A 56,241-nucleotide genomic window follows, 5' to 3' on the forward strand; every position below is an offset into this window, starting at 1 on the left:
CCTTCCAACCCCTACCATTCTGTGATTTAGAAACTGTAAAAATGTTTTCCACAGAACCCTGAGTGCTGCAGGTTTGCAGTTTGATAAATTCATGGAAGGAAAATCCATCAGAGGTCATTAACCATAATGGTATTACCTCCTTCAAGAAGTCCTTGATGATCTGACAGCTTAGGAAACAAAACTTGTCCCCAGTATCTTCTCCCAGGGCTGTGTTTATGCTCTGTTCTGTCCTCTCCACTGTCCTGTCTCTCTTTCCTTGGCATCAGCTGTTTGCTATGGCGAGTGGAGTTCTAAAATGCCTGTGGAATACAAGCAGAGTTCAGGCTGAGCGTTGGCGAGTGTTCTGAAAAACCCTTGGGCAAAACAGGATAAGACAGCACAACGTTTAAACATCACACAGTGTAACTGTGGGTTTTTTACCATGTGAATTCATTGTATGAATTTGATGTTTCTAAGTTTTAACCCATAAAAACAGTAGCTTATATAAAAGAAGCATAGCTAAATTTATTTAGAATTTCATAGTTTATATCTAATGCTGGATGCATGATAGAAATTATAATTTTTGATTGCTTATTTAATTTAAAAATGCTCCCATTCTAAAGCTATTTTCACTAGATTCGAATATACCTCTGCAACACTTAATATTATAAATCCTTTGGACTTCTACTTTCTTATTTCAGCTGTCACTTTCAAGGCAGCAGAGAGGTTTGTCGTATTTTATATCTCTGGTGTCAGTGATCAACACCATGACACACACTGCAATCAGGAATAAGGGTAATAATATATTCCTAAAATATATGCAGGCTGCAGCACAGCATTTAAGTCCTTCTTTCCAAGCTAAAGGTCAGAACAATGGTCACAGCTGCTCCCCCCTTTGAAGAGCACTTGCAAAGTTTCTAGAAATATTTTTACCCTTAAAATCATTGCAGCCTTCCCCTGTGGAGGAAAACAACCCTGAGAACGCTGTACTCTGCTGTCAGTGCTTCCTCTTGGGTTGGCAAAACACAGCAGCCTAGAGAACATTGTCATAGATTATTTTTTTGGTCCTGCAGGCATTATAATGGCACAGACTAATGCAGCAGCTGGAAGTGCCAGAGAAATTGAGAGAGTCTCAAGTGAAAAATGAAACTGCAGATGTGGGGGATGTTGACAATCAGTGGCTGCTTGCTAGCACGCAGTTACTCTGCTTGAAGCCAAGTACACAGACTCTGTACCTTCCCTCCCCTTCCTACCACACGTTCTTAAGTACAGCAAGTACATAAAGCCCACTCATACCTGCAGATCAGAAAACAGTAGGTTTCTGTGCACCAGAAGCATTTTCGCTTGTTTAGTTGCATTTTTGTGACAAATCATGCATCTTAAATCTTCATACAAGTATGTTTGCAGACACCTAGTGTCCTCTAAAGTACTTCCTCTGTGAATGTCCAAAAGATTCCTGTGAATAGCTGTAAAGTCGTCTTTATTTCTTTTCAGTATATCTTCTCTGTACAGGTAATCTATAATTACGTCATTAATACTACAAATATGTCCTGGTTCCAGTGGTTTGGTGTTTAGCACAGGTAACAGTTTTTCTTTAGATTCACTTTCATTCCTCTACACAAAAACAGGAATTAGTGTTTCAGCTTTTATTTTGATAGTGTTTCTTCTTTGTTATCTCACGCTTAAGCCAAGCACAGATACAGAGATTCCTATCTGGCACTAATTTTTGGCAGATAAGTGCCAGATTTTTGGCACTTATTGAATATATGGCCAATGTATGTGTGCTTTTCTGTATTTTTTGATGGAGGATTCACTGTCTTTATAATTCACTCAAGAAACATGATGCAAATGTCAACATGGCCATCTACACACCTTAGCACATGCATATGCTTAGAGACATTGGGCTGAAATCAACATTTCTCCGAGAGCATCTTGAAAAAATAACAGGATTAAGAAATGAAAAAGGAGTACATGGTAATGGAGAGTATTAAAACAAAGTCTTCTATGCTGTTAACCTGACATGCAGTAGTCACAAGAATCTCTTGTATAGTCAGGGAAAAGATAAAATTAGAAAATTTTGAAATATTGTTATGTGTAGCGCTATGGTGATAAATATTAACTAGGGGAGCTGATAAAACATATGGCCAGTGACATATGTAAAATTAATACACTGCGAGTTGTAGATTGCAAATTTATGGTCACTCACTATATAAGGAAAACAATATTTATAGGTTAATTTCATTTTAAAATCATAGCAATTTTGGGGTTGGGGACTGAAGAAGTTAGCAGTACAAGATGACTGGATTTTGAGAGAGTTTTTGGAAGGGTGGCAGTCTTTCATGTAAAACATTTGAATATAAAACACTGGAGTGCACTTCAACAGACAGAGGGTACCACTGTCCTGCTGTGAGCAGACTTCTATAAATACCCAGTATGAAACTGATAGTATGGACTAACTCTGAATTAGCTGGTTTTGTTGTTTGGGAAGTCTACTGGGTTGAATTCAGAACTGGAGACATGAACTCCTAAGTTACAAACTAGCTTTTGCTATTTCTGGCTTGGGTGTGTGTTTTAATTTGTGGTAATGAAACAGCATTTTCAAGTCCAAGCGCCTAAATTTAAGCATCAAAATTTAACTTCTAAAGAACTATAAAATTGATTAAGAATGTGAACTGCTGTCTATTGAATTTTGATGGCTGGCAGAATTCAAAATGCAGCAAGTAACATTTGTCTGACAGTACCTGCAGTCTAGAAATGAAGCTCAGTGCACGCACAAGGTGGCATTGCCCATACCGTGCACCCCACACATGATGGGAGTGATAATGCCTGTTATGGGACTCATCTGCATGTTAACAGTGGCCATTTGTCCAAGAAATCCAGGTGACTGCACACCTGAAAATTGCTGCTGTTCAAATTATTGGACATTCAGAAGCCCTTGGTAAAGTTTTTTTTTTTTAAAAAAAAAAACACTAAACCCAACAAAACAAAAAAACCCCAACGCTCAGTAGCAGTCTGTCACCAAAATGGTGGATGGTGCAGCTGCAATTGCCCTGTGGATGCAGCAGTGCTCGGTAAAGACACACGGAACAGAGCCAGCAATACTGAAGTGCAGAAATACTGTAACTTACTGGTGGGTATGTAGCTGCTCAACAACATTCACATTAAGAAAGATCCTTGATCTCTTGTTACTGCTGGTGTTCTGTTCACTTGTCTTGGCTACACCTCTACCATGCAAATGAAAGAAGCAAGTCTTGCATACAAAAAAGCTGTCATGTCATGAATAAAAGCACAAAAGCTCATTAATACTAACTTAGCAAAGGTCAAGGTCAAGAAAAAGGTCAAAGTCAACAAAATTTGAAAGTGTATTTTGAGAGCACGCCTTCTTTATGTTTTTTGTCTGTCATTTTAGAGCGGGTCTAGGCAACTTTCCTGAGAGCTTTCACTAGGAAATAGAAGGATTTTACATGGGAAGAGAATCACTGTCTCCCAGTTCTAAAAAGATATTTGGATAGACAGCATTTGTTCATGCAAATTTAGATATTGTCTAACTATAGCCCTAAGAAATACCTCATCAAAATTTATAACACCTAGTAGCCACTTGTGATGGCATGGGATTTGCTCAATTTATTTATTTATTTTAGGAAAACCTCTGTTACCTTATTTCATGCCCATGGCTTAGCTTTGTGATGTCAGTCTTGCTGCCCCTTTGTATGGAGATTTTCATAGAATCATTTAGGTTGGAAAAGACCTTTAAGATCGTTGAGTCCAACCATGAACCTAACACTGCCAAGTGTTTTGCTCGACACATAAGAATTTAGTATTTCTTTGAAATAAGTAGTTGTTCATTATTAGCAAAATACAGTTATTTTTCTCGTTTACAGGCTGAACAGTCAAAAGAAGAACAGAAACAAGTCTTAAGTGCTCAGAAATTGATGAGGAAAGCTTCTAAGGATGTATGCCGGTTACGGGAGCAGAGCCAGAAAGTGCCACTGCAGGTGCAGTCGTTCAGGTATGGCCTGTTCTGCTTTTCATGCTCTTTTTATTGTAGTGAATTCATATGAATTATTTCTAAAAATAATCAGATGTGCCCTATAATATTAGTACAAAACCCACATGCCTTTGAATTGCAAGGAACAACATACATTTCTAACATAGCTCAAAGTTGGAGTTTCAAAGGAGCGGGCCTTGGTAACTTGCTCGTGTGGAAGAAGCATCAGTAGTTCAGGTGAGCTGTGTTGGTGAGGAAGCAGAGTGAAAAGTTTCAGACCACTACATGGCATCTGCTGTGGGCAACCATGTGTGTGACCATTGCCACGGCTCGCCTCACCCACAGCAGATTGACAGGAGGCTTTAAGTAACAGGATCTTCTCTAGTGATGGCAGGTGCCTGAAGCAAGTCGCCCCTCAAGGAGAAGTACAACAGTGTATATCTCATCAGGAAACTGATTAACCACTACTTGTGCCTTGCTCAAGACTTTACTATTCAAGAGAGATCTGGAATCCCTTCTCCTTTTTGTTTCCCTCCTTTTGGTTGCAGGAACAGCAACCGAGTACATGAAGCAGTTAATCAAGTGTTGTTGTTTATCATAAGCCAGAAGGAACACTTTCTGTCTCAAACCTTCATTCTAACTGATCTAAATGCCTAGAAGGCTGGACAGTAAGTGGCAGGCTAGCACCCAAAGGCCATGCTTCTATATAAAAATACACTGCTGACTGACAAATGCAAAGCCTGCTCTTCCACATACCAGCAGCAGTGCAAGCTAATTTGTCTGTTTTGTCACTAACACACACTTTTAAAGTTTGATTTCCGAAATCCTGTTTAGGAAATTTAAGTCAGCTGCTAATATGTGTGGGGATTTTTTCCTTTTTTAACCCAATTTAGTGTGAGCAGTTTGAGAAGTCCATAAGTAAATAGGTGGCACACACCACAAACCAGAACTGTAAGTGATGCAGAATCAAAGCAAGAGAAAGGAAAGGGGTTCCTCAGCAAAGAAGTGTTAGAGCTGAGCTGCTTATCTTCAGTTTGAAATCTGGAGCATCTTCAAACAGTTTTTGCTTTCTGTGCAAGTCCTGAGAAAGAGTTTTGGTCAGTGCTGGGCATTTAACAGTCATCACAGACTGCTGCACAAATTTACAGGAACATGTAATAGTGCTCAAGATGACATTCCCCGACAAGAAGGGTATCATAAGACTACATTCTCCTTTATCTTCTAATCACCACTCAATTAGGCAAGGAATCCAGTTTGCATAGTTCATTTTGCTCTGAGCTACTGCTTTTGATGGGAACTCAGGCTTTGCCAGTGGAAAACACGGTTTAGTTTACTGGACAAATAGTTACCTCCTAAGGCTGAATTGTACTCACCCTGCTAGTTGGACTTGTTGCAGTGCTGTGGCCTCAAAGACTAATCGCACAAAGGCATTTCTGAAGCTCTCAAGAAGAGTGACTCTTCTGAGCTTTAATTTTCAAGCCCCCAATACCTATCATCTGCTTTCTAGGCTGCTGGCAGACAAGCTTGTGTAAACTTGTTATGCTTCGGTAATCTCTCAGTTCATAGGAGATGGAAATAGGAACAGCACAGGGGGAGCAACTACAGAACGGGTTGACAATTCTGCTTCTCTGAGTCTTGCCCAGACCCAATTATTTTTTTTTTCCTCCTTTTTCCCATGTCAGGATAAAATGTTTTATTTTGTCTTTTCATCCCCCTACTGAAATATCATCATAGGAAATTCAGCAACTAGATCAATATTTCTGTCTCATTATTTGAGTTATTAATGAAATAGTGATTTTTTTTTTTCTTTTTCAAAATGGGAGCTGCTTTTTACATAAATCTGCCTAAGAAGGGAATTATGTCAGAATGCTCTGGCAACCACATTTGTTGTAAATAAATTCACTTTGTATTTTCTTCACTGTATATTCTCCAAACCTATATTTCAAAGGACTGTACTGTAACATTAGCAACTCTACTGCAGATGACACTGGAGTCATGCCATAAATAGTAAAATAATAACTTTTCTTTTCTGATTTCAAGGGAGAAGATAGCATATTTCACCAGAGCAAAGATCAGTATACCAGCCCTCCCAGCTGATGATGTGTAATTATGCATTTTCATTGAAGTGTTTTTCCACTTGCTCATCTCTTTTCAGGTGAACTTTGTAGTTCCAGTGACCTGCTTTTAAAGATCTTCTATTTCATATTCACTATTGATATTTTTATTTGTAAAATATAGTGAATTGAATTGTTGTATGCTTAAAAAATGGCAAAAAAACCCCAACAACCAGAAAACCAAAGTAGATTAATTTTGGTATACTGATGCTGATTTTGTACAGTTTGTATGTATTGCATGTGTGTTTTTATTTTGTAAAGATGGAACAAAGGAACAAAGGCAGTACTGAGCATGTATCCTGTTGAACTGCACTGTGTTGAGAAATATTATGTTCAACAGAAGATTGTTTATCTTTTCACTATTTTCATGTGAGCAGACTGTGAAGATGGCTGTTTTGCCATGCAATATTTTTGTACAAGAGTGTGACTTTTATAGTTTAAAGTTAACTGTAAGCTTAAGCTCCTTCCCAAAACATCAAGGCTGCCTCCCAACAGCTGCTAATCAGATTCATCACCCATGTTGGAATTTTGTTTCCAAAACCAAATTTCTTCTGGTTTTGTTTTTTAATACTTTGTAGGAAGAGACAGAGTTCAGTTTTGTGAATGTACAGTACTTAAACCTGCACTAAAAGGTTTCTTGCATCTGCGGGAGAGGGAGAAAGGCAAGGCAGACAAGTAACCCTAAAAACTTATTGTGAGACTACCAAAAGGGGCAGCTGCTTTCTGAACTGGAAGCTGAATCAAATTCATAATACCAGCATTGAAATCCAATGTACAGTTAAAAATGAGAGGTTCTTTATGTTAATGTTTTGTCCTGAAGGCTGTCTTACTGCCAACTAGGAATACGTACAGGTGTGTGTTAGGTTTACAAATAGGAAGGTGTTTCATTAAAATATTTGTACCAGGAGCAAAATCTGTCACATACTAAGTCAGAGATCAGAAGTCTTGTTGGTAAGGTAAACCTTTCTGAAAAAGAACAGCTCCCGACTCAAAGTATTCACATATTTTGGTACAATAAATAACATTTTTAAAACTACACAATTGGCCCTGTGTGTAGTTGCGGGTGCACAGGTCTAATAACTGGATGTGACAGCGTGTTTCTGATTTGTTCTACATGAAGCTGCCTGCTGGGAAGAAGCATCCACTCGGACACATTCTGTTAGAAGTCCAGAACATGAGGTGTAGGTGTTTAAGCAGCCCTGTCTTGCTGAAGCAGTTGGAGTCTTATGTTCTGTGGGTACTGTGTAAGTAGGTGGACACTGCATCTAACAGAATTAATTCATTTTCTACTTAATATGTTGCACTCGGATGTATTTAATTCACTGGCTAAATTTTCTTCCCCAAGCAACAAGCCACATATGCATGGACTTCATCTTTCAAAAAGGCTATAATTACTTGATGAGAAAATGGAAACAAATATAACCACACTATGGTAGCAGCTGTCTGAAATTCAAAGTGACAATTCTGTGATGAGAGGTCTGTGTAACACCCAAGGGTTTTCTTATGCACAAATACATCAGTTCACTTAAATGTATAGCCAAACATGCTATTTCGGGCAAGATGACTGATTGAACATCCTTTATGAATGCCCCATTTGTTTCTTGGGTTTGAGATAGCATTCATGTTTGAAAGGTCAATTTTTAAAAAGCAAATCTGGAATTATTTAATGTAGAGGTGAAATGAAGGTTGACAGTTTCAACTTCTCAATTTGATTATGTAAGTTGTTTGTAGAATGATGTTTAGAGGTGTACTTTATGACTTTCTTTTATTTATTTACAGTCTTATTTATGTTCTGTTTAAAATAGTTCAGTTCTGGCCATAAAAATATTTGACATTAAGGATGCTATTGTAAAAAAATATTTAGAGCTGTCTAAATTCTTGCCAGATTAGCTGCCTCTCCTCATGTTTGAATAATTTTCAAAAAAAGTATTATTTTCTGATTTTTAAGCATGAGGGTGAGGTCAAAATTTAAGTATTGCTGGCTTTAGCTTGCAAAACTCGTTTTTAAACGAGAGACTTTACCAATTTGGAAAATGAGGAGCATTAATATGTTTAAGTTGAACATATTTATAGGCAGCTTTTAACAATTCTGAGTTTGGAGTTTTGGGGTTTTTTTAATAAATCAGATTATTCGCACTTGAAACACTAAACAGAATAAGCTAAAATAATGCATACAAATAAATATCCATCAGTTTAAAATTATGATTATTACTCTTGAAGTGAAATTTCCTCTGCACAGCAGGGTATAACAAATGTAATTAGTTCTATTTCCAGGTACCAATGTCACTGCAGTTGCATATATAAAAATCTAAATATTTCTTGTTACAAGGATATTTAGCCAAATGAGCAAAGTTTAGAAGAAATTGTGAGAGAACATAAATCAAATAATTTTAAGATTTTTTTCTTTTTTACTATTGCTATGTTTATACTGTATTAAATATCAAATGCTCAGGACTGAACTAAGTATTTAATCAGGTTATATTTTGAATGTTTCTGTTCTAATTTTGTCTGTAAGAGGATGCAAGTACATCACATAGATTAACTTGTCTCTGCACTTTCCATGTGTTTCAGTGATTGGAAAATACATTTTTTAACAAAGTTCTTTTCCAGACCAGTGTTTTATTTAATTCTTTTATTGCTGTTCTGTGTCTGTATATGCTCTTTGGAGAAACAGATGGCTGCTACAGCTTTGTCAATGTAAAATCATTGCAATTTATAGAACATTCAGATCTCTCACTGACAAGTCTGAGGATAAGTTGTATAGAAACTGATGCATATACTTGAAGTTAGTTCTTTAGATTCATTAAGTAAAAACTGCAATAGCAATGAAGGTGGTCAGCTCTCCACTGGACAACATCTCATTATTATTCAGAAATACTGACTTTCCTTAGAGAGAGAGATTGTGCAGGGCTACATCCAGTCATTCTCTCTCTCACATGATGGAGAATCTTGTATTACATGACATTATGTCTGAGAACATTTAGTTTACTGTAAATGAGACAGGTCCAGGTTCAAGGTTGTACTGTATTAGGTTTCTGTAATGCATGATGAGCTGGCACTACAAACTGTTTCAGGACTTAAACTAATATTATTTTTTGTAAAATAGACATTGTTTAAAGCAGCCCCAGTAGGAGTTCTCCCATTTAAAATATGGTCAAGTCTCCATGTGTCCCTAAAATATAAAAATAAAAAAAATTTAAGACCAACAAACAAAAAACCCACCACTGCTACACAAACCAAACCCAAAATCTGCAGTTGATCACATTTTGGAGAAATACAGTGGTGACTCAGTCAGATCTCCATAGCTCATCAATTAATATAATTAAAATCGAAGGTAAGTAGTGATTAAAGGAACCACTTAGTAAGAAACAGTCCCTCCCCCCGATCTTGTAAACAGTAACCTGTCTGTTCAGCAGACCTTTCTTACTGCAATGCAAGAGTAAGAAATCCAAAAGCCTGATATCTACCCTTCTTAAAGTCTTCTATTTCCAGTTTCCAGATGTTGGTGGGTGTCTTGCATATCTGCCATTGCATACTGCTCTGGTAACTGATGGTCAGCTGACAAGCAGATTGTGGAGAGGAGTAGAGATCCCCCTAGAGTTATAAAAAATCCACCAAACCAACCACTGAACAGTGCATCCCCCATTTCCCATCTGGGCACAACCTCTGGGATGTCTTCATCCCAAAATTCCTGAATTATAGTATGGGCAACCCAAGAAACAGGGACTAAAGCCAGAACTCCAGACATCCACAGGAGTATTCCTCCAAGTAGTAACAGCTGTTTCTTTAGCTTCCCCTCTGTATTCTTCATCTTTAGGCAGTCCAAACCAAGACTAGAGATCACAAGGCTCAGAAGTCCTAGTCCATTTGATGTAGATACTAATATCCTGGAAATCTTGAATTCTAGAGGCAAAGCTAGGAAAGAATCAAAATCTTTACACTGTGTTCCTCCTACGTCTTGGACTATACAGGTTTGCCAGAGTCCTATGGTCCAAAGCTCCAGTACATTTAAGTCTAAGTTGAGATTTTTCCAGTCTGGTAGATAGTTACAGGTGCCGGTTAAAATCCATCCTAGTAAAGACAAGAGAAATCCAACTAACTGTAGCCTGTGTCTGTGGACCAAGTTCATTTTTAGCACTCAGAAGTGCTAAACTGCTCCCTTTTGCAGACACTGTTTTGCTCAGTTCTTTGTCATAGTGAGCATAAGCAAAAGTTAAAACAATGCTTTATAAAGCATGAAATACTCCTCCCCCACCTGGTTCCACGTGCAGTGTCTGGGGGATAGGGAGGTAGTGTGGTAAACCAGGAGCTGAAGGGTGTGGCGACAGCTGCGCTCACCTTCCATTAGTTTTGTTTTTGTTATTTTTGAGAATAGCATATACTTCGCTTTCCATCACTCTGCTAAAGCATTACAGCAGTTCTGCTAGCTTTGGCATCTCACAGGCTGTGTTTAAGTTAAGTTTTAATACCACGTTGATACACTTCTACTTACAGCAAATGAAGCTGTCTGCTTTGTGGACAGTCAAAGGATTTTTTGTTTGACTTTGTTTAAAGTCAAAGGTTACACGTTCAGAACAACAAGTTGCTGTTAGTGAACGGAGCTTAAGGAGCCTTTGACAGGATGCATAGTGCCCCGATACCTGTATTGGAAGAAGATAGTGCAAGTATGTTTTAAAGCAGCATTTCTCAGCCTATTTTTGGTGCATAAAGTATGCAGGTGCCAGAAACACTTAGAATAACTTGTACAGGCAGCTTGATGTGCTAGACTGGGAAAACACAACGTACTGAGTATGAAGGACCCACACCATAACACCCCATGCACGAAAAGACGTCTGCAAAGCTTGCTAGAATTTCAGAAATCTACCATTTTCTTAGCATAACAATTTCCGAGTGCACAGAAAAACTATTACTTGATGCAGTGCATGTATCTAGACTGTTTAGGATGTGAAAACTCTCAAGTCTGTACGTCACTGCATTAGGCAAGTAGAAAATTGCAACAGAGAGTCAAGCTTTGAGGCTCATTTAATTGGTTACATATAAAAAAGGAAGCGTATTTTGGTTAAAAGCCAAGCTGTAAGGGCACATGCATATTCATTTTCAGGATTTTACAGTGCAGTTAAGAAAGCAAAACCACCTTTTCTGCGCAGTCTATGAAAACTTCAGCATTTTGCTGTAAAACAAAGTTTTAAACAGTTCTGCAGGTGAGAAAACACACCACCTTCCAGTGTCAGTTATGGACACAACAGGCATAACTTTAGGAAATCGGGTAACAAAGAGTCCTTTGAATTACTACTGGAGCAAGCTTCTGGCTTGCATTAGAAAGTTTTGAAAAAGATAGGGCAGTCTTTCTGTACTGCTTAAAATCTTCCATTTTAAGGCCTAGTTTCAGTTTCCAAGTGTTGACACTGATCTTGCTGTTCTGCTACTGTGTAATGGACTGAAGATGGATGGACTTCAGTTGAACAGATTGTGCAATTAAGTAGGAATCCCCCTAATAGGAGACAAAATCCAGCAAGCCAGCCCACAAATAACGCTTCCCCAAAATCCCACCTGGGAACAATATCTGGTATATTCTCATCCCAAAATTCCTGGACTGTGGAATGGGCAACCCAAGAAACTGGGACAATAACTGTAATCCCCGATATCCAGAAGAGCGTTCCTCCAAACAGTAATAGCCGTTTCTTTTGTTCCAGTTGCCTTTCGCCAATTTTCAAACAGTCCAACCCAAATCCCGAGAGCAAGAGGCCCAACAGCCCCAACCCATTAGAAAAAACCATCAAAATCCTAGAAATCCTGAGCTCTGGAGGCAAAGCTAGGAAAGAATCAAAGTCCTTGCACTGCATTCCCCCTTCCTCCTGGAAAACACAAGCTTGCCAGAGTCCCATGGTCCAGATCTCCAGTTCGTTCAGTTCCAAGTTAAGATTTTTCCACTGGGGTAGGTAGGTGGTGAGACAGGACAGGACCCATCCCAACAGAGAGCTCAGTATGCCACTGAATTGCATCATCGGTCGATAGACCAAGGCCATTGTAAGAGCAAAGTCCTAAAAGCTTGAGGAGGAAGGTCTCCCGTGCGGTTCTGTAACAACTGCTACCTTGAGTGATGGTGGAAGCTATGGTGATTTTAGTTCTCTGCTGCCCCAAATATAAGCCCTTGCTATTAACCCCTTGTAAGCTCTGAAACACTTTTTTGTTCTTCACGAATATAAAGTTTCACATAAAGGACGAAGGACTTCACTAAACTGTGAGTTAGGCTTTCCGATAAGGATTTGATCTGCTACCTTCCAATTTGCTTGGTAAAATTATATCCCAATGCCTGATGATTACAAGCCTGAGGATGAACAAAGAAGGCTCTATGACCCCTCACCCTAAAACACAACAGAAATCTTTGTGCTTCAATACGGATTAATTAGATTTTAAGTGGTGATAAAAAGTCAGCTCTGTGTGCAACAGGACTTCATTGTAATAGCTAAATTTGAGATTTCAGGGATGTAAATCAAGGCCTTGTAAAGAAAGGTAGACTGTTTGCCTATAATCTTTATTCTTAGACTTCCTCAACATACATAATGGCTTATCTTCCACTGCCCTGTTTTATGTCCCCAGCACTGTAAAAGACGCTTTGTAAAAGATCCTTACGTTTCACATTTTCTACATTCATTTCTTTTAAAATGGGCTTTGTTTTGACTGACTCTTAAGGGGAAAAGGAGACGGGTTTGGTGAAAGTACCGTAGAAAATGAAATCCTAGACATCTCTCCACCATAATGAACCCAGGCAGATCATCAGCCAGCGTAAACTTTACCTGCCCCAGGACTTCAGCAACACCATGGTAGCAGCTTACAGCAGCTCAGTGTCCCCTTTCCTAGCCCCCATGTCCCAGATGGCACAGTGTATACACTTGGTGTCGAACAACATTTGGCGCTCAGTGCTCCCAGGGCCAGGAAAAGGACCTTTCTGATCAAAGCAAGATACCACCATGCCATTACCCCATTAGGAAACCCTGCTTTTTTCCTGCTCGCGTGTCAGCTACGCTTGTGCTTGTCTGCTGGGTCAGCAACAAGGAAAGTTGTCTGCTATTCCCCTCCACAGATGTAACAGCACAGCCTGCACGGGAGAGAGCTGAGCACTGTGAACATGTGCACATGCAGACGACCCAGAGATGCTTTCCAGCCTTTCTTGACTTCATTTCCTAGGTGCAAAAGTGTACTCATCTGCATATTTTAATTCTCCATTGCTCAAAATGGGTTATCAGGTGATGGAAAAACTTAACACTGCTTTGGAAGGTTTCCAGAATCCCAAAGGGTGATTCTGTGATTAAGAAATTTCACCGTGAGAAGATATCTTCTTCCTCATTTCTGTAGAGTCTTAATTTCTAATGCTTGTGTTTTTCCTGTCACAAGCTGTGGAGAGCCAACAAGAGGAAAGATGATCTCTTTCAAAAAACCAGCCCAGTCCAATGACTCACACTTGGTCAAAAAGTTACCGTGCACAGGAGCAGGAATCACTAAGGATGTTACTGACAACACTGGCAACAAATGGATGCAAGCAAGGCTCTAACTTTGGCAATCCACTAGGCAAAAGGAGCAGCAAAAAACCCCCAACCCTGTAGTCATTCAAACTACAAACTGTATTTTCAGATTTGGCAGTGTCATTTTTCTCCCCTTTCTCTGTTCAGAGCAAGAATGCCAATTCTGAAAATCATCACAACATTGAAAGAGAAACTCCTTAATGCTGTTTGAATAATTTTTCAGATGAACATGGACACTTCAGGAGTGTTTCTGCTCATTCAGGGGCTACATGTTTATTTGACTTTTAAATCATAGTTACTGTCAGACTATTACTGGAAGCCTGTTGTTCTTCTCTCATCTGTGAACTTTTAATATTTTCTTCTCTCTCCACTCTTAATTCTAACAGTAAATACCACAAGATCAGGCATGTGAAGTCCATTTTATTTTATTAATGTTGGCCACAGGTGGAACAGTATGCCAGCCTCTAAATTTTAGCAGTCAGAAGCATTCAGACTGCTGCAGCAGTAAGATCTGCCAATTAAATTCTGGAACTTACCGTTAAGCATGCACTAACTTAGAGCAAGCAAAGCTTCCTCATACTGTCCTGCTCAAGATTATAAAAGAATCCTTGTTCTTCCAGTGAGGGGGCAGGGAATAGGCAGGACTTGCCTTGTCACCTGGATAGTAACAAGGTCTGAAATGCCTTAACTTGGAACTTACTGATCTTACAAAAATTTCAGCAAACCCATAAACAAAAAAAGAACTTCTAGCTGAACTGATATGTAAATTCTCGAGTCAGTATCTACCTTAATCCTTTCTCCCTTATCCTGCTTTCACATTTTTCCTCCCTACTATTATTTATTTATTTCTCTCATATCTAAAAATGTCTCATTCCCAGAATAGTTTTATTTTGGTAGACTTGTGCCTACATGGCATGTAACACATTAAGTTACTGCAAATCCTAAGGGCTAGAATTCGGCAACATACAGCAACCACAAACTCCTCATAAAACCATTTCAGGCTGAACACAAAGATTCTGAATCTTATTACAAGTAATACGTATTTTCTTTAAAAGCTTTAGCACTACGCTAACTCTTCTAGGGATCTCCACAGCCAGAGACAGAGACAGTAACACTTTACCCCCTGCAAAGAGTATTTGGGAACTGTTGTCTTTACACAGCTCTGCAGCCTACACAATTATCCAAATGTTTTATGTTCAGCATAAGCGGAAAAACTATCAGGCGCAGCACTTTGGGAGCTGATTAGGCAATTTAATCCCACAAAAGCAGTCAGTGTGCTGTAAGAGACTGACTCTTTCCTATACTTTCAGTTCCTTGCTAAGACATAAGCATGTTCATGTTGTGGGCTTGTTTATTCCCCTCTGGCAGTCCAGAAGTGTGCTTGTCTGTGAAGTACAATTGCCTCCAATAACACTCCCCAGACACTACCATAATTTTTGCTAATCTGAAGATAGTTCCCTAAATATTTTTCATTGCTCATTTAAATGGATCTTGTATTTTCATTAAACATTCACAGCTCTCTCATCCTTAGATTCCCATCTTATAGATACATATGCAAAAGCGGAAATAGGAGCCAGTGAATAGATCTCTACAGTTGAATCTTAGTTATAGCCAGTAAAACATAGCTGCTGTCAGAAGCTGGCAAGGTACTGTCTTCAGCATCTTAAAACAATTGAAATAGTTCATTCAGCTTGGCAGTCTTTTGCTTTCCAACTTATTGCTTGAACTGGAAGTTGTGGCAGCTAGCATTTTCTTACACAACTAAGAACCCATTTGTTTGTGATGTTGGAGCATCTTTTGGTTTTGCATATCCAATGTGCTCTTCAGTGAAACCAATAGAAACGTCAAGCACAGACCACAACCCATACTGCTATCCATATTTACTTACTCTAGTCTACATTTAAGTGGACTTGGACAAAAATAATTCTTTTCATTAGTAGATCCTAAAGTTGCAGGGTGCTTCAGAGAGCATCAGAGTAGAGAGAGGTTGACTTCTCCCTGAATAATTAATTACCTGTGTGTCTCCAACCACTGAGAATTATAAACTTTGCAACAGAGCACTAGCAAGTACATCCTGGCCTGCTAATGAAGTGGACTGATCTGAATTTTATTTATTTATTACTAAAGTTATTATGGCTCTGCTTCTGTTTGGTTTCCTCCTTGTTTCCCCCACTGAAATTATAGTACCAAGTTAGATGCAGCCTCATACAGAGCTGGAAGGGTAGATGTAGTGCTCATGCAAGAAGTCCAGTGAATCAAACTGACGCAACATCCACAAATACTTTGCACTCCAGTGTACGAGTGGCACTGGTTGTTATACACCTGCCTGAACCTTAGGGCGAGCCACAGCAGCAACCCTTAATTATGGACATGTAGAGGCCATTGCAAAAGCAAGAAAGAGAGGCAGTGTGGAGAGGGGTACACCGGTGATGAAAGGTAATGACAATTTCTGTTTTGGAAGGGGAAAAGAGAGTAACTTTAAACACACACACACACACAGCTCATGGTGTCATTACACTTTCATAAAACATTGAAGTCAATATTCAGAGGTGATGATTTATGAGACTGCATTATCTGTTTCTATTACATCTGAAGATAGTAGTGCCCCTTGGTAAACACCAGGATGCTGCTCCAGCAAAGTCACAAAACAAGCAACTCAGTATTTTGTAGAGAAGTTACAGCAGAAGGGGACAGTCCAGCAGAGGCAAAGCAAATCATCACAAAGGCCATATCCCCTCTTCCCATGCACCCTCCCTGACGCAGGCAGAGAACACACCCCAGCAGTGCAGCCACTGACGATGATTTTACACCGCTGGTGCACCAGAGCCAGCAGGCAGAAAGCACGGCAAAGCTGGGGTGAGGGCAGCAGTGGAAGGTGAGGACTCAGAGAGCGTATGCCATCTCAGCACCTTCCAAAGAGCCAGGAAGGGGCTGCAGAACCTTCTCACATGGGAAAAAGGCAGAGTCATCACTGGCCCTCTGAATAGGACCTCCCTCCTCAAATGGGCATATTCCCAGCTTTTCAGTGTTGCAAGGACTGCCCAACCCTGCATACCTTCCCTCTTCAAACACTGGATGCAATTCATTAAACAACGTGAACAAGAGCCTATTATGTATGCAAAAGAAATGTACTTCTGGGAGTGAAAGACCTTGCTAACAGTTTCATTTCTGTAAGATTAATCAAAATCTTGAAATAAGACGACACGTAGGATTAATGACAGCCAAACAAGGTCTAGAAGGGAAAGGCATTGAAAGAGTTAAGCACAGCAAGGTGAAACTGCCTATTTCTGCTTTAGGGACTTGCTCAAAAGATTGAAATGAGAGAGGGTAGATTTGCCATCATTATACTGGAAGAATAAAGAATGCTTTAAGACTCAGTACTTCAACCTTTGCAGAAACTTTTCCATTGCCATCCTAATCCAGACTTCAAACTGAGGGTTGACTGGCTTAGAAAATTAGCCTTATTCTTCAGGGAACTATTTCTGATGTACTGTCAATATAGGAGATTACTATAAGTATAAAAGCTCATGTCACTTGAGCAGTGATTGGAATGTGATTTCCTTGAATGATGAAAGTCTAAGAAATTAATTTCTGAGCTGTGAAACGTGTAGGCTTCTTTATCATTATCCGTCCCTTATTATGAGATTCTGGTTTAATAGTGTGCTACACATACGTATTTCTATAATGGCCTTCATTTAACACCTGCAAACAATTATTGTAAGTTTTCTCTCATTCCTTAAGACATGTTTCTTGCTATCAGGAGAAATTATTTGTACTACCCAGTTGAACCTACATGAGGAATTGTTATTGTACGACAATAAGGATTACAAAGGTAATATGGACTTGTTAACCATAAATTAGAAGACTGCACATACTTTTAACATCAAGCTAGCCAGAGTGTGAAATAAGCCATGAGAGTTTCTGGCAAGTGAAGGAAGTGAGGGGCACCTATGGCGCTTTGCTCATCTGCCAAAATTGAGATCTGGGAGGAAGGGAGAAACGAAGCTGAACAAATCTGTGGTAGTAATTTGAAATATCATTGTTCTTCAGATTCTAGCGGCTTAAACTTAGTGTTTTACCTTTTAAGGTGCAGGGAGCTAGGAGATGCAGAAAGGGAAGGTCCTTCCTGTTCTCTTTAATATTACAGATCTTTCTGGCCACACAAAAAAAAAAAAAAAACAAAAAAAAAAAATTTCTTCCCTCCCAGGATTTAAATATCCCCCCTCCAACTGAAATCTAATCCAGCTTATATCCTGACATCCTTAAACCATTAAAATTTGTCAGTATTAGTTAAAACTTAAATATATACCTTATTGTCATCTTCTGTCATATTCATCCCCACCCCTTCCCTCTACTCCCTCTCGCCTTCCCTACTTTAGATCAAAAAAAGCTAAAAGGCCTCTATCTATTCAGGTTCCTTCAGGGGGGCAGTGATGAGGGGATCAAGTAGAGATGACTATGGTTACTCCTGAGGGAAGGGATGGGTGCAGAGAGGGAAGGAGGAACACCTGTTTTCTCCCTTCGTTTTCCCCTGGCCCTCCCACCGACTGCAGCCACCCAGCAGCATCCTCGGATGTCTACTGTGGGTAGAGGTGAAAAAGATGATGCACAGAATCCACCAACACATCTAACACATGATGTATTTCAAAATACGGTATAAGACGAGCGAGACTGCAGGAGTGCTGATTAATTCTGCTCGAGATAATGCCTACCCATGTTCAGTACCAACCCAGAGAGAGCGAGCTGCTGCAGACTTCTTATGTCATGCCTCTTCAGTCGTTACGTGACAGTTCTTTCTGTTTTAACTAATTGCTGAGGACTGCATATTGGAAAGGTACTAAGTATCTTCTGCAGAGTATCATACACTTTCTAAACAAGCTTGCATAGAGGTGGGGACTACCTCTGTACCATGGATTCAAACATTTATTACAGAGAATGCTTTATCCTAAATGAAAGGCAGTGATGAGGCTTAGGTTCTGACTGCACAAAAACAGTTGTGAAGATTATTACAACTGGTATTTGCCAATATAAATGTAACTTGTGTTGACTTGAGCAGACATCTGCTTTGAATTCTTTGGTCAGTCACAAGAGTCTACTTTTTCTTTTACATAGTACCCAGTAAGAGATACTGGGAAAGCAACTATTCTGTCTCAAAGACTACTCAAGTCTTTGTATTATTTTATACAAAATCCCATGTAGACAAAAGGTAGCAGCTGCTACTGTTAAAGTAATCTATAAAGACAATGCAGACATACATGTCACTGAGCTTGCTATATGTTTGCAAAGCTACATTCACCAATACAAGACAGGCAGCACTAGGCCACATCAAGCCAAAAGTTAATCTAGCCCAGCAGGAAAAGAATATAACAGTATGATAAGGCAGGATTGATATTGTCTCCATCCTACAGTGTAAAGATCCCTGAGCCTGGACTTTAAGTCTGCATCATGATGTTTAGCAGCCTTTGATGAACCCTTCCCCTGTGAATTTGCCTCAAAAGCACACACTTGCTGCATCCAAAGCACCTTACAACAATAACTTACACAGTTTAGTTTTGCCTTGCATAATTTTATCCCCTGTAATTATAAACTCACTGCTAGATCATTTTATCTACTAATTCCTAGTCCTTATGTGATGTTCATTATTATTCCTAATTCTGTATCTCAAAACTATTCTTTTTGGTATATACTTCTTTAATATCCTTATGCAGAGGTCTTGTCCATGATAAAAGATCCTAGCTTACTGTATATAGAATTATCTCTAAACAAATCAAAGAGTAGTAATCTCCCTTGTGGTGATCCCACCTTCCCACTGTCAGGGTTCAATACAGTGTGCATGCTCTCATTCCGTAAGAGAATTCATATGGGAAAATAAAACTCTTCTTTCACACCATTACTATCATGACTGTCATAGTAAATCTTTCTAGAAGCTGGAAATATTGTGAACAGCACCATCTTGTTGGTATATTGGTATGTTGGTATCTGCATTTTGCCTTTTTGGGAAAATAAGAACTCTATCCCAAGAAATAAAATGGAAAAAAATGAATTATCTCAACAGTAGTCTGCCTGAAATCTAGTATCTTCCACTGCAAGATATGATCTAAAAATTGTTTGGTATTTTGGGGGTTTTTTTGTTTGGTTTTGTCTGCCTGTGGTTTTTGTTTGTTTGTTTGTTTTAATAGGAAGGATATAATCCCAAGTGGAGGTACAAATGTGTTTCCCGTAATATTCTGCCAGATGCACAGATGGCATGAGATTAGGAAAGTGCTCCTGGCACCAAGTGCATGATGATTTTCATAAAGTATAGGTTCAGTGGTTGGGAGCAATGCATCTGTATTCATGTGAAAAACCCTTTATGCTACATCATATTATCATGCCCACAGGGACACCACTGACAGCAGGGTACAGAAACATTTTTAACCTGGGGAGTTTCCCCACAAAGGTGGAATAAAATTACATGTAGTTTCCATGTAAGTTTAAAGACTCATTAGAAGTCATTTTTGTCCATCTTTTTCTTACAAGACAAAATAAAGCAAACCTCGACTATTAGACTTGGCTTTTCCTTAAGAATCTCTGCTGACGGAAAAAACACAGCGTTCCTAAGCAACCTGTTCTAATGAAGCACTGGAATACAGGTCATATTTCCTAAGGCCATGTTCTTGTTCTCCCCTTTTGTCCTTCCTTCTTAAGCAACAGCACCTAGTGGTTAATGTCACAGAGATGGGCATTGTCTGCTCTCTTACAAACATTCCTCTTGCTGCAATCCCTAAAAGGAAGTAGCTCTTTGTTGTTGACGCCACCATTAAATCATAGTCAGTTTATTATTTGCTAGAATTTTGAATTCTGATATAATGCTTACATCCCTTGCAGCACACACACATATTGTCTTCTGATGATGTTGAGAGGACAAGGACCTTTCCTAGCTCCTAGCACATGTATGGAAGAAGACGGGGGCTGACAAGGATTTCCCTTCCTCTACTCCTTGCTAAGTATGATAGAGAACATGCAGGTTATGCCTCCATGCAGCCCTGACAGGAAAGCCTTGGTCTCTCACCTCTAAGTGGTTTGCTTTCAGAAATGTCTGATCACCGAGCTCCTCCTATTACATTTAGGCTAGAGAGGATCCACAGAAGGGCCACAAAGATGATCAGAGGACTGGGAAGCCTGTCATATGAGGAAAGGAAGGCTGAGAGAACTGATTTCAGCCTCGAGGAAAGAAGGCTTAGGGGAGACGTCATCACCATGTTCCAGTGCTTCAAGGGTGGCTACAAAGAAGATGGAGACGCCCTTTTTACAAGGAGTCACATGGAAAAGATGATGGGTAATGAGTACAAGTTACTCCGGAGGAGATTCCCATTGGACACAAGAGGACAATTTTTCATGATGAAAACAATCAGCCATTGCAATGATCTCCCCAGGGAAGTGGTGGATTCCCCAACATTGGACACTTTTTAGATTCAGCTGGACAGGGTGCTGGGCCATCTTGTCTAGACTGTGCTTTTGCCAAAAAAGGTTGGACAGATGATCTTTGAGGTCCCTTCCAACCTTGAATTCTACGATTCTATTATCTCCACAAATGCAAGAGAGAGGCAGTCTTTTACAGATTTCTGAATTAGAAACAAACTATGTCCAAACTGTGAGAGGCTGGAAGTGGCGTGGCCTGAGGAAAGGGAAAGGAAAGGAGATAGCTTGGGAACATCTTGTTAAAGATTTGCTCAGTTCCTAAATATTGTGCCCACATAAGCATATCAGAAAAAAGGGTGAGTTGGTATACAGCTGTCCTGTGAGGGTGGTCAGACACTGGAACAGGTTGCCCAAGGAAGCTGTGGATGCCCCCTCCCTGGAAGTGTTCAAGGCCAGGGTGGATGAGGCTTTGAGCAACCTGGTCTAGTGGTGGGTGTCCCTGCTCATGGCAGGGGGGTTGGAACTGGATGATCTTTAAGGTCCCTTCCACTCCTAACCATTCTATGATTTCAGCTTTCCACTGTTGACTATGGAGCTACACTATTCATGCAAGACCAGGAGAGATGGACCAGGGAAAAGTTTGGGAGCTCTCATGGTGAAAATATAACAAAAATCCTGGTTCCTTTGTCTTTTGTGTGATTTAACTTTTATGTGATTATCAGAGAACAGCAGGAGTGAAAATACACTGCTGGAGCCTAGTAAGTGATGTAAACAACCAAAAACAGATAAAAAGATCTTGGAGAGTGATAGAAGTTTCAGTAGCAGGTTCTACACTGTCAAGTACTGCAGCACAGCCTGGGACTGCCACAACCCCCAAAGCCAGCTGGAATAGGAATTAAGGGCAGAAAGGAAAGACTCTTGCAAATGAAACAGAAGCTACAGATGCATAATTTGGGAGTTTCCAACAGCTCAGGGAAGGAGCAGTAGCTGACAGAAAGCTGACAACTGCCCAAGAGCTGCCTACTAACATTTCAGCAGTAAAAGCAATAAATACTACAATCAGCTGGGCAAAGTGGGACAAGAAGCTTTCTTTGAGAGTGTGCCTCACAGAAATGCTGCAAACTAAAGCATAAAAAGATCTTTGAACTGCTATGTATATTAAGTATTAGATAATTAATACAGAAAACTTGAGACTCTGCACTGCCATGAGCATCTGATATAGATAAAAAACTAATTTATAAACACATATCTTGGGCCCTGAATGCAAAAATAAAATAATTTAGATAATAAAGCAAAGAAACCCCATTGTTAAAATCTGGTATGAGAAGCAGTCAAGGAAGCTGGTTGTCACATGATTAAAAAGGCAGTTTGTATCTAAGAATATCCTGAACTGTCTCTGACAGCTTTGCTTTACTTAGTTTTTAAATGGGAAGGGGGGTTGGGGAATCAGTTATTTATGAGAGCTCAGAGAGTTTCAACTGAAAACATACTGACAGCCCCAAACAGCAAGAAAAGTCTTCTGTTGCCCAGACACACAGGGATCATGCCAAATCCAAGAAGCAGCATTAGGAGCACAGATTACAGCCATACACCGAAGCACCGCTTGGCCAGCATCCTATTTCTATCAGGGACTGCTCGTAGGTGCTCGGGAAGAGCAGAAGAACAGAGCAAGCAGATAGTGCTGTTTCCTCAGCCTCTTTTCCAGCTTCCACCTAAATGCAGGTCAGGGGCTTCACATGTCTAGAGGTGCTGCCTTTGCATTCAACAGACTTACACTATTCTTGCATCATTTTGTCCAAGCACTTGCTGAAATCATATTCAGCTAGAAAAAAAACCTTCTCATCTCAGGCCAAGCCTACAGAAAACTCTTTGTCAGTGAAACAGTGTTAACTTGTGGTGAAAGCCAGTCCCTTTCCCCCTTTTTTTTAAATCAGCACCTTAATAAGCTTTTCTACTTGTACAGCTTATTCCCTTTTGAGAGATTAAAATATATTAGACAACAAGACATAATAGTTCAGATATTCTAGTTAGCCTATTCTAGCCTTTAGAAAAATAGCCAGATGACAGAAATATATAGATATTTAATAGTGCCCACAGAAATTAAACATTTAAATATAAACATGCATATTCCTTTTGGTGTTTCATTTATTTTAAAAAAATATATATGCCAAGCTGTTACAAATTTCATTTTCTGTGAATCAAAGCTTATGCTTTACTTCCAGAAATTGAATGCTGTTCCCAGTAGCCTCATCTCATCTATCCTTAAAGCATAATACTTACACTGCAAACTACTTCTTGGGGTTCTGGAATAACTAAACAGTGCTTTATGCCTTCTCTTTGTTTTGTTTTGCAAACTAAACATTAATCCCCTCCAGGCAAAAACCAGACTTACTGGCTCTATGGAAGTGACAAGAACCTCAAAGGTAGCATAAAGTTATTGTACAACAGTAATCAGAACCATGAAGTCAGTCTTAATGTATTGAAATAAGCAGGCAAATCCCAAAAAAGCATTAACAAACAGAGCTTACACAAGCAGCCATGAGAAGACCTGAGCTCAAGTTTTGATCTCCACACAAACTGGATTACTCACAAATAATCACAATTCACAGTTATGTCATACAGCCTGGATTCAGTGGCTCTCTAGCCCAAGCAAATCAGTATATGACATGCAGAACAAAGACGATCAAGGGCCGGAAGTCAGGCTCTGGTCTTTTTCTCAACTCTGACAATGGACTTACTTTTTAAGAAGCAATTTAACTGCATTTTCTATAAGTACTTTGTTTTTATTCACCTATAAAATGAGATTTAGAGCAGAAAAAACTATTGCACATCTAAGGTGGCCAGAAAGAACAGAACAGATACTGTGCAAGACATTTGTACAAGTAGCAATCTTATTTTGCATATTTATAAGGCAAATCATTTCACTTCCAAAAGAAAAAAGGCTATATTGGATGAACATTTTAGGGCACAGCACGTTTAAGGACTGAGTCTAGCAGTGTCAGTATTCTGATGAGGAAAGCGGTCCTAAGGGTCAATACATCTTATGACTATAGGAGAATTGATAGCAGAGAAGAATTCTTTGATGTTTTATTTAAACATTTTGCTCAATAATTCAATGAAGAGATCCATTATAAATCAGGAAAGAGTAAGAACGTGCCATGAGTACAATCCAGTAATGAATGAAGAAAACAAACCAACACAAAGACAGCAAGTATCTGTAATTTAGGAAGGATATAATTCACTACTTAACCCCACCAAATTAAGTTCCCTGGGGTATAAACCGGCACTCCCTCATCCTGCGAGACTGAACAGCTGAAAATTACACAGCAGCCCCCATGTTTTGATTAACAGACACACGATGGTCTAGCTTTTTGATCACCTATTGACGCCAGATTTTTTCAGGATTCCAGGTGAGGCAAACATAAAAAGGAAAAGTAAGATGTAGGTGTTTTGTTCTCTCTTATCTTTCCCTCTCATCCCTGAACAAGTACTGGCGGATCAGTAAGATTCCCCAATGCCTATTAATTAATTAAAACTCTGTTGTGCACAAATCTCAAGAACAAGACTCATCCCAAGAAGAGGATTTACCTTTACTGTGTAGAAAGATACGTTGCCTTAGTGCTCTGAAGTGTCAAAAAGAATATGTGGTACAACAGGATTGGATTTCTAGAATTTCCAGTGGACACACCTTCATGGACACCTCATTTCCCCTGCAAGCTGCCTATAATTAGTCTCACATACAAAAGACTAAAAATACCAATTTCTTACATTCTCACATATCTTGCCATTCTGTATTTTCTAGCAGGAGCTACAAAATGATTTTACATAACCTCACGAGGAATCTGCTAACAGCAAGGAAGCCAAACCAAATTAGAAAATGCATTTCCACAAAGAGTCTTCCATCAAAACACAGCAAATATGGAAATTTCCAACAACTCAGCATGTTGCTACATCGCCATTTGCCCATAAATTCCAATAATACATAGCTCTGGGATCCCATTAGCATCCTAGAGAGTGAATAACAAGTGAGTTATAAATCTCAAGCCCTATAATCACAGTCAGGGTTACCTATCCCCAATCTGAATCCAAAAATATTTTTTAAAATTCCATTAGGTATTTTTACTTTATTTTGTGACAAAATAAGCAATTCTGAACTGAATTACACCTTTTATCAACTTCAGCTCTAACTCTGTAATCTATCACCGCTCACTATAAACAAGACATCCAAGTAGAAAAAAAAAAAAAATATAAATTTCAGTATCAGTTATTACAGCAGCAGCATCACAACCAGATATAGAAGGCAAAGCACTTTGTGTTTGCTTCCTTCCTTCCTTCCTTCCTTCCCAGGAAGTAATAGTTCTACCTCTTGCTATTCTTGTCTCCTCCCCACCCCTCACCAATATCTATTCTATTCCATATAGTCCTGATTGTCCCTTTAGAATACATTATAATTTGTCCCAGATGCTGTTCTGCAGGTATTGATTAAAATAATAATAATAATGATAATAGCCATCTTTCTTCTTGACCCAGGTACCACTGAGGCACCCAAGGTCAATATCAACACAAGCCAGAAATTAGCAGGATGTGACAGTGGTAATATTTGCAAGGAAACAAGATCTAGCTTTAATCAATCTCCTGCTGCTTCATATTCCTAATCTGAAGACAAGTGCCACTAGGCTGATACGCCTTCAGGTGAAGAATGGCTGCCTTCATTTTGTTGTCCTAATAGGACTGTGGAAAAAAAAAAATCAATTAAAAAAATCCATGTCTCTCAAAGATTACTTAGGAACAAGCTCAGAGAATTATATAAAGCTTCCTAATGCTATAATGGCAGGCATAACTGGAAAGCTAGAAGAAATGGGAAACATACACCTGAAGAACTAAATGCAAGTGAAGCAGAACTAAATAATCTTCCTTTAAGCCTCTATTCTAGTTCCCTTTCTCAGTTTTGGAAAGCTGTAGTAGAACTCTGTTCCTTTACAGACATCCTGTAAGTACTCAAATGTAAAACTTCTCAGACTGTGTAACAAGTCTTCAACCTGAGGTATGAGCTTGTATATGGCAATGGAAATTAGAATTTGCTATACTTGCCATTATTAAAATTCTTAAAAGTCAGATCTGGCAATCTTCAAAATTATGTTAGGAGCTCAACACCAAGAGGTGCATGTTGTGGTAGCATTTTTAAGCTTAATTTATCTGTAATATAGGGGGTCTATGCTTGTGCTGCCACGGTCTCTAGGCATTCACTTTCAAGAAGGCTAGAATGAATCATTTACTGTACCATTAACTGGCCCTGACTTGCCAGATTTACCTCTTTTTAAGTAAGGCTTGTTCTTTTAAGCAAATAACATAGAAAATTATTCACATATACAGTGTTTTCTGTTGCTGTGTATACCAATATTCTTTAATAAGAATACAATTTTTAAACAAGCAGAATGTAAAAGTGTATTTCTGCAAACCATTATCAGACAGTTTCCCCACAAGTAAGTTTCCTCTCCACTTAAATGAGAGAAATTTAGGGGGCTATTTCCAGACACAGCTTATCTGTATTCATAAATGAAAGCAACTGGTTACATACCTCAGAGAACGTTACAACAGACTATTGATTAACATTATACTTACCTCTCTTACAACTTCTCTTACGTTACAACCTGAGCTGACAGTGTTTTCAAAGATTAAGTTTTCAATTAAATGCAGCTTGAGTTTTTCAGTGTCTGAGAGACTAACTGCCAAATGCCCTTATTAAATAGCTTGCAAACATTTTAACACTAGTGCAATAATGTATGACAAGTTGATTGTTATTGCTCTAACATAAGAAAGGACATATGGTTCCTGTCAGACTATTCTGTTTATTTCATTCTTACAGCTGTTCCGGAAGCAAATAGAAATTTTAGGTAGACCTCTCAAAGCTTTAATTGGTTTCTGTATGTATAGCTATTTATGCTAAAAGCTTTCATTTAAACAAATACCTTAGCGCAGTTAACACAAGCAAAAGCCATTGAGAGTCATTCACTGTTTGTTTTTCCTTTCATTATAGGACTATTCAGTGATCTTAGGCACAAATGCAGCAGCGCTGCAAGACACACTATGACAGCATACAAAATGTTAGTGCCTCGTCCTGAAGGATTTTCAGTCAAAAAAAAGATTTAAATCTTCTGCAATAGTTTCCCTGCAGGCCTGATGAAAAAGCCACATTTAATATTACTGCAAAAGTTCACCGAGGCTCCAACTAGTGCACAATAAAACTAGACGCTACGCTAAGTAACACACTTGCCTCAACTTTCTTTCTCTGCTCTTAAGCTGGGTCTCCATTCTTACGAGGAGCACAGCCCATGATCAGATGGGCAGCCTGGGGCTAGTTAAAGAAAACATTCATTCTCCTCAGCTCTATGAGAGCTTTTAAACAAAACAGTCGTTTAAAACTGCTTCCAATTTTGGAACATTAGAAATGGCCTCAGTAAAAACAGATCTATAAGGCGCAGAAGGCTGCTGGCAGCAAGAAACAAGGTGAATCAGTAAAATTTACAACCTCTCCACCTGATGGAAGCTACCACGTCTTCTTCAGACTGCAGCAAATACATGCAAATATGTTCTACTCCAACAAAATATTTATTTCATCACATCTTGAAAGAGTATAGCATTGTCCCTTTCCCTCCCAGCAACCAAAAGCAACAGCCTGGTAGCACAGTCAGAGTAGTTTAATGCCTGGAGTACCAGATTCTGGAGTCCTGCAATTCCACCCGAATCTATGCTTCCAGTTTTCAATCATCAAATAAAGCAATGCACACCTGAATCTGCAGAAAGCCTAATTCAATTGCTCTGACAAACACAAATATTTTGACCATGCCTGGGTTGTAACCTCAAGACCCACTGCTAGACCCATAGAACATGCATGCCTCCCAAAACCGAGCTGTACACACACAATGGGCTCAGCCAAAACTGTTGCTCTACTGTCCATATATTATGTTTATCTAGAGTAAAGCCTGCTTGCTGCTGCTCCCAGCACCACTCTATGAGGACATTTGGAAACACAGAGGGGCCTCACTGCTCGGTGTGCAATCAAGTTCTAAGGACACCACACTCTTACCAATTTGAGCACGTCCAGCAAGATTCTGGGTGCACTTTGAATTAGCACATATCTAGCAAGGAAAAAAAATCCTTGGAAATCCAAGGAAAAAAAAAGAAAAAAGAAAATACATCTGTGTCCAGACAGCAGTATTAATAAACAGGAGGGATAAGTGTGCTTCACATTTCTATTAGTAATGTATTATCTTGCTGTAAATATTAACTTTGCTGAAGTTTAGGCCATTAAATGCAAATTAATGGAAAGCTTATGGGAACATAAAGACAGTATACTCTTAATGATCTTCTTAATACTACCTTTCAGCTCACCAGTGGGAATTATGGAGACATGCATTGTGAGATATTATTTCTAGTGCCATTAGAGCCTTAAGACACACAGATAAAAGTGTAAGATGACATAAGTATGCATAAGGAGGATTTTAGTGACTTTTTTAATAACTTCTTAACCATATAAGTTTTTCTAATACAATTGTTTCCAGCATGTAATTTAAATTGAAAGTTAATCTTTAACAGAAATAGATGTAATGAACCAGTTTTAGTAGGACTTCTTATTAGAATATCTGTTTTACCAATTAGCAGAAGCTAGCATTTTTATGTTATATACTGCCACGGTAGAAGGTGAAAGCTCTGAATAGTTAGAAGATAAATAACACTGCTTCTTCGTTCAGCCCTATTTTGTGATAGAAACCAAATACCATTTGTAATATACACCACTTAAAAGTGTTGAGGGTGGGGAAAAAAAAAAAAGGAGAGGAAAAACTCCAATTTACAAGTTACTTTGGGAAATGCAGCTGAGAACCTTTATGTGGTGAAACAAAATAAAGGAGAACAAGGGGAAATGGCTTTAAGCTGGAAGAGGGCAGGTTTAGATTAGATATTAGGAAGAAATTCTTCACTGTGAGGGTGGTCAGACACTGGAACAGGTTGCCCAGAGAAGCTGTGGATGCCCCCTCCCTGGAAGTGTTTAAGGCCAGATTGGATGAGGCTTTGAGCAACCTGGTCTAGCGGAAGGTGTCCCTGCTGATGGCAGGGGGGTTGGAACTAGATGGTCTTTAAGGTCCCTTCCAACTCAAACCATTCTGTGATTCTATGAAAATATGTATCATAGATACAGGGAGACCATTTTGGTTTTGCAAAAGAGACAATTGCTCAAGACAGGATTGGGATAGATTGTCTTTAAATCAATTAAATACTTCCTCTTTAAGCAAAGTAACTTCTAAACGGAAACAGAACAATCTAGTAAAGCTCTGCTGGATAATGTACAAGTTCAAAACAGCAGCCCCTGAGATTACCTAGGCAGATTTCCCAAATCTAGATCTGTCCTGGACAAGAGTTTTGCGACAATAGTCAGCTCTTACACCACACTAATATGATGCAAGACATACTCTGTGTCACCAGCAGTAAACTCTACAACTACAAAAAGGCCTCAGGTAACCTACAGATTTCCTCCCGGTGCCATTATAGGTACAACTAATTGGCTAAAGAGATAAAATCTTGCTTCATTTGTGTCTCTTCTTGAGGGCTGAAGCTAGTTAGAACTACGTGGAGGCAGGCAAAAAAGGTTCTTTGCTTACATTGACCGATGGGGTATATAGGGGTATATACCACTAGCCCTTTTAGGTCACAAATTCCAGGTTCAGGTATGCCTATGGAGCAAACAACACCTACGGTCAAAAATTCCCAGTAGTAATGACCAGTCTGTCAGCTATTTTGCCTGTACCCCTTCTGGAAAGCAAAGTTTCAAATGCTTCCATCTCAGCCATTAGAAAGAAATTCACAAGCACTAATTTAATACACCTGGTTATCGCCAGACATTCACATCAAGGGGATAGACAGGATATTACTTACGAACGCCAGGAAACAACTGGGAAAAGCACTGAAACATGAATACCAAAGCCATGTAGCACCCACTGCCCTGCCACAGGCATGCATAGACCTTGCTATGTGTTTCTTCAGGGAGGGAAAAGGTTGCTTTGTGGGCCAATGCATTAAAAGAACCAGCCTCTTTCCAAGGAACCACTCAACTTTTCCCTTTGTTCAGTCTAATCTCTATCTGCAAACAACAACTTTCCACAGCAGTGCTGCCATACAAATCCTGCTGGGCTGTGCAAACTGGAACTCCAGGCAGGATTTACTTAAACAAAAGCCAGAGCTTCCTTCAGGGTGCTCACCAAGGCCTTGCTGCAGAACTTCTCCTCAGAGGGGAGCACAGCCTCTCAGGTCTTGCATCCCTTGCTAAACACCACTGCAGAGCAAGCAGGTCTGCCCCTCTGGCAGCACAGTTCTCTGGAGAGCTCCCATTTAATCCCAGCCTTCCCTCGCTCAAAGCACAGACCAGAAACATAAGTTTCTGCTCCCACCTGGGTTCCTCCAGCTCCTTGTTTCCTCCTGCATTTCACATGGATCTTGTGATTTTCTTGTAGCCAAGCACTGTCACCACAGCGAATTTTCCTCCTCTTGTGGGTCCTTCCTGCCCACCTTCCCTGCTGCAGCCACAGGTTCCTCACATCCCCAAGCACTGCTGAGGGCTAATTAGATACTCAGGCTCCGTTAAGCCTCCTTCCTGCAAATTCAGGGGTATACCTCTGCACTGGGTCAATCCCACAACAACTTCCCATCCCTATGGTGAAGAGGGCAGACTCCAACCCCTGTTGTGTACAAAAGACATTCAGGAGGGTTGTTTTTTACTCGGAACAAGACAAGAAAGAAACTGCTTTCTGCCATTACAAAGATTTGCAGCAGTTTCAGAAGAGCATTTTATTTTGCTTTGAGATGGACCTGTATGCTTTAAAAACCTACAGTAATAAAATGAGATAGACCTGCTTGCTCCAGCAGAGTAAACAGTTCTAGTTGTTCAGCTGAGATCAAAGAGACTCTATTCAAACTGATTTTGACCCCTGTCCCTTAGATTTCAAATGAGTGTCCCAGTAGCTCGAGTATGCTCACACATATGTACCTGCCTTTGACTAGGAATGTTATTGACACTGGAGAAGTTTTCAGTGAATGGGTATGTTCTTGTAAAAACTCCTGAGTTACCAAACTAGCACTTTCTACAAACACACAAACAAAACTACTTCCCCCCCTCACAAAACATGGAGATTTTTGCCTTGAATTCAGTAAAACTGAACACAAAGTACTCTCACCACCACACTTCATCAGGTTCAGGAACAGCAGTGAGGAACTGCTCCTCAACCCAGTTTGAAAGTATTCAATTGAATGGCCCAATTTTTAATTTTTGTGTGTAAAGAGAGTAGCATCTACAGCCTGGTAGTTAGATCTGCACGAGGGAGGACACATGGATTTCAGTCCCCCTTTTGGCAACTATCCTACGCTAATTATTCGTAAGAACCAGAACCGCCCACTCTCCCTTTCTTTGGGAGTGCTCTCACCAACAAGTGACACACTCGGTCTTTCTGATCCAAGGCATATTTAATTATTCCATGCAAAGCTTCACTAAAGGGAATTCAGTAAGCAGGACACTAGAACACTTTATAGCCTGGCAATTAGGGCATTGCCTTTCAAATTCCTGCAAGCAGTGAATGAAATGGACTTTGTGTACCTACTATCTGCATTAATGCTCTAATCATTAAGACCTTGGATAAACAAGGTGAGGGTATAAGCCACTCTTGCCTTTTTACCAGCCTAAGATAATAAATAAAACTTTTCTATCTCAACTTCATTTTAAACACAAACAAAAAATATCCATAGCATGTCAACCCACCAAGCAGCAAAACATTCTCTCTACCCTTTCTCTACCTGACTTTTCAGGCCAGAGTGTAGGAATGGGCCACTGTCACGTCGGGTCACCTGGCTACCCACACCTACTGAATATCCATCCCTTCCAGAGTCAGCCAGCTTTAGACCACCTGCTTCTCCTTCTGGACTGGTATCCAATTTACATAGCTGAGTATGAATCAGACACCCACAGGTTGTTTTACTAAGTATTATGGCTGTTCTCCCAGACCTATAGAGTACCCCTTTCTCTGTATTTCATCTTCTAAAAAGTACCACTACCTGTTCCTGGGATAGCTGTGTTTTACATGGAGCCTGTGCTCGTTAAATCCAGAATGATGGCTGGATTAATTTCCATATATGAAGGAGGTACCTCATCTGTGAACCTCAATGGAACCTGCATAAATGAGAGAGGCACTGAGCTCTCCAGCACTACCAAGTCTGAGACACCCCTGGGCACATGCTATGTGGGGACTTCATTGTCAGAGAAGCAGGTACCTGTGGATTACAGATCCTTCAATGCAATATTGCAGCAGAGTGTAAATTTTAACCTCACATATATAAATACCACATAAATCCATTTGTGGATCTAACCTTTAGGACTTTTTAAAATATAACTAACCTCAGCAGGTATTTTTTGCTCTTTGCTACTTTTCTGTTTCCCATCTAACCTGGGAGTTAAAAGAGCTAACCAGTTTACAATAAAGCCACAAACCACAGTTTGGAAATAAAGAAGACAGAAGGCCAATTTGCTTAACATCAACCCCACCTGAATGAACCCTAAGTTTGTTGTGTATTTATCCCTAAAGCACACTTGACAATGGGGCAACACGATACTGAAATGCTCAAAGGCAAAACTGTTCTGGGATAATCAGTTTATGCACATTCACAGAGTGTGCCATTCATTGTATGCCCAATACAAACCCCTTTTCTGCGCTAAGAGACAGAAGGGCTCGGGAGGTTTACAGGTTGTGAATGAGAAGTCTTGCCCCGTGTCACAATGTGAGCTAGCAGATGTGTCATGAAGCCACGCCAACGCATTACAGTGCAGGACAAAATTAAAAAAACATATCAAGATACCACTTTGAAACACTGCAGACTGTAAATTCATAGGATAGCTCCTCCACAGATACTGAAAATATGGGCTAAGTGCTAGTTTCAAATCTGTGCAGCAGACTCCTTGACTAACATTTGGCTCTCAATAAAGAGATTACTGTAGGATTAAGCCTTACCTTGGGAGGTAGCAAAGAAACAAATCTCTAATTATATCTACTCTTGTACTCTGGCCATGATTTCTTTTTCTCTGGAGAAAAATAAGCTTTGTATTGTCTACAGTTTAATGTGTGTATTCTTTCAGAGTTTTAATATGTTTTGAAGTATTAATAAGGTAACTTGTAACTTTTATTTTCTAGTTGTTACAAGTAATTTTTAATAGGAATATTTTTGTAATTGTTCTTGCAGCATATACATACACATGTTCATGCTATAAAGACCTCTTTTAAATATTTTACTCTCTAACCTGAGATTCCCTTTAACGTATGACCTAAACCACTTGAACCACTACAGGAGAAGGAATTTTGTATTTGCAATCAAACAGTTTACTTTTTGTTACTATTTAACTAAACTACTGACAAATATTTGCAAAGCAAACTCTCTTTGTTAATGACTAAACACCATCAAGAACAGAAATAACTTTCCTCATTTAGAGGAGAATGCCATCCAAGGGGCAACATTTGCTATCTGATTCTTCCTCCTAGGGGCAAAGTTGAAGTTAGAAGAAAAATAACTGAGGAAAAAAACCAAATAAGTCTTGATCTAGAAAAATAAAATCATGGCTTTGCTGAATGGAGTGAAGAGGGAAGGAAACTAAAGGACCTGCTTTTTAATAACATGAGAGAAAACATAACTCAGTATGTGACTCTGAGGGACAGAATGAGAAGTTAATGGCAAACGGGAATTGCAGTTTAAAATAACTTTAGAAAAAGCACATGAGATAATGCTTTCGGTGAATTTGGTGAGTAGGAAGGAGAAAGATGAACACAGAGAAGAAAAGATGTATAGAAATGAGGGAGGCTGACAAGACATCACAGGGAGGTACAGGAAAGGAGTAAGGAAAAAGCATGAGGAAGATGTGTCAGGAGGTACTGGTGGATGAAAAACTGGATATGAGCCGGCAATGTGCGCTTGCAGCCCAGAAGGCCAACTGTATCCTGGGCTGCATCAAGAGAAGTGTGGCCAGCAGGTCCAGGGAGGTGACTCTGCCCCTCTGCTCTGCTGTGGTGAGACCCCACCTGGAGTGCCGTGTCCAGCTCTGGAGTCCTCAGCACAGGAAAGACATGGACCTGTTGGAGCGGGTCCAAAGGAGAGCCACAAAAACGATCAGAGGGATGGAAAACCTCTCCTATGAGGAAAGAGAGAGAGCTGGGGTTGTTCAGCCTGGAGAAAAGAAGGCTCTGGGGAGATCTTACTGCAACCTTCCAATACTTAAAGGGGGCCTATAAGAAAGATGGGGACAGACTTTAGCAGGGCCTGTAGCGATAGGACAAGGGGTCATTGTTTTAAACTAAAAGGGGGTAGATTTAGACTAGATATAAGGAAGAATTTTTTACACTGAGGGTGGTGAAACACTGGCACAGGTTGCCCAGAGAGGTGGTAGAAGCCCCATCCCTGGAAACATTCAAGGTCAGGCTGGACGGGGCTCTGAGCAACCTGATCTAGTTGAAGATGTCCCTGCTGACTGCAGGGGGGTTGGACTAGATGACCTTTAAAGGTCCCTTCCAACCCAAACCATTCTATGATTTTGCATAAAAGGGAAAACCAGGATAAGTACTGATGTTACACATGCAGAATAAATTAAAATCACCAGGAAAATTCACTAAGCTACACTAAAGAAACAGGAGCTAGAAAAGGAAAAACAATTATGAAAAATGAAGAAAACTAAGTTACCTGTCATTTTCTCATTTGTACTAAACCTAATCTAAATTACACACATTTTTGTTTGATTTACAGCAAGTCAGGAAAGCTCTACAAAATGGATTTTTTCCCTGGAAAATGAAGTGTCTAAATCACAATTTTCCTGAAATGTTTCTATTCTGTTATGAAAAGTAGAACAAAATATGTTATTCTGAGTTAAACTGTTAAGTTTGCCTGACCAATCAAAACCCCTCATTTGGGGTTAATCTATAACTAAGCTTTTCCTGTGTGAATTGTTGTAGGATTTCTGGGGAGTTATTGTTCAACTACCACATTCTATTAAATGGATTAACTTTCCCAAGGAGGATTGCAGCTTCCCATCTGCCAAAACTGTTACATTATACACTACTTGCAGGAAAACCGGTATGTCACGAGAGACGTTGCCTAAACAGAGACCCAGTCTAGAGACGAAAATGGAAATAAGGCACAGAACTGTTTCTTTCACAGAAACCCCCCTTCCCACTTCTACTCATTATTTCCTTCCAGCCCACAGCCTTATTATGGTTTTCTATTTCCTATCCTCACTTTCTGTCAAACGCAAAGATATTCTCCTGTGCTCGATGCTCTTACCTCTACAACCGCATCTCTTTCCACAGTACTGCCACCTCCTCTCTGCCCCCATCCTTATTTAATAGACACTGTCTGCTATAAAGACCAGTATGTCTGCTATGAAAAGTAATATGCTCTCTTTGGTATTTTGGGCACATCAGCCTGTCCAGGAATTTTTATTCTCAAATGGCTGTCACTCAGGCCCTTTTCAAGAGCCCAGAAAAGAAGCCTCATAGCCAATGCTAGTTAAGGGGTCAATGGAAGATGTGAGTGTGTTTGTAAAACATGAAGTCTTTAGTGTGTGCCAGCACAAAGGATACATATTTATAGGTAAAAAAAGACTCAGGACAAACAAAGAATCTCAAGCACAGAAAGAGAACATTTTTCAATTATGTGTTGTGATATATATACCCAGGGGTGTAACATGTATGTGCATCATAGGTGTGTTGATGATAAGAAATGTTTTCAGCTCCTGCTGATTTTTTCCTTACCCCTAGGACTTCTATAAAAGAAAACAGATTTCCAAAAATCTACTACAAAAAATATAGTAAGATAGTTGCATTTAAGATGTACAAAAGAAATTTAGTCTTGAATCACAGTTCAATTGTAACTAGATTTCTTCTGGCTTTTTTAAAGACAGCAACTTCATGTATTTTACAAACTGAATAAGCCTATATGCAAAATTAACTATTATGTATTGCAAATTTTTAAGACATTTTAGCCTTTCCTTCTGGAATCAACTGACCTCACTGATTAGTCCCACAGTAAAAAACCTTTTTGAAGCTTCTCTCCAAAGAACATTTGTTTCTGAATTTTGAGAGACCTAAAGGATGAACCAGTCAAATGTTCTCCAAATCCTGAGTAAATCTGCTTTGTGTTGGAGAGGAGTTGTCTTCCACCCCCACAAAGGAATTTCAAAGGTGTGAGTTACTCAGTGTACTTGTATTTTTCAACAGAAATAACAGATGTTCTCAAGTTTCTCCAAGCTGGGACTCCAACTGTTGTGCTGAAAAAGTCACGACCCAGCTCCTACAAATATATTAAAACCGATTTTATTTAACTTTACATTTTATTAGCCAGTCTCGCTGTCTATTTATACCATTAAATATGGTGTTTTCAATGACAAAGGGACTCATCACACACTAATTCAAACCAATGTCAGCACTCCAACTGGGTGCCAAAGTCCTTTACAAACACTGGCAAGCATACTCAATGAACTCATGTTTTAAAAAGTCCGGTCTTTGCATAATCTCTAATGTCTTGTGGTATTCAGAATACCAAAATAATAGGCACAGAAACCAAAGCAGTTTGTCAAGGATCTGTCCCTTTCTAGTAGCACCCCAAAATTATAAGGTTAGACCTGCCTTCTCTCTGTTTTATAAAAAAGGTATTATTAGATGTCTGCTTGAATAAAGCACATATGAATCAGTGATACGACCATGGTATAAAGCTCATGAACTGCTAATTTAGTGCAGGGCAGGACGAAATCAAGCTCACAGAGGATAAATGTACATTTAGAAATAAACAATTCTCATTTGCACGTACTCTTTTGCCCACCTTGTCCCCTACCTGCAAGCTTGACAAGAGGTAGCATATGATGTGCAATTTCTGAATTAGGCATAAACCAACTGGTCATCTAGCATACTTTAGGGAAATGGTAACAGCTGAGCTCCTTCCAAAACCTTTTCACCATGGGAGTTTCTCTCTACCCACCTGTCAATACTCACAAAATTTGCAGGATTCCAAGTGGTTTTGACATTTAAAAACAATTTTCTCAAACTTGGCAGAAATTGGTCGGTAGATTCAAAACTTGTTATAGATTGATAGACAAAGAGCATGAAATCAGGTAAAATAGTAGTATTGCACAAAATTAATGTGGCCCATGCTGAATACGTTAAAATTGCCTGATTGTCAGACCCTAGAAAGTAATTACCATGGTGAAATCATTAACTAGTACTGTGTTAAGTCTGTGAAGCTCTGCAAACAAAGATTGTCTTAGTTTGTCAGTGACCTAAGAGAATAGCACTTTTCTCTTCAGGATTTATGGGCTGAAATACTAAAAGACTTTGTTATCCAAGTCAGACAAGTCTATCACAGTAAAGCCTTCACTTAAAATCTCTGTTGATAACACTGGTTGCTTGTTACAGCCATATTCATAATCCCAAGGAACTCTCTTAAGCACAGTACAGGTTGCACTTTGTTACTTTAGGAGATACCAGATAATTACAAGCCACTAAAAATACATTTAGTTTTGTCTCATAGCAAATTACAGAATTTTCAGTTTAATAAAGTCAGATAGAGAATGCCTGTCTTCTTAAAGCATTGTGTCAGTCAAAATATACTTTTGAAGAAAACAAAATGTTTTGACTGCTGACAATTGAACTGATTTCATACAAAATAATTTCTCTAGTTCCTTTTTTCCTACACACACCAGACAAATATTCAGAGCCCCAGCTCTCTACACATTCGAGGCTAAAAAGACATGAATGTGTAGCCTTTGAGACTTTTTCTACATAAAGAAGGAGGGAGCCCTCCTTACCTGTAGTTAGAGAGGTTTTGTCTGTGTATGGTTTATTCATATAGTGTGTACATTATTTTAACAGCTTAAGTCAAAGGCCTTTTTACTAGGTACCTGCTAGAATCAATACTTAACATCCAGATGATTAATAGGGTTTGCAGCTTGGGAATTAAGTCTTCCTGAATACTAAAAAGTCAAATATCTAGCAGTGTTTATTGCATGTATCATCCACCTTCGAAAAGTATAAATATTCTGAAACTTCATGGCCTGTTACCTTAATTGGCCAAAGCACTAGACAATTAAAGAGGTATTTTATTATCGGTGCTTTTTGTTCCTGAGTGCTAGAAAAAGACAGGTTTGCCTTTCATTGCCTGCATGGAGAAATTACTAAGTAATCTGCTGAGAATTGTACTGAAATCACTGAGATTAAACTTTGTATAACTTATTATCAGTGAATGGCACCAGGGACTGGTCGCTGCCACAGAAGGACTGAAGCCCTCTGCTCTCAGCTGGCCTGTGTGCTCACACTGCTGGGCCTCCAGACTTACTGAGGATTCTGAGAGCAGTTTTTGCCCTTTCACTATTCAGTCCATAGACTCTCTTGCGATGAGTCCAACCGCATACAAATGACAGCTGGATATTTTTAAAGGTACATATATATCCCCTGTGAACTGGATTGAGTCATGCCCTGGGCTCCTTTTCAATTAGCAGTTCATGAGCTTTATTCCATGGTCGCAAAGACTGGACCTCTTTAAACTAGAGGAATTATGAGGTAATAAAGTAATGGAAAACATGAAAGGAGGTGGGCTTATTGCAGGGAGCTGTGACGTAGCAAACAACCATATAGGAAAACAGGTTTAACTCATTTACTTCCCATAGATCTCTTTTATGTAGGCTGCCATATGGAATAAAACAAATAATCTACATAAACTCTAGTGTGTTATGTCAATAGAGTCATCTTTATCAAATGTACTTGTCATCTTGCCAAAGAACAGTATCAGAGTTCTTTGACGAGATCCATTTTTCCTGAATAAAACAGGCACTTTATGGTCATGAATTAAAATGTGATATTCCAGCTGCTAAATATTGAAAGCATGTAGATCTCCCAGTTCTCAAGCTTTCTGTCCACCTCTCAGGGACGTCTTAAGTCTCTAAGAATCTTAAATTACAGACCCTGGTTATTAGTCTAAATTCTGCTCCAGTCTCATGACTCCCAATTGCTTTTCGCAAGATATAACTTGCAACAGAATACTCACTTTTCTCTACCTGCATGAGATGATAAAATCACTGAATTTCCAGAAGGAACAGAAACAGGGGGAAAATGCCATTTTATATTAGTTCTCCATAAAACAGAATTATGCAGAACCACGTGTAGCCCCATTCTAAAACCAAAATTCTAAACAGATGTGACCAGATGTTTGTGAATTGTTTGTGGGCGAATTCGACTGCAATGCTGGTGAGGGACCTGTAAAAAACCACCACTATGCCCCCACCGCACCAACCTGAGCATGGTCCCCACTGAGTGAGACAAACAGGGTGACTGCAGCCCTCAGGGTACGGTCTGGTAATACTACTAAGCCAGTAACAGTCATCTGCCACAAAAGGCACAGTCCCAATCCCCCTCTTCCTCTCAGTCCCTGTGGCAGATTTGTTCCTGGAATAAACAGGATGGCATGGCAAATTAAACATCTTGTGTTGGAGCTACTTCCTGGAACTTTGCTACAGGCTTACAAACAAGACAAATAATTTGGTTTATTCTGTTTCTATTATTAATATTGCTCTTAGAATTACACCTAAAACAACACTCATTGTAGCTTGCACTGTACAGACATAAAACAAAGGGGCTATTTTGACTCTAAAGTACTTATTACTAGGCTTATAGAGCTAAGATGAGCAGGAAGATGTGATATCAGTTCATATGAAAAAGTATATCTAGCAAAACAGTTATGTAGCTATGCTCAGACTCTGATAAACCTTGAGGCAGAGATGAAAAGCTTGAAAAATCAGAGGAAGACAGGCTTAGGGGTATTTACACAGATTCTGTGCTATGCATAATCAGTAGCACGGGTGAAAGCATGAAAGCGAATGTACTGGAGTGCTTTAAAAGACAGGCATCATTATATAACAGGGCTACCTCTTGGTGTTGTAGATGAGATATGGCTTGAAAAGTAAAGAGAAGTAATTTGTACTTCACATAGTGAAGAAAAGGGAGCCAATGGCATTGTGCAAGAAAGAGGAGTGACAGGACTGGGACAATGGGCCAAGAAAATGACCTTTGCAATTGGACTGAAAGACAATGAAAGTGTTGTTAAGTGCATATGTGTTATGCACATAGCTCCCAGCAGATTGTTCTGGGGGGAGGGAGGCAGGAGGCCATAGGAGCTGAGAAGGTAAGAAAGACATACCTAAAAAGATAAAAAGCAGTAACAAGACAGAAATCAAAGGCTGAAAACAGGCTAGAGCCCACAATTTAATGACTTGAACAGCTGGTTTGGATGAGACAAGAGCCAGCACAAGTGCATCCTACCATTAAGTGTCCTGTAATTAAAGGTTAGAAAGATTTTGTAAGAAATTCACACAAATCTGAGACTAATCTGAAAAGCAGCAGTAGTAAGGACTGTAACTCAGAAACAGTGTCAGTCCTGAAACATTTAAGCACATGCTGAACTTTAGGTAAACTGGGCAGTTGTTGGTGTTTGCTTTCTTAAAACAGAGGTGAACCTCAATTAAGTTTAAAGCAACTGCATTATAGTTACAGTCTTTCTCCCAGTGTCTCTACAGTTTTCCCACTGGGACATAAAAACTGGGAGCAAGCAGGGGTAAAGGATGAGTCTTAAGAAAAGGCCTGTCGCCTGCCAGAACTTTTGATTTGAGGATATAAAGAATATGTGGATTTGGATTAGCAGGCTACCCATGGATTCTCCCAGCATACTGAATTCCCCTGGATCGTAAGGGTCTGGGTACAGCACAAACAGTAAAGCAGTTCCTGCTTTGTCCAGGAAAAAAACCTTTATTTTCTCATTCTGTCCAGGTGTTGTTCTGCCAGGCAAAAGGGATTTGCCATAAGCCTTTAAGTGTTGTACACTGACCAAATTCTATATTAAAAAGTTCCATGTGGACAAATTAGAGTACAGCACACATTTAGGGAGACCTGGGAGACCTACAGGAATACTTTCATGCGGTGATAGCAAAGAATACTCTGACAACTAGCCAAATTCAGCTGTGAGCTGCTAATTATCACGTGCTCCAAACATCTTTTCACAGACTAAAACCCTCTGCAGTAGAAGCTCTGCAGTCTCTGAAAAGCTTATCTGGAGTTTATCCTCTGGAGGCTATGGCGGGACCCTTCCCTGACTCATTATGTAGCTGTATCTGCCTTCTCAGATGGAAGATGAAATTTCAATTTTTAAAGCTTTTATATAGTCTTGCCCTTTTTTTTTTCTGCTTTTAAAAATAGTTATTCAGTTTCACACTTATCAAAACAAATACTTTTTGAGCTATAGGGCTCTAACAAATGATCCATTACACTTTTCCTAGAAGGAAAAAAGTTGCCCTGATATACTCAGTGCCTCTTTCTGTGCCTGCATACAGCCTGGGGGTTGGAGCCCAAGCTGTATCCAGCCTGGGAAGAAGTGGGACCACCCCAAGGTTACCTTATAGTGGGGAGCATGGCCTGTAAGGAATCCAAGACAGGATTACCCTGTGATACTAGCTCACAGCACTAACAGGATGAAATAGTCCTGTAAATCTTTAATATTCTGCCTTGTTAGGGTTTCCCCCCTTTCCCTTTCTAGGACTAGAATCAATTTGTGTTTCATCCTGATCTACAAGTCTGTGAACTTCTAAATACACAGCCATCGGGTCTTGCAGTCAGACAGGTCTTTATGACACGCCACCTGGGTTGTCTGGCAGGCTTTCACATCACACTGTCTTCTCAGCATAGTAATGTTTCATCTGATCTTTGGTGGAACACAGTTTTGATATCTTTGTTCACTACTTGCTAAATACACTTATAGAGCAACACTTCTTAAATAAAAGCCTAGCTCTACATTTGGCATTCATTTCTCACCAATAGATTCCCTCTTACTGAATTATGGAATGGTTACATTGTCTTTAATTCTCTCTATACTTTTTTCAGCTGTAGTGTTTTTCTTTAAGAAAGTTTTGTTTCCTCAGTTTTGGCTAGATTAAATCTGATAACTTTAAGACACTCTTCTACATTTAAATATGAGGACAAGAAATTAGAAAGTACCCTTCCACAAACTCATCAGGAGTTTGCATCCCGGAGATCATTTATCTTATTGTTTTACTGTATTCAGCAAATAAAAAAACACAAACTGGTGCTTATGGTATCAGCAGTCAAGGCTCTACCTTATAAATAAAATGAATAACGTAGCCATAAGTTTAATATTTTGCTTGTATTGTTGCCAAATCCCTCTTGTTTGTGTAAATGATCTCCATGCACTCACTGTAGAAACAAACCTCTGGTGCTGGCCCAGAATAAGAATGTATTTTATTTTTGCCCCAGTGTTAGATTTTGAGTTCCTGTCTGCAGTAATTAATTATAAACTATTGCTCCCAGGCCTTCTTCTCTATTACTGTTTTCTAAACAGCAGCTCCTGATTTTGTGTATATAATGATTATTATTTCTTCCCAGGTGTATTACCTTACTTTTATCTATATTAAATCTCATTTCTCTTTCCTCTGTCCATCTCTCAAAAGTTGTCCCTAACCTTATTCTCCAGTGAGGAGAGATCCTTTCTCAGAGCTGCTTTGTTTACAGGATGCACTGCTGGAAGGGCGTAAAAGGTAAAATAATTGTGTAGCTCTTCCAGACTTTTCATTTCCTCTTTTCTGCATTCCAATTCTTCTCCCTCTGATGTAGTCATTGACTTCAATTCAATCAAGAACAAGTATTTAAAGAGCTGGCCCATTGTCTGGAAAATGGCAGTAGTCCAGTTATTGAAATTTCTTAATCCTTTGTTTGGATTAAATTTCTTGTTCTCTTCTGAAACAGGCATGGGGGATGAGAGAAGAGATTAAACTATATTACACTACATCCCAAGCCTAGAAAAAATATTTCATAAAAGCAACTTGTAAATACTCCCAGTGTCTGCAGTTTTTCTGCACCTGAAGGAAGTCGTTTAATTTCGTGCCAGCACTTTCATTTTGGCCTGTTTGGATTCAGTTGTGTCTCTCCTGGATTTAAGTTTGATTTTTAGCTGACAGATTTTTGGTTCTGGGCTAGCTTTTGGCACAGCAGCCCCAGTACTGTACTTCATCACTGATTTGTACCCTGATGTCACTCACGTCTTTTATAATTCTCTCTGCATATCAGCAAAATGAAGATGAACTAGCTGAGAGCAACCCCTTGGGTTTTAGACAGCCTTTGACAAAATCTTGCCCAGGAAGTACATTTGCCTGATCCCAGCCAGCAGCCTAACTGAATCTGGGCAAGCCCCTCGTACAGATGAGAAAGTGAATCTTTTCCACCAGTGTCACTTGAAATGTTCTTGAAATGCTCTTGAAATGCTCTATAGATGTCAACAGTTGCTGCAGTAGCCTACTCAGGGGTTTGGGAGTTCCTGCTCCCTTCCTGGCTTTGGCAATAATGATCATGCAGTCCCGCAGGGAATCAGCTCAGCAATGATGCTAATTAATTACTGCAGACAGGAGCTCAAATGTAACATGGTTGAAAAAAATCAAATGCCTGTGCTGTTTTGTCTGCAGCTGGTCCCTAATGGCTGCATTTGGGGAAAATCTTTAGCACAGCTAAGAGCAAAACCTCTCTCTTTCTCTCTCACTCTGCTGTTAAAGAAATACAGTAGTGAAGGATGGGATAGTAGCAAATGCAACAAATTAGAAAGCTTCTAAAGTAAAATACAGGATAAAGGAAAATTAGTTGTCAGCAGTTTTAACAGTAGGGTGCTCTTAGGAAGGATACTGCTAGAAAAGTAAGACTGGAAGAGACCATCTGGGTCACTGAGTCAGTCCCCGCAAACACAAGCTGTCATTCAATAATCACTGAGTCCAGAAAGATCCACAGAAGATTGACTCTGCTTGTCTCCATGCACAACAGGCCTCTTTCAACATCTTACAATAATCCTAAGACCTACTGTGAACATCAAAAGTCATATCAATAAAGTGCTTCAGGAAAAGAACAAGTGAAATCATGGACATTGCCAGTGTCTGAGGACACAGATTCATGATCCAGCCTTTCTTCCTTCCCCGTCTCACCACATGTAGCAGCACACTGCATCAGATCAGGTCGCAAGTTTGGCTGAAAACTCACTGTATAAAACAGTGATTCATTTTCAGCCACACCAGCTTCCTGAAACCAGTTGAGAATGAGCAGCTCTTTTCTTTTTTTTTTTTGGCAAGCCTATTTCTTGGCTGCAGAGCTCCCTGGACCAACCTACTGCTCAGCTGCACCAGTACCAGGAGGGACCACTGTAGCTCTGACTTAGATAAGGATAAACTGCTATGGAATGGCACTCCAGAGATGAAATTTCTTGTTGCAGCAAAGTCAACCAAATGGCTAGCTGCCACTGAAACAAGCGTTTCCATGTAAGTCTGCCCCAATTGGCCCTGCTACTCAATAAACCATTCAATAACTACTCACTTTTTATGGTGGGATTTGTTTTCTTCTAGTTCAACTCGCCATGGCCACCAGAAAAGTGGCAATGCGTGCCCAAGAAGGAGGGGGAGAAGAATGACCTCACTTTTTTGTACTGGCAAACTGCAACCGTGTGGTTGCATTGCAAAGCTGTGCTGCATAAGCAGTTCCCTTTGAATGCTCATATCTTGCTTCTGTACTATTTGTGTGCCAGCATCCATAGTCATACAGCCTTGTGGTGGACAGGATCAAGGGCCTTGTTAAACTCAAGAAGTCTGGAGAAAAAAAAGCAATTTTGTTCAGGCAGGGGTGTTCCCTGATTCCTGTTAGAGCTGAACAACATTTGCCCGCATGACAGCAGAACAAGCAAAAGTGGACAGGTGTAGCCAACAGGGAGCTGGAGGAGCTGTGGACAAAGTTTTCAGATTTTGTCTGAAGGAGTTCCATTCCTGAGGGAGTGTTGGTGATAGCCTGCTTCAAGCACAGAGCTGGACTAGATGACTTCCAGATGTCCCTCCCAAACATCATTTCTGTGATTTTATAATTCCCCACTACAGGAATTAAAAGCCATACACCAGTATTCACAGCAGTTTTTTGACATGTGCTAAATGAACTATACTAATAAGTATATTTTAAAACTGCACAAGTTATTAAAGACAATGTTTCTCTTACCAGTTTTACATGTGTCCAGACGTAAGCCAGCCAGCTCTATTAAATTTCAACTTTTTGGGGGGAAAACTCCTAAATGGATGCTATTTCCACTCTCCTGCTGCCCAGGAAAGCAGTCACTCAGAGCTTTGTCAGGAGACTGCCACTGCACTCTCTCACTGCTTCTTTGCCCTTATTCCTCCCTTAATTCCTCTGCTCTGAGCAAAGCAACAGAATAGATCCTCTGCTTCTCTTCCTAATGTAGGACCTCTTCTACAGGAAGGACAACATTCACTCTTCACAACATAGCCCTTCTTTCTTTATTTAGAAAATGTGTGATTAGAATTTATATATGTATTAGTAGGATTTTATTCATCTAAGTAGTAAAGAAGGACACAGTGTGACAGAAGATCCCACAGGCATTGTTCCTTTCATTCACAGCACACGTTAGGGTAATAAGAACACACATTCAGAGTGCAAGTGTCATACCTCCACAGTTCTAGGGACTGTAGCTACCAAACTATCAATGCATGCAATGTATGTATATGTATGTATATGATATGCAATGTATCCAGCAAATGTCAGTTGTAACATATAATAACTGTTTATCCGCTGTATGAAAAAAGGAAATTACTATTAGGACGTGACCTTGCTTTACACACAGCATCAGAAAAAACAGTGCCTGTGATTCACAAAGGATATGTAAACCCTAGAAAAAGTTCAGACAGACAGCAGCAAACATGATCCAGAGACTGAAAAACAGTGTCTAGGGATATAAGGTTTAAGAAATCTATTCAATCTATCAGAGAAGCGTGGTGACTGGATCACTGTGCATACATACATACATACAGAAAAGATATTTGATAGTAGGGGAGGCTTTTCAGTCTTGCAGACAGAAACATAACAAGATCTAATGACTGAAAACTGGAGCTAGAAAAATTCAAGATTGAAATAAGATGCAATTTCTTAGCAGTGGAGGTAATTAAACACTGGAACAACTTACCAGGGGAGGTGGTAAAGTCACCATTGCTTGGAGTCTGTAAGGCACAATGAGGTATTTTCCCAGGAGACATACTTCAGTTCAGCTTCTAGGAAAACTCCTGAAGGACACCAGAGAAAATGATCACTCAGGTTGCTTACAGCCTTCTAGCCAGGCAGCCTTTTCATACAAGCCTAGGAATGCACCCCAACAGAGTGCCTGCTATGCTGTCTGAATTGGGGAACTGGAGCTGGGCCTATAGTATCGAATTTATAACGTTCTTTCTTAGAGGAAACAGTGCCCTCATACCCCAGGCACAAATTACATCTAAATATTTATCATCTGCTAGCGGCAGATGGATTTTTTAAATTAAAAAAAAAAATAAAAAATCCCAAACCAAAACCAAACAGAAAACAACCATACACTGCCTATAAATATTTACGAAGTTTTCATGGATAATATTGGCTTTTGTGTGTTTCTCTTTAAAAGCATTTTGCTAAGTGCCATGACTTTAAAAGTCAGCGATATCTAGCTGTGCATGCATACATTTTCCTGGCAGACACAGTGGAAAAAAAACTAATTGAAGATAGCATCAAAAAGGATTTTTAAAAAAATGAAAAAAACCCCCAACTTCATTTTCTGGACTACTTACTCTGTGTATGCCTTTTGCTTAGCAATATTATTTTTTAAAAATCTATGTTTCTGCTATTGTGTGTTCACTATCACTGTCATACCTTGGATAAAAAAGAAAAAGGTTGATGACATTATAAAGTTTACAATGATTGCTCAAACCTTCAGGGAACCAGATCCCTCCCTGTGACATTAAACAATTTACAAAACACCAGGAACAACCATTCCTATATCAAGAAGCTATTAATTTTCATAATTTTTGTAATTTCACAGGTGTCAAATCTTAATCCATTATGCCCAAGCATATTATGCTGCATAGCTGCTCACTGATTTGCCATGTGCTAATTATTGATGGTTCACTACATACTAATAAAACCTCTATCTAATCCATCTATCAAATGGAAAGGAAATAACAGAGAGAGGTTGCTAAAATGACTACTTGAGATCCTTAAAAAAAAATACAAAAGAAGAGAAAGATGTTCTATTGCCCTCCATCCCATAGGTCACTCTGAACACTGCCTCTTGGGCAATGTTTTTGTTTTGCTTCTTCAGTTTACCTTTTTTTTTTTTTCTTTACAAATAAGCACCAGCCTTCATACAAACAGTAACTTGAATCTTCAAATTATTTTTGAAGAATGCTATGTTTATGGATATATTAATCAGTTATTTGACAAGACAGCAATTCTGCAGTCAGTGCTTTGGGAATATACTTGCACCCAGTTGCAGAGACACAGAATTTATGCTGTAGTCATGATTTTATCTCTAATCTGAAACATTGCTTTGTTTCACTGAAGGGGGAAGGTAGGTCTCCCAATAAATGTACTGGAGGATACTATGCCTTGCTCCTTGCCGTACTGCTATCTGCCTCCATGACCTTGCAGCAGATTCATAATTTATATAAAGTTATGGTGGCTGAAAAAATTACCATCCCTATCTTTCATGCTCCTCTCAGTACTTACAGTCTTAATTAAGAGGTAAAACAGAACGGTTTTAAGAAGCAGGTACTTTGGATGTCCATTATACCACAGCAACAACTCACAGCCTGAGATACACACTTAAAAGGGCATCTTCTACTTTTACCAAAAGGGAGGTAATCCCTGGCATAAAGCCATGTCTGACACCTGTATGTGGCAAATGCATCTGTTACTGTGGCTGAACCCTACAGGGGTAGCGAACAAGAGGCCACGGGGAAACAATTTCTCTCTCTGGATGCACACATATGGCTTGAGGCAGCGCCATGTGGGGAATCCTCCAGCCAGGTCTGAGCCAGAGTCACAGGCACTGTGTATTTACATGACCACAGTGTTGTATCTAACCTAATTAGCACCATGTCCAACCTAATTAGCACCACGTACCAACAGGGTTAAGTACTTCGGGTGCAGCAGCACTCATGCAATTCTACAGCTGCTGCTTTCTATTCTGCAAGTGGCTGGATGAGCTGTGCTCTGTTAAGTCCTGTGCTCTGTTGCATGGTATAGAGGTGCCCTCTGTCATGTTTTTCTTTAAATAGCAAACACAGATAATTCTATTTTAATGCTTCCAAGGCAATGTGAAGCTTCACTCACTGCTGTTTTTCCACACATTTTCTGTTTAACTGAATAGGAAAAAAATGCTTATCATACCAAAATATGAGGATTAAAGACATTTAGGATATCCTTCTACATATGCCTAAAAAGAACCCAAACAATGAAAACAACTAGGTGAAAAGAAATCCCTAAATCTTTACGCTCAGCTGCTTGTGTAAGCGCTGACTCTCTGCTATCTTGTCTCTGGGGCACCAATTTACAATTGGTGTTGTTACTGTAAACTGCTTAGCAGCAATGCTATGTCCATTTGCACGAGCATGAATGATGATCCAAGGTGTGAAGCAACAGAAAATCAGCCTCTGGTATTTATATATGACCTTAGGGAAGTACATCTCCTTCAGGGTATAGCTTTGGGAATTTTTGTTTTTTTAAAAACAAGATGCTGTGGCAGTTTAATCCCCTTTAGCTTCTCAAATAAACTGATAGAGTATGTCCATTCCACGCTAGTACATGGACACATTAAGTATAATAATGAAATCCAAAAATCCTCCCAGCCACTAACTTGGGCCTTATCAGCTGGCAGTTTACCATATGGGTCAAGGTGGAAGAAATCTTGAGAGATTTGAAGGATGCAGCGACTGCTTCAGGGAGGATATTCCACACGTTGAGGGTGACCAAAAGGACATAATTAACACAGCTATGAGAAAAGCAGATGGAGTAGATAAGGAGACAGAGAAGAAGATAGCAGATGACAGGAAAAGGCAAAGTTGTGAAGAATTGTGGAGCAATTGAGAACGCAGCTGAGCTGACAGCGCACCCAGCTGCTGCTGAGCGGGTGGGCTCCATGGGCACTCGCAGAACAGCCAGGCCAACCCTTACAAGAAGTGAATACCTCTGTGCTGGGTCAGCTCCCACAACTTGGGCGAGATAAGCACCAGCGTTGGCACAAGGGAAACGCCAGGAACCAACCCATGAGGAGGGGTGAGGAAGGAGGTGCAGCACAGCCTTTTCAGCAGCAGCTAGCTATTAGCTTGGCTCAGCCCTATCGTCAAAATCAGGTCACGGCTCAACAGCGAGCAACAGCGCTACATCAACCAGCATCTGCCGCTGCCGCTCTGCAGCTCCGGGTCTCTCGCCGCTTGCCTCTGCCCCAGACCCAACCCCTCAGCTGCACCAGCAGAAGTGCTGCCTGAGAGACTAGATTGGAGAAATAAACTGGTTGAAAAAGGTGCCTCTCCTCCCTCCCCCATGCTGCTTTTCAGCCAAGTTGGGTTCCTAATCTGGTTTACCACACAGCTGAACAAAACAACTCTGCCAGCAAATGAGTGGGTATATCAAAGAGACAGGAGTGAATGGCTGGGAGCAGAGACTGTCTTAGGCCAGCGGAGCTGCCAAAAAAATTGTCAAACTGCACTCTCAGAGGGCTCGAGGGCTTGTGGAGACAGGGAAATCTATGGAGATAAACTAAAGAGGTAAGTACAAAAAGGAGCCACAGAAATAGGCCAGGGAGATAAGTGCAAGAATAGTGTTCCAAGGAACCTTTCTGACAGGTCAGGTCAGGCATAGGAAAAAAAGCTGTCATAAGCAGGATGAGAGATAACAAAAGCCTAAAAAAGCATATCTGTGATGTGGATAGAGATAAGAAGAGACTTTAGAGAAGAAAAGGAAACAAAATTCATATACATCAAGATAAACAGGTCAAAAAAGAGAGTGGAGGCAAAGATGATTCCCTGGTTATAGGTCTGACTGACAGAGGGTAACTGTGTGCTTTCCAGGCAGGATCATGAAGTCCCTACCCAGGAAAAAACAGGGGTCCTTGTGTGGGGACTGCAGATGGAGTTTCAAATCAGGAGGTTCTCTGAAACACTATATGACATTTCCTCAACAGGTGAAAGCTTTTAATTATTAATGAATTCCTATGTAGTTTTTTCAAATGAGCTTAAAAGCTAACATACTTGCACTTGGTCATAACAGCAGAAGTGGGCAGTATTGACAGCATGGCCACGGAGGACAGGGACCAAAAATTATTCAGATGTTTTGCAAACCTTCACCTAAGAATCCAGAATGGGCCAAAGCCAAAACTTTTAGCCCTTGCCTTTTTGAGGGGAGAAGAGGTATTCAGATTCAGAAGCCTTGACTCTGCCTCCACTGTAATTTTGCTACTGTCAAAATGTAGAACTACAGCTAGGAGTGTTTAAGAGCTGGTTTTGATGACATATTATTACATCAAGATGGAAAATGAGTCCACATTTGCCTGTTTCAGTAATGGCATGAAAAAGTAAGCCACTCTCACTTTTTGGAGTTACACTCAAAGTCTGGAGATATTTCCATGCAATCTTGCCTCCTTCAGTGCCATCCAGTGGAATTAATGTGAAATATCACGCCTGTGCACAGGACGGATATACAAAAATACCACAGCACACAAAACAGCTCTATATTTTCAGGAGATGCTGTTCATACCAGGTAAATTGCAGGTGGTCAGGGATATTGGTATAACAGTAATGAAAAACAGAACCATGATTTTCAATAGCAATAATTCAAATTAGATCTGACATTGTTGCCTGGAGTCTCAGGAAAGCTCCTTATATCATTTCTAAAATAGTTTCTTGTGTCCGCAAAATATGTAGCACATACAAAATTCATCCTGGTACAGCATGCTATAAAGATTTAATAGCATCCATTTGTGTAATGCACCTATCCACAACCCAAGCCAATAAAATATTAGTTGTAATTTTTCTTTTCCTCCAAGGCATGAACTGTTTGACTGAAGGAGCGGGGGTATCTAGATTTATAGGTGCTTACACTCTCAATAATACAGGTATTTTAAAACCATATTCACACATATCTATATTGCATTACAGATGTGTGTGTATGCAGACATGCATATGTGTGTGTATACATAAATATGCACGCACACAGATAAAAGTTCAGTATGTTATAGCCTCATAATAGATTCTTTTTTCAGATAAGACCTCCTTGCCCTTTTAGTGCTTTTTCCTGAATCCTCCTGTATTACAATGAACATGTGCCAATATTTGCATTAAGATTCCTAAGGCTGTTTTCTTGCTTTTTCCAACTCTTAGGGTAGCGCTGTCTGACAAAGGCCTAAGGCTTCCTACCTAAAAACTCTTTAAAGGTGGCTTGCAAGATGGATTTCTGCAAACAAATGGATTTCTACCTCTTTGGTTCCTTTATAGCACACAGAAAAGACAAGGAAATACCTTATACTAAATCAGAATGGCAGACTATTTTCTTGGTCTTACTCTAGCAGATGCCTACTGCAATAGAAGACAACACTGACATGCTAATGTCTCTGTGCTCTCTGTTTTAACTCTCCTTTCGCCAAGTCTCTGTTCAAATCCCAGTGGTTTCTCCGTCAGTGTTCGCCTTCCCTTTGCTGGGAGTCTAGACTTGATTCTGTTTGATTTTGTCCACTCTACCAATGTGCTTTCATTCTTCTGGTTTCCTCATGGGCTTCCACATCTACCCTCTGTCATTTCTCTTAGTCCTAGGTTCCTGGCACACAGTCCTCCTCTGATTCCTCACCTATATGCACTTCTCCCCTTGTCTTGAATTCATTCTCCTTACTTTCTCCTTGAGAATTTAATTTCCTTCCTCACCTAATCCCAGTATCCTATCCCTATTACTCTCATGCCAAACTTTTCTACCCCCTAGTAGTTTCAGTCTCACCATATCCTCTGCCTCCATACTTGCTGCTTCCCTCTCCTCAGTCAGGTCCGTGACCCCTCACCATTCCTATCAGAGATGCTCAAGCACCTGTGAAGAGGATAAAACAGCAGCTTTTGGGGAGCACAGGGGATGGTCCCTATAGCCTCACTTCCAGTCCACTCTTTTGGGCCCTGTAGCCCACAGCTGGGGTAGATTTGACTGCAGTAGTAGCAAGGATGGTGGGGACACTTGCTAAGTCAGCAATGTGGAAAATTAATTTCTTCAAAGGCTTATAAATTATGCCAAGGGTAGTCAGAAGATCAGACACTCCCCTCCCAATTCAGTTTTTCATGACAAATTCCAAATCGGCTCTACAGCATAAAGGCATTTAAGCACTTCAAATATAAGATCTCCACAATATTTTATCCTAGACAAAGCCCTTTCTTTCCTGCCTTTGTTCTTAGATCATGTTTGGTAGCAGTAAAGTCATCCTAAACTTCCATCCTCAGTATGGAAAATTTCATGCCAAGCCATGGATGTTTAGCAAGTGGTACGCTACCTTTAGCTGTAGCTAAAGCTTAACAAACTCATTTAAAGGAAAACAACTGACAACCCTATTGTAGCCATTGTTAAATATTTCAAGTATAACATACTACTAAACACAAAATAGTATTTAAGCTAGTAATAAGAGTACATATGTGTAAAGGAAAATGATTATCAATTAAGCTCTTCATTTTTACCTTTAGTTTTATCCACTGCAGTTACACAATACATTTTCCTCAGTTGAGAAATCTCGGAAGATGGGATGATTTTGTAATCCAGAGCTGCTTACGGTGGCATAACAACAGTTGCGTAACTGTGGTGAAATAAAAATACAGATGTACTCCACCTTCCCTTCCACCGACAAGCCTGCATAGTCACTAATGCTCTTTCAGAAAGTATTTGCTTTTATTCCAAGGATTAGGTTACTGAACAGTGAGGACTGGCTACCTCAGCACATGCAGACACATCTCCCTGGAAGCGCTGTCCCTTGTCTGACTAGGAGACCTTCAACGATCTGCTCCACCAGAACATGTACATTATCTTAGGAAACAGCAAAATGTCTCCTTCCCATCCTTCTTCGAGCTGCATTTCTAATGAACTTAAGCCAGAGCTCTCAAGTGTTTACTTATTCCTTATAGCAGGGACCAACCCACAGATGGTACTTGGAGGATTTATTGTGCCAGGCAGGTAAGATCCCACTGTTAATGCCTTTCTGTGGCAATTATTCTGAGCTTCTCTTTGCATTGCTGTGATGTTAAGGGCACACTTCTCATATTAAGCTGAATAAAGAGTGCCACTATATATTAACCTTAACTGCATAGAACATAATTGAACTCAGTGGAACTATTGCCCTCTGTGTTCCAGCAGGACTTGACTTTGAAGAAATAGTAATTCACTGATTTACAAAGGCAGAAATAAACTTTCTTTATTATACAGGAAGTGCAGGTGCAATACTGTGATTATAGACACTGGTGTGATTCACCTTGAGATTTTAGCTGTATCTTGCCAAAACAAGCTATTATCAAGCCCCAAATGACTCTAACCATACTACTATCAATGTGGCATTTAGAAGTTCCTTCCCTAGTGGGAACAAAAACATCTCTTTTCTTCCAGCATTGAAAATTAAATGCACAGTATTAGCACCATCAATGAGGTGTTTAACTACAAAATTGCCTTTCCTGGTGAGAACAAAAACGCTACTTGTTTCCTTTTTTAAAATTAACAGCAGTGTTTTTCTCTCTTTTCTACTACATGCACTTGTTTAATCAACCGCAGACACAGTCCGTCTCTAGCGCTCAGAGAGCATTGCGGGTATACAGCTAGGGTTGCCTGTGCATGCACATGCGTGGCATCCCATGCTCCGGGGCTGGAATCTAGCCTGTTTCCAGCATGATTCAAGCACACAGTGACAAAGTAGAAAGAACATGTCTGCAAAAAACAGGGAAGTGAAGACAAAAGGCTCAATTTTGGTTTAAGTCATCTTTGTACCAACAATAAGGCTACGTTGATGCAGAAGGAGTATTAGAGAAAATTAACCCAAAATTAATGGCATAAGGTGCCAGAAAGGTACCAGACCATGGAAGTTGCTCACTACAGCCAAAAACCGTTGTGAGCCATTCTCCAGCGTGCAGGACTGTCCTCTGACTTTTCTCCAGCTGTCACCTGTGTTTGTGTTCACATGTATGGTCAGTGGGCCAATAGGTGAAATGGCTCTCAGTTCAATATGTTTGTGTTCACATGTATGGTCAGTGAATAGGTGAATAGGGCCAATAGGTGAAATGGCTCTCAGTTCAATCATCCTCCAGAATCAGGCAAGAAAAAGCTGTTTTAATCAGTCCTTGAGCCACTCTGGGACTAGACAATGTCTTAGGCTCTGGAGCTGTGCTGAGTCTCCAGTACACCCTAGAACGATGATTTTGGAGGAGTCCAGGACTCACAGGGGAGTCCACATAATCCTACACACGTGGGTTGACCAAGAGCAGATACAAAACCCTTGAGATGCGGAGGCCTACCTCTGATGTTTGGCATCAGGAGCATCATTCACCCAGCAACATCAGACCATGACTTCTGGGGATCCCTCTGCGTATACAGGACTGCCCCGTCACCCACTGCAGTCTAACCCTCCCAGCTCCTACTCTTAACTGGTATATGACCAGCTCAACATGCACTAGCCCTTAGTCATTTCACGTGGCAGTTCAGATGGTTGTAGAGGACAGGGCATTCAAGGCTGTGCTGTTTGCTCTGCTACCTTTGCAAGAGTACAGGCAATCTTGCTGCAGCCACCCAGGCCTGGCTGAGTTCCTGCTGTCCCTGAGGAGCAGACTTCAAGCCTGGGCCAAGTCCTAACCGGCTTTGTTAGAAAGCAAACTGGTTCACTGAGGAGTATTAACAAGCAGGCTGGCAGCGATTCTCAGCTTGAGTGCAAACTCAAACCTGTATTTGCCAGGGATTCCCTTCACCGTTCTCTCCTAGGGTCTGTATTGACTGTGAAGTCAAGAATCGTGCTATCACAGACTCAGAGGTCCAGGAGACAGGCCCACTTCATTTCTAGGTGGAAAACCCAGTGTGACAGATCATGCCCTTCGTATATTTCAGGCTACATTGCCAGATAACCACCTGCAGGAGCGATACAACCCAGACCTGGAAACAGATGGGTAACGCTCCACCCCTGGTGACCACAGTGCTGTTTCTAAACCTTCTGACATTGGTTCTAAACAAACCCATTGCTCCAAGACACCCACACCAGAGTGTATATAAACTTCCCGCCCTTCTCTCGCTCCACATGCAAATTTGTCAGGTCCTGTCCCACTCACTACTGCTCCCTCACTCTCTGTCACTGAATTATTCTTGCCAATGCACAAGATAACACTGTGAGGGCTAACCAGGAAAGCGAAGGAAAAAAAACTTCCATTGTAACAATGAATACAAAGCAAAAGTGTATTAGACTATTTTTTTTCTGCCTTAGTTTCCTTAATCACTTAGTTTTGCACCATAGAGATAAACGTTAAACTACCACATAAGAACTTCCATGAAGTAAGACATGAAAGTCACTTAAGGAGAAACACTCCTTGCTTAAATGCAATGTATCTTGTAGTTAGTTCACTTCATGATTACATGTAGGTGTTAAAAAGTGAAAACTTAAACAAACACAGCCTTCTAATTCAGGGGGAAAAACCAATATAGTTCTCCTGGGACAGCCCTTTGGAATTCAAAACTCCTTCCTCTGTTGCACTAATTCAGCAAGCACCATCTCGGCAGACTGGAGCTTCTGGTATTTTCACAGCGTGCTTATTACTTTTTCACACAGAACTCTCCAACTGGTTTTGACTCAAATTCTGAGGCAAACCTTTGCAACATAAAAGATAGCCGACAGAGTTGCACGAGCAATTACCTGAGCCCTTTGTAGCCAGCAGCAGCCAGCAGCCCTCATACTTAGAAGCCCTTGTTTAACGTTGCCTCCAAAACGCTACAACAGCCCATGGCTTTGCCACCACCTTCCTATCACACACCAAGGAGGTACAAACACAAGTTGATCCCATGAACTCCAACCTCGGCGAGGCTGGAATTAATCTGTAAGCAGAACGATGAAGCAAAGCAAAGCGATGCTTTGCTTCACACTTGTGCCAGGCAGAACACAAAGCGGGTAACTGTGCCCATACCATCGCTTTCCCCCTCACACCCTAGAACTCTGGAGAAGGAAGGGGGACCAGGCCGTCTGTCACGGGCTCGCTGAGGATGGCAGGTGAGCTGCTCACCACAAGCTTACGCTC

General features: G+C 40.1%; 2 protein-coding genes across 2 annotated transcripts; both read right to left on the bottom strand.

Moving 5' to 3' along the window:
• Positions 1-9,553: 9,553 nt before the first annotated feature.
• Positions 9,554-10,210, bottom strand: LOC104529899 (claudin-22-like). The gene has a single exon (XM_010174337.1). The coding sequence runs from the start codon at positions 10,208-10,210 to the stop codon at positions 9,554-9,556; it is 657 nt and encodes a 218-aa protein (XP_010172639.1).
• A 1,243-nt stretch (positions 10,211-11,453) lies between these two features.
• Positions 11,454-12,107, bottom strand: LOC104518523 (claudin-22). Its single transcript, XM_010174338.1, has one exon. It carries the CDS (start codon positions 12,105-12,107, stop codon positions 11,454-11,456), a length of 654 nt encoding a protein of 217 aa, XP_010172640.1.
• Between the last annotated feature and the right edge of the window lie 44,134 nt (positions 12,108-56,241).

Source organism: Antrostomus carolinensis, unplaced genomic scaffold (assembly GCF_000700745.2).
Source record: "Antrostomus carolinensis isolate BGI_N321 unplaced genomic scaffold, ASM70074v2 scaffold6628, whole genome shotgun sequence".
NCBI lineage: Eukaryota > Metazoa > Chordata > Aves > Caprimulgiformes > Caprimulgidae > Antrostomus > Antrostomus carolinensis.

Excerpts from the sequence above, each read along its gene's own strand:
- LOC104529899 (XM_010174337.1), bottom strand. The coding sequence starts at position 10,210 with ATGAACTTGGTCCACAGACACAGGCTACAGTTAGTTGGATTTCTCTTG.
- LOC104518523 (XM_010174338.1), bottom strand. The coding sequence starts at position 12,107 with ATGGCCTTGGTCTATCGACCGATGATGCAATTCAGTGGCATACTGAGC.